Source organism: Dipteris shenzhenensis, chromosome 31 (genome assembly GCF_047967505.1).
Source record: "Dipteris shenzhenensis isolate YYH24624 ecotype China chromosome 31, Dip_SZ_1.0, whole genome shotgun sequence".
NCBI lineage: Eukaryota > Viridiplantae > Streptophyta > Polypodiopsida > Gleicheniales > Dipteridaceae > Dipteris > Dipteris shenzhenensis.
This window is the reverse complement of record NC_141626.1, coordinates 42,530,150-42,602,238: the sequence shown is the minus strand read 5'-3', so window position 1 is coordinate 42,602,238 and position 72,089 is coordinate 42,530,150. Positions and strand designations below refer to the sequence as shown.

The 72,089-nt window shown below is 45.3% G+C and overlaps 1 protein-coding gene across 2 annotated transcripts; it reads right to left on the bottom strand.

Annotated features, from left to right (window-relative positions):
• Nucleotides 1-13,226: 13,226 nt before the first annotated feature.
• On the bottom strand, nucleotides 13,227-71,151 carry PIFI (post-illumination chlorophyll fluorescence increase). 2 transcript variants are annotated; one of them, XM_087369702.1, is made up of 9 exons: nucleotides 70,866-71,151; nucleotides 51,843-51,957; nucleotides 40,027-40,111; nucleotides 39,734-39,812; nucleotides 39,434-39,547; nucleotides 39,179-39,291; nucleotides 13,697-13,807; nucleotides 13,368-13,499; nucleotides 13,227-13,250 (listed from the first exon to the last, which is right to left on the bottom strand). In XM_087369702.1, the coding sequence occupies exons 1-8, from the start codon at nucleotides 70,969-70,971 to the stop codon at nucleotides 13,383-13,385; spliced, it is 840 nt and encodes a 279-aa protein (XP_087225828.1). In that variant the 5' UTR covers nucleotides 70,972-71,151; the 3' UTR covers nucleotides 13,227-13,250; nucleotides 13,368-13,382. The 2 variants fall into 2 exon arrangements, with proteins under 2 accessions (XP_087225828.1, XP_087225827.1); XM_087369701.1 differs by lacking the exon at nucleotides 13,227-13,250 and having other exon boundaries at nucleotides 13,357-13,499; nucleotides 70,866-71,149.
• Nucleotides 71,152-72,089: the final 938 nt, after the last annotated feature.

Sequence of the window (72,089 nt, the reverse complement as noted above, 5' to 3'; positions counted from 1 at the left end):
TGCAACAGATGGTGATAGAATTTGGTATGCCACAAACTACCAGATTGTATTACATGATTAAGAATTGGAAGAGTCAGTTGACGGGTTTTGTTTCTTACAAAATATGACTATATGTTGAAAACAAATTATTTGTTGATTTTATCTGCTAAAAATGGCCACTAGTACAATTGGCCTGATATTTTAAATGAAAGGATCATGGGGCAAGTACTGGGAAAGGAAAAGCACAGATGTGTCACACAATCCAAGTTGAGGTAGATGCTAGCGGCTTTGTATGAGTAGTCAATGTGGTAGCACAGTGAAAATTTTCTATTGGAACAACAGGTGGGTCAGAGGTCCTGTGAAGGTGACTTTGACATAGGAAGAAAGAGTTTAGCTCATCAAAGTTGGCTATATGGATCAAAACTTAGAAGAGTCATATAAGAGAGTGAAAGTAGCAGAAGACATATTGCTATCACCACCTTATCTTGCTCCTAGTACCAAAAATTCTATGAAGTTAAGGTTTAAGCAAAGAGGATCCAAGCCAGAAAAGTGTGCGGCACAGGCTGAGAAGGAATTGGATATGAATGAGCCACCTACTCATAATGGAGAACATGCTTGGACAAAAGAGGAACAGAAAAGGGAGAGTCTAGAGGATGTCAAGGAAATTCTTGCAAAAAGGGTGAGTGCTATTAACACAGCTGTAGATAAGAAATTAGAGGAGCGAGATAAACCAAAAGATGTCATTGGGATACCATCACCAGAAATACCAATTGGCAAGCCAGATGTTCATCAAGTAGAAGTGAATGTGGGAGTTCAATAGGCTGTGCCACTCAACATCAAGAGGGACTATTGAAGTCTCAGAGGAGCAAGCTGATAAAGCTATCTCCCAATTAGTTTCTTTTAAGTACCACCAACAACAGAAACAAAATTGCAAAATGTACAGATTTTGATGGAGGAATTAGATAGTGAAAGGCAACTCCATAAAGCCTTCACAAAAGAACATGAAAGGTTTAAGAAGCATGAACATAATAAGTTGACTAGATTGCAGACAAAGGTCAAGATAGTGACAGAAGAGAAAGAAAATTGGATGCAGGAGAGGGAACAAATGCTTAAGAGTCAAAAAGAGTCTCAGAGGAAGGCAGAAGAAACTCAACTGGCCTTGGTGGAGCTCCAACATCAAAAAGAAATAATTTGTGAAAAGATTCAGAGGTTACAGAATTTGGTGATTACAATAGTCCAAGATGGTCAACAGTGGTTGACAGAGGTGAAGGAGACTTTACCAAAGGAGTTAAATCATCTGATGGAATGGAATGCAAAATTGATGACAGAGAACACATTACTGCAAGAAAGTGTGAATGCAGAAACCCAGATTAAGTCCATGATAGATGAAGACACATTGGAAGTGGAAGGAATTTTTAAGAGTGATAGACAAGAGTCGCAAAAACAGTTGCATAACTATATGATATGGAGTCAAGGTAAGGAGCTCACCATTTTCAATCACTTGAATGCTAAAGAGTCTATTAGAATTACCATACTACAAGAACAATTAGAAGCCTTGCAGAAGAAACTCTATGAAGAGAAAAGATTTAAACAAGTAATTTTTGCTACATCTATTTCTGAATTGGGAGAGTCATCATTTATAGAGGAAGAGATTAGGACTCTAAGGAGCAAGAAGTGACTAGTGCACCAGAAATTGGAACTCAGATAGAACCAAAAATTGTTATTGGAAAGGAAGTACAAGTTGTGCTACAGAAGCCACCTAAAATTGGTACACAAAAAGCACCAAAAGTTGTAACAATTGCCCGAGGAACCAAACATTGCTCATCATCAAGAGGAGTAGATTGTTGCTGCTTATTCCTTAGTTCAAGTAGCCCAAGAGATACTTGTTAAAGAGGGGTGGGGGAAATTTTTAAATTGCAACAATCTGCTAATACGGATCTGAAAGATACTATTAAGGGAGTTTTTCAAGTATTGGAGGAGAAAGAACAGTTGACAGAGAAAGAGATTGATCCCGTTGAGCATTATAGTGTGGAAATTTCCATTGAGCAATCTACTTTAGTTATTTCAGTTGAGTAGCCAATCAATATAGAAAATGTTCTAATTACTTCTACCATTGATCCCAATGACACACCCCAACAAATGATGCTGGTATTCAATTTTGCCTATTACTATTGAGCCTATGATTATTGGTGCCATTAATCCACAAGATCAGCAAGTTTACATCCTTCTCATTCCAACCCAAACTGTGTTTTTTAAACATGGGTGACTTGAACAAATGAAAACTCAAATGTATTTTTCAACACAATCACTTCATGATTATATTTTATACTTAGTTTACTACTTTTTGGCTAGTATAAATAATAAACATTGGTTTCAACAGTTCTTTTTGGAAACTTGTAAGCAACTATGTTTGGAATTTTAGTATTGCACCAGGCTCTCCAGCATGGTCTTGGATTGAGCATATGTTGCCTCATGGAGAGAGCTTACTTATATACCACTGGAACTTACTGATTTAAACAGCAAAGTGGGTTCAAGTCTAGAAATTTGTTTCAAATTCCTATCCACTTGGTGTGCCAATGATACTTGTGATAGTGTTTTCCATATTTTCTTATAGGCATGTTAGTTGCTTTCAAATAGCAAGGGACAGCAATTGTCGAGTGTATCCCTTCATATCTGCATATGTGAGCCGTGTGAACATGGGTGATGAGAGAGAGGTGATTTTGCTAGAGAGAGCATCCTATGGAGTAAATATGATTATTGCCTTTGATACCTCTATTTGTGTATATACTATTATGTTCTTTATTATTTTGTAGTTCTACAAAACTACTTGAATTGCATTCCAATGGCAATATTTACTGCAATACGTACTATTTCGGTAATCTTGTTGATCTGATGCACTGTTGTCAAACGTTTTTTATTAGTGCAATAGTCTTTCCCTACTTCATGTGTGATGAGACCTTTAGAAGTATTTTTCTGGACTACGTTTGAGGGTTCTAGATCAACCCCAAAACACTTGGCACATCATGCATATCTCGATCACTCCACAACCCCAAAACACCTTGCACATCATGCATGTCTAGATCACTCCACAAATTTTTTGTGTGTAGCCAAAATAGGAATAGTGCCATGTCTTTTCTATCTAGATTAAAATGATTTATGACCAAATTATCCTACTTATTATGCTTGGTAGAACTATAGTCTATTACAAATCATCTATGTATTTTGAGTAGAAAATATTAACATAACCATGTGCATTTTTTTGCATGATTTATGTACATGAACATCATTTTCTTGCAATGATGAAAAAAATCGTCCCAATATAAAAAACCCAGAAGCTGGAAAATCTGCCATCAATCGTATGTATAATACCTTTGATACATGGTAAATCTACCATCAATAAATATACTTTTACCACTAGTAGAAGGACCACTAACGCCAAGAAAGTGCTTAAGTCCCAATGGTAAATTAGCGACAAATTGGACAATAATACACTAATGATATCATCAAAAATTTGCGGGTCTATTACCATTGATAACAATAGTATTAGCACCGGTAAAAGGTAACAAGACTGTTACTAGTGGTAACGGTACTATTAATAGTAGTAATAGTACCCCCTTGCCAATATAAAGAGCCCACAGAGCCATTTTACATGCTTTAGATCTGAGAGGTAATTTTCCTCTCTTATCTTACTGCCCCAAGGCCTAGCCTAGGGAGTGGTCCCTCGTCCTTGCACTCATAAGGCAAGGGCTAGCTAGTACTACTCCTTAGGTGCAAGTGCCTGAAAACTCCCAAAGGGAGATTGTTTTGTCAATTTTTCGATTTGCATGCATAAAATGAGTTCTTTGTCAGGTTTCATGCATACATTCTATATAAAATGCATTTTTAATCATGCATGTTTCATATGCCATGCATGCATGCGTGTTCTATTGTACTTTTGCATTAATAACTTTAAACTTAAATCACTCAATACATTCATGCATGTTTTATATGTCACAATCATGTGTATGTGTCATCGTGTGTTAGAAGTAACTGTTCTATTATACTTTTTTAATATAACTTTAAACTTAAATCATTCACTGCATCTGGCACTTTTTATATGTCATAATGATGTGTATGTGTCATCAAGTGCCCAAGATTTGGGAGAAAAACTTAGCGTTAATATTTGGATGAGAAAGCTAGTCACATAAAAGATCCATGTCAATGAAAAGATTGGATCTATAATATAAAAGACTATCAATCAAGTCCATCCTGTAGGCTATCTTGTCCTAGAACGTATGGGACTATCCATCGAGTCCATCTAATAGTTTCCTTGGCCTATTACAATATAACGTGTATGCCAGCAAGAGATATAAGGGCACTATGAAGATGGGAAGCATGAAGGGAGGTGGCCATGTACACAGCACACCCTGCCCTCGTCTGAGTTATTGCCGTGATCCAAGAGAAGCCCATATGGATGATCACACCATTATTCAATAGTGGAATCCTTTCTTAGTTTTTCTCTCATGCTGCCAATTGGCACAATCATAGGAGGAGAGATGGTACAAAGAATCAACTTTGTTCGTGCTAATCTGCACCATTTGATCCATGCACTCTTTGCTAGGTCCTTCACCCAGTACTTATGATGCTTCATTGAAGCGAGCAGTAGAGATGAGGGCAAAGGAAGAAGGGAATCTAGAGTGTGCAATCACGAGGGGATGTGGTACAAAGAATCAACTTTGTTTGTGCTAATCTACACCATTTGGTCCATGCTCTCGTTGCTAGAATCACCTGCTTGTATTAGGCCCAATAGTTCCATATAGGTTTGCACCCTGGAAACATCTTGCTTGATTTTATTTCAAATGGTGCATGTCGAGTTGGAATCATTGATTGAGAAATGACTCAATATATTTCAGAGGAGTGTAGAAAGGCCTTTATAAAACTCAAGCCTTCAAATCCTATTCTCAAGAATGAGCAAGACCATGCTTGAAAACACTAGCTTGCACCAGTGTTACAGGTTCGCACTACAAGAGAAAAGTTGACATGCTTATGAAGTCCATTGTGTTACACATCGGTGATAATATGATGGAGAAAACCTACTGGAAAAGGCTCATACCTGAAGATACAATGCAAGAGCTCAAGGTCTTTGGTTGTGATAGCATTTGTTTATGTGTCCCATTGAAGAGATGAACCTTGCACCAAAGCTAGCACATGATTGTTGAGAATGGTGTAAATTGCACCATACCTTAAGGGCATTAGGAGAAAACCCTAACCCTAACCCTGAGGGATCCTCATGTATATACTCATGATTATGTTCAGTACAGCATAGTGTACAAGTAGCTATATCATGTGCACTCCTCCCTCTCTCCCTCTCTCTCACTCCCCACTTTATCATGGTATCAGAGCACCAGGTGCTCGCAAGCCCTTGCTTCTAGTCAAGGCATCAAGCCCTCCTTATGTGAGACACCCTCCATCTCCAAGTGAGAGATCCGCGAGCTTCATTCTTTGTGATAGAATTTTCGTTCATTTGAAAGAAGTTTTCGTTCATCTTTTCGTGAGTATTCTTTGTGAGGATTTGTTTCCTTTCATCGCTTGAGAGTTTTTCAAGATCGTCTCATTGAGAGAGAGAGAGAGAGAGAGAGAGAGAGAGAGAGAGATTCTTGTCTAAGAGACAAATAGAAAGGTGTTCTAAGAGAGAGAGGTAGTTCATTGAGACAGAGAAAGACCTATTTTTCATAGAAGAAAGAGAGAGCTCTTAGCTCGTATCTCTTCATTAGAGAAGCTTTAGACAGCAAAGGCAACTATAGCATCAAAGAGCTCACACTCGATCAAGCCGACCATCTAATAGCGACCTATCGCACCAGCAAAGCACAAATGGCACACACTCAGCCCACATACATCTAAATCCATAAACAGCATCTATGAAGCAATGACCTCCACAAGCTACAACAACACGACACTTCAAGCAAAAGAAGAAGCATCCACAACTATCTAAACTACAACATACAACGACGCTCTAGACCAATCAGGACATCAAGCTCTCAATGTTGACCGCCCATGACTCTAAGCAACAAACTACTTCTATGACTCCTAACAAACATAGGCGATTCGACTAACAGAATCTCCACCGCCAAGCGCTTCTCCAATCAACCTCCCAACACGCATGCAACTCACCTTAGCTCTAGCAAAAGCGTCTACAACACTCGGCACATAGCAAGCTTCTCCAGTGCAAACGAGTAGACTCAACAAATGCACAGCTCCCTCCACAGCAATGAGACAGTAGCTCCAACGACCTGCTGCATCAACCCAGCCGGCATGCAAGGCGAACACGACCAAGCCATTCTAGCTTTCATGACTCCCAGGTGGCATCGACACATGCACAAAAGCTCTAATCAACTGAGCAACGACCTCCAGTAACAATAGAATTAAAATCTTTTCAAGATTCTACAAGAACCTTCAAAGATTCTAGTTCTCTACCTTATTTCCACACGTCCTTGACATGTGGCAATCGAGTCACCCATACCCAGGTTTGGTTCACATGTTACCACAAGGCTAGGTAGTCCACATCAGCACTACCACATAGGTTGGTCACATCAGCAAATCCATTCAGCATCCTACCACATCATCATGCACAATCAACATTGCTAATCTAAGCACACACTGCTACACAGGCACACTTCTTATAACCTACATGTGACCCACAGTGCCATAGCAGCACATGCACCCTCCATCCACTTGGACCCTCTTGTGGTCAAAGTTCGGCAATTCTTCCAAGAGTTATAACTTTTGATCCAGGTGGAATTTGGAGGAGCTGTAAAAGCATATATGACCAAAAGACCATGCTCTACATGGTGAGCACCTCAAATCTACATTTTGCCTCATGAACATGTCAGAAACATTAAATATTCTTCATTGGAACCACCTCTTGATCCATTGCAACATACCTAGCACATAAAATGAATCAAGTTGAAATTCATTCGCTACATTTTACACTTTGATGTGTAGTCTAGTTGTAGACTAGCATAGCCATAGAGGAGATTAAACTCCACCAAACCAAGTAAGCCATTGTCATATCACCCAATTAGTTCCTACCGACGTCAATCCTCCCCCCAAATCTATCGTCGATATACACATTCATACATCTAACACCAGCTCAGTCTCTTGAAATTCGGTAGTTTAGCACTTCAGTGTGACAGTTGGCAAAGTTCTCCTCCTTGGATTCAGGATTGTCATTCATCTTGGGACACACATGCCACCCATGTACAAGTCATACTTACTGACTATTTTCTAGCATTGTTTCCTACACATATCCATCAGTCTTGTGCAGCCTCTTGACTACTTCCTACACATAGTTGTAACCATTATGCTACAAAGTGATCTTTGGCGCATAGTCGTTCTTCCATCACAAGACTTGGTTCATAGATTTACAAGGTTTAGCGTAAGCCCCTAGTGGCAACTTGAGCATAAGACCCTAGTGGCAGCTCTCATACAGTGTGCATGCCACCTACTGTCACACCAGATACAGATACACAGCAAGAGCTCAGTTATGATCATGCATTTATTATTAGCAAGTAAGTCCTCAGTAGGAGACACTCACGTCTCTAGCAGCACACAGAGATATATGCCACAGTGCATTCAGCTCCTTATGCGATTCCATTCAAACATCCATCACTAATGCTTTCACGTCTGCTATGAAGCATATCACATCTTTGGACATGGTTTCCACGAGCAGTTCAGATCAGTAGATCAGCCTTTAGGACATTCCAACATCGGCTCAGTCATGCTACATTGCATCATGCTTGGATTCAATCATGAGCACCTCCGAACAACAAATCATTCCTCAACATGAGGAAATTTAAGCATTAGTGCAGTCCTGACCCAGTGCAATGGACATCATCAGGTTCAGCCGTAGCACAACCTGGGGAACCTCATTGTTTTAGCATGCACTTATGGCTATCGTATGTAGTCCATACTTGATGCAGATTATTGATTAGATCCATGACTACATATCTATCCCGACATCAGCATTCAGCACCTCGTATGCCTCAGGGATTTCTTATGCATTCTTAGTTGTGTTTTAGGCTTCTAGCCCGTCTTGCTATCAGCTCCTTAATGAGACTATGACAGATGCCACATCTCATGCTGACGGATGTTTAGCTATGCATACATTAGATCACCTTCATCTCATGACAGTTAAGCATACCGGTTTGTTAGGCCACCGTGCCTTGTCAATTTTTTGGGCCTCTTCTTCAGCAGAGCATAGTACTATACTTTCTACACTTGCACCTTTGACGCCAAATTTTTCAACCCCCGTATCACTCTGTCCATACCGATTATGTGTCCTTCTACAACCCTAGATCATATGATAGAGATTACTCTAATGCAGCATATCTCCAACAATGTTGTCAGTTCTTTTGGGTTGGTGACACCCTTGTATGTCACAACCTCCCAGATTGTTTCTTCATAGCTACACTGACAAGCTTCACATTCGAATGCCTCTTCTACAGATCAATTGCACAGCCCCCGATGAATCGTGACATGTTTAGGTTTGACATGTTCGGCATGCAACAATACATTGTTCTTCACACAGTCATCTTTTGACCGACCAGTCTTTGATCCAAGCAAGCATCTTACTTTTTGGATTTCCTTTCTCCTCCCTTCGATCTATCTTCTAGGTTTTATTCCCAAAGGTGAAGGATGACCCACAACTAAAGAGGGGGAGATGTACATTATGTATAGGATCTAGTAAGTTGTACTCATTCTACATGCTTCCTCTATGTAGTCACTATGCTCACATATGCACATACTACTCTGATTCTTTTCAGCTTTCTTTTCAGTTTTGGATGCTTTAATATGCATCAAACAAAATCCACAAAAAGACCTTGTACATGCACCCTCTACTTACCCAAAGCAATGTAAGAGGAGTTGAGGATGGTGTAAATAGCATCATATCTTAAGGACATTAGGGACAAGCCCTAACCCTAACCCTAAGGGGTTCTCATGTAATTATGTTCAATACAAAGTAGTGTTCAAGTAGCTATATCGTGTGCACTCCTCTCTCTCTCTCTCTCCACTTTATCAATGAGTATACTATTTACTAGCTATAGAAATTCAGTGTACTAAGAAAATTTTTGAAATATAAGACATTCTTTCTACATATAATTGTAATGACGATTCTTTGTACATATATTTGTGATAAGAATGTTTTAATAGTTTTTTATCATGAACATTGTGGACCTACTTTCAAGTAAGTTCATGCCATGACATGTTCCACAATATGATGTGCTAGTAACTTTTTTTTGTAAGCTTCATCAATCTTCAATGTTAAGCCTTTTTATTGTACTATGTGACATGGCTAGGCATCCGTGTATCATGTACAAATTCTAGGGTTCTAGCATAGAGAGCATCTACTCACATTGCAAAGACAGGGATAGGGCACACAAACAAACTCATTCGAGAGTACGATTATGGAGTTCTTCCAACTAGATCACACAGACCATCAGACCATGGGTGGCCAACAAGTTAGAGATACAAAGCCTATGACACGACACACTCAACAGAAGACGAATGCATAGATCATGCTTATTGACATCCCATCCATGTTCAAGGCTAGGGCAAGATCGACTAGGGTTATCATGGCCCTTGTTAGACTCAGAGCCATCACTAGGAGGCCACGACGCGGATCACATCCATAAACTATAACTGGCTTCATGCCAGTATAGCCCGTCCCACCACCGAACCCACTTTGATACCCCTCACCTTTTTGGGACCCGCATTCATGTATCTAATATATCTTATCAGACATAATGATGATGATGATGTTATGAATACTATGTAGTATTTAGATGGGCCTACCCTTTCAACTTATTGTATCAGGTTTCTCTCAATCTCATAGACCCATCGGTCTTACAAACTCCTTACAAAGACAATAATAATCTCTCTCTCTCTCTCTCTCTCTCTCTCTCTCTCTCTCCCAACCAACACTCTCTCCCTCTCTCCCAGCCCAGTTTCCAGTTTCGTCTACCCCAACCGACTTGGTAGCCCCATCACACCATCGACTCCACAACTTGTCTCGCTGCCACAACACCAACTCGCCACCACAACCCGTCTCGCCGTCGTACAGCCTCCTCCAAGGTTTTGGGTCCTAAGGTTCCTCTACAAGTCGCCACAGTCTAATTTATCTTTTAGTTCACAGTAGTTCGGTTCAGTTCGGCTCAACCCAACAGTCTGGATCAAGTTGAGTTTGAGTTTCAGTATTTCTTGACCCAGTTCAATTTCAACTCAGTCCATTGATCCCAGGTTGGGCTAAACCCCTGGCCTAACCTGGAGGTTAGGATCAACATTGGGGTAGGCAATTTTATACAAGCCAGCATGGAACCTACAAAGAAGTCATTTGCTACCTTGACCTCGACCTCGACCTCGATCTCAACTAGGAGGATCTCTTACTCAACTGTCACAGCTTTTGCCCCTACTGCTAGCACAAAGACATACCACCCAATGAAGACCATCTCCAATCCATAAGAGTGCATCTATTACCTAGAGCTTGAAGTTCGAGAGCTCAAGGTTCATGATATGGAGGGTAATGGAAAGCAAGAAGTCATCCATGAGGCAATACAAAAATGTAATGCATCTCCACCAACACCGCAATTGGTTTCTAGAGTGCAAGCCATGGTAACTACTCAAGTGAAATCTATGAAACAAGAGATGATTGCTAGTGTAAACAACAAAGTGAACAAAGTTTATCTTTACAAGGAAGTAAAAGAACAAGAATCTAGGAGAAATAATAGAATGATCTTACACGTTGGGGGTTTGAAAGATGGATGCCTTCATGATGATGAAGAGAAAGACATAGACCATATAATTGTATGCCTTAATAAGGAAATACCACAAGTTGAATGGGACGAGAACAATATAAGCAATATCTATCAAATTGGCACTCAAGCACAAGTCTACTTCATAGGGAGGACAAACAAGAGTTAAGATCCTGAGACAAACACATAAGTTGAAAGGCACAAAGATTTGGATATCCAAGGAGCTCATGCCGACCTAGCTCAAACAAAGAAATAGTGAACTTGCCAAAGTAAAGCAAGCCACACAAAGCTAGCAAATTGCCAGGTTTATCGAGATAGGCAAGCATTCAAATCTAAACCCAAAGACTCTAAGTCTTCAACTAATGTTATAAAGGCCCCTTATGATAATATTAGAATGTAGTTATGAACTATAATAATTCGGGAGGAGCCAAGCTTTGTGCACTCCCCTGATCCTCTTTGGTTTTCCAGATGTAGTCAGTCACTTTTGAAGGTTTTACTTTGTCTCATAGAGACCCGTGAGGTCTTCGCATACCTTAATAGATCTTTCTTTCTTTCTCTCTCTCTATCCCTCTTTCTAGTTTCATTAAGTATTGTATGGATGTTAGCTTTGCTTGGGAAGGCTCCTCTTGGGGTCGTATCTTTGCTATATGGTTTGGTAGGGGCCCTAGTCATTGTCAGACCTCCCTTCGGCATTGGAATTGAGATGTTTAGATTTCTAATAATGGAGGTTGTAGCTTTCAAGCTCCCTAAAATAGAGGTTTTTTACTTTCATACAGTTTTGAGTAAGGAAAGAGATGCAAACCTTGCATAGTCAGGGAACAATTTGGTTTAGAAGTTAGGTTGTTTACACAAAATCATGCTGCTAGAGGATGGCACAATTTCTTTTGTTAGTTGTCTGCATATGCTTGTCGTATGGTGCTCTAAGTCTGACATAGTCACATACCAATACCAATCCTTCATCGATTTTTTGCATCAAATACGCAAAGAGTGGGTACCTTGCTTGCAGTGCTTTGCTATTGGCTGCCCTTGAGGAGTTCTTCCAAATCTTGATGCAAAACATCTTCCTAGTTTATGGGTTCCTCGCTTTTGGCTTACAGTGGCATAGTCCCAAAAGCATGTAGAGAGTCTCCCGTGAATTTAACCTAATTACCCAATTACTCCCGGATCTGTTAGCCTAGAAACTTGCCTTGAATCTGTGACATATTGTTTTGAATTCTAGATTTCATAATGCACTCTTGCATGGGTGGTTGATCAGATAACCCTAGTCCATGAAGCTTTGCGCTTCGAACAACCTGTCACACTCCTACTGGGAGAGAGAGTTCTATCTTCTTCCATCAGTAGAAGCTCAAATACTTTTGCAACCGTGGGAAAAGCATCACCTTCTCCAATCCAATCCACAGGGAATTCAATGTCTTCTTTGAAGTGGAGATTAGGCACTGGGCTAACTCCTACTACAACTGCTAATAAGCTTTAACAATTTCTGTTGGAAATATTTTCCTTTTGAAAGGTGAAAACCCCAACATTGCTTTTTTAAAAAAGTATATGGAAGCATATCTAAGCTAGTGAACTGCAATTTCAGAGGCATCTCGGCATATGCACCTCATAACATTATCTTAATAATTAATCGACCATTTATTCTGACCATATCTCCAATAAATAGAAGATCTTGCCTGATTTGAGCTATAAATGATCATTACAAAACAGATTACTACTGATCTAAGACAAAACATCCAAAATGATGTTCTTTTCTTTGCAAAATTTCAGACCTTTGTGACCATCCCGAATCCCTTCATTTTCACAATCAATTTACATCTACATCATCATAAAACTGGTAGAGATTTGACCCCGTAAACCCTAAACCAAGGGCTCTCTCAGAGCTAGATGGCGATAGGTTTATTGGCAACAGTCCCAATCTTAGGTGGTGGTCTACCAGATGACCCTGCTCCCATGCTACCAGAATGTGGTCTAATCTACTTCCCTTATGACGCATGTGCTGCTGCGGTTAAGATGTAGTCCTATTCTCATTGATCATAATGAATTTGTTTGTATATTTTCATTAGCAGTCATCCCCTTTAAATGCATGCCACTCTTATAGACCTCCATAGTAAGCGATATGACTATCCTTCAAACCCAAATCTCAGGAACCTGATGAGCTTGTCTTAAAGTCTATATTACTCGTACTGTGCTCTCACTCATTTATAATATTCACATTTATACTCTGTTGATCATCCAAAAAAGCTTCGACCCTATTATGGATGGATGCAGTGAGATTCAATTTGCATTCACAAAAGACCGTAATTGTTTCACCTGCTGTTTCAACCCGCAATTTTCTGTAGCAGAATATGTCTGCTAATAACAGTTGGAACCATCCACAACATAGCCAAAACTGGAGCAAGAATCTGACAAATTTAAAACCAATTAAAGAGAACCTTCTGCATCCCAAATTACCCAAAGGAACGATTCTCAGCCTGGTTTCAAACTTCTCTGATAATATTACATATTAATTAGCATTCAATATGAATAATGAGCATGTCTAACAGAAAGATGAGAAAGCATAACAATACAAATATATACACAGACTGTCCAAAAATGAAAAATGACCTTATTCCAGCTGCCTCACTCATCATCAGAGATATAAGGGCAAGAACCATCATCGACATTTGCTAAAGGGTTGAAGAAGGGAGACTCTGGATCAGTACATCCAGGCACTATATCGAGCTCACATACATTACCCTGTCACAGAAGAAAACATAACAGGGGATTGGCCTGACTAGCTAGCCCATATTAAGACATTCTCAGTTTATACAAAATCATTGATTTTAGTCGTTATTTGATTCTATTTTCTGAAGCAGTAGCTTCTTAAATAACTTACTTTGGCTGTCACAGAAGTGTACATTATGATGCAAGCATTTCTACAATCATGATCTTACCCCTTCATGGATTAGACCAGCAGGAAATGCACATCGATCCTGAACAAAGGCTGCATCTGGGTAGATAGCATTGTCACACGCACCCGCACGAGAGAGTTCATCTGCAAGACCCTGCCAGTATGTAGCTTGTTAGTTTCATGCTCTCTCAAAGCCAGTAGGGACTTTCGTAGAATTTTCTTCATATCTGATAATTTTTCCAAGCCCTAAGCTAAAAGTTATATGGTAACATAGGAGACCTGAGTCGAGTCCTAAGAGATGTTTGTACATGCAAAAAAGGGCAAGGTGTGAACAAATACCCGCAGTCACTAATAACATTCTAAATGCTCATTTTTCCTCTAGATGATATCTATCCCTTTCATTTGCAGCTATTTCACACAGAGATGCTAAAATGGGCAGGAGACTCAATGGACCTGAGTCCTAAGAGATGTTTGTACATGCAAAAAGGGGCAAGGTGTGAAGAAATACCCGCAGTCACTAATAACATCGCAGTCACTAATAACATTCTAAATGCTCATTTTACCTAGATGATATCTATCGCTTTCATTTGCAGCTGTTTCACACAGAGATGCTAAATTGGGCAGGAGACTCAATGGATCTGGGACAAGTTTACTCAGTCACACATAGCCACATGGGAAAATTGAATCAGGTCACTCCCGTAGGGAAAGAGACCAAGGATTACTTGGGCAAAGACACAACCATCATGGTTAGCCAAGCTGTTTGCAACACCTATGAAGAGGATATTTAGCCAATCTTATGATCATCAAAAATCAGCCAAGAGGCAAGCTGGTTTGTGCAAAATGTACATTTCCACAGACCATTTGGTGACGCATGCATCCTCACAAAAGAGAGTTAACACAGGGAGAAGGCCTATAAGTCTTTTGAAATGGTCTCCATATTTAAATGGAGGATGATGGAAGATTTGGGAGTAACCCAATAGTATATGGCTGTTCTAACAAAACGTATGTGCATGTGTACAATCGAATCAAGACGAGAGAAGCAGCATCTGAAGTCTTCACTAGTTGTTTGGTGCATGCATAGACCATATGGGCTGACCTCCTTTAAGGACACACTTGCAGGTCAAGGATCAATCCTAGCAGAGTCAATCAGACCCACCTTGCTATATGCAGATGATGTGCTGCTGATTTCAGACACAGCACATGGGGTAGTCACAGCTCTGCAGGGTTTTTGTGTGAGTCCATGACATGAAGATCAACCAGGGTAAAACCAAGGTTATTAATAATCTTCAACCCTTACAACAGTCAGCTCCGCCGGGGGGGCACTTCACGCTTGCAGAGGAGCCAGTGGAGATAGATAGGTCTTATGTATACTTGGGGTGCATTTACACAGGCCCCAAGTTTACCATGAAACTGGCAGCACCGGCAGGACCAACCAGAGGACATACGTCCTTGTACAGACCAGAGGACATACGTCCTTGTTGAGACTAGAGAGACTGTTTCCAGGCACATCTCGAGCATGTGAACATGAAGTCACTACTTTTTAAATCTCTTGTTCGACCAGCAGCTTTATATGAAGGTGCTTTCTGGGTCGTAAATCCTGGAAGGATAAGTGGAGTAGATTTGAGAGGCTACGTTCATGATCGGGGGAAGTGATGTACCCGGCACATGACATCATCCTAGCAAAGTTTTCAGAGGGATACCTTTCCACAGACGCCATTACATATCTACACCAAGATAGACAGTTAGACGGATGCAGGTCAAAGGAGACTACCATGGAGAGCCCTCTCATCATCGGTGCAGCTCGTAACTGTGGAAAATGAGCAGTGCTGGTATGCAGGAGCATCCAGATGGTTTCAATTGCAGGGCAAGTCTATCAGTCACCTGGCCCCATACCAATATTCTCTAGAGATTCATCAGATAATATGGGATGATCTATAGCAAGTATACATCCAAAGGACATGGATGGTCCCCTTGCAACCACACGACCAAGATGGCCTTCTGCACAGATCATTTCATACACCTGAGCAAGGCTAGGTTCATCCAAGCACCTAGATACCTATAGAGCAACCTTTCCCATGTACCATGGGGCAGCTCAGAACTTCATCCCACCGATTCCAAATCGAGGTAGGCCGCAAGCTTGGTAGCTACATAACATCATAGAGATTTGAGACTATACACTCTTTGCAACACACGCAAGGTGGAGTGCAACGTATCCGCAATTCTGGGGACCATTGCAGACACAACCATGAAATGCAATTTGACGATGACTTTATCTTCTGTGAGAAAATCCAACAACCATTTCTTTGTTTCAGCCTCTCTCTCTCTCTCTCTCGTTTAGTAGCTCCACTACCACAGCTTGTTGTATCAGGATTTTCACAGTCTCATAGACCCATCGGTCTTCCGAAGCCTTTAATAAACTTTCTTTCTTTCTCTCTCTCTCTCTCTCTCTCTCTCTCTCTCTCTCTCTCTCTGCACACGGGACCCCCTCGTAGTTACTTTATTTCACAGATGAAAAATTTACAGAGAGGTCAGATCTGCAGCTGGAAGATGATTACAAAATGTGAGAAACCAAATTACAATGAGAAATGAGCTCCCCTCTCTTGGCGCGTGCCTCCGCATTGGTTTGCTTGGTGGGGACTCCCATAGAGATGAGGATTAGTCTAGAGATTATTTTTGCATGCAAAAAGCTAGCGGTTAATGGATGCTATAGTAGTGTGCTTCATTAAATTGATGCAGATACCAAGAGTAGTCAAACTACCCTATTTTCATGGAGCCAAGGGAGAACCTTACCAAAGCAAGTGACCATGGGAGTTGAGAAGCCTGGAAAGACCCAACCCAATCTGAGGGAGGTACCACTGCTTCTTCACTTATGGCTACACAGACCTGAGCTGAGAGATCAACTACCACCCAGCCCATACACATTGCATTGCAAGCGGAGGATTAGCTCAAACCCACAAGAGCAGATATACTTTCTACAACAGGAGGTAAGGGAGATTAAACTTATGGTTGCAGCTCTCGGGAAGAAAGTAAAGGAGATGGAGAACAATGGCAAGCAAGAAATCATACAAGAAGTACTACAGATACATAGGAAGCACCAACTGCACCACAGTTGGTAACCAAAGTCCAGGACATGGTTACCAATCAAGTCAAGTCGATCAAAGAGGAAATCTCAGCAACAATGGGCAATAAAATCAACAAAAGTGAAGTATATGTACAGGTACAAGAGCAGGCATAAAAAGGGCTGCTAATGCTCGATGTCTACGCATTGGAGGACTACCTGAAGATTGGCATGAAGGCAGCCTGGAAGAAAAAATTGATAATATCATAGCGGCAACCCCTCAGATTGAATGGGATTTAAAGGACATAACCATTGTGGCTCATTGGGATACAAGCTAAAGTGGTGCTCAATGACAGGAAGGCAAGAACCAAGATTCATATGCAATAGGTAAGTTGAGAGGTACCAAGGTATGGATATCAGAGGAGCTCACCCCAAACTCTAAAGTCCACAGAACTAAACTAATTGAAGGACGCTTGCAAAGAAGGAAAATGGGCTGTCTACAGAGATGGAAAAGCACTTGTTACAGACTTTAAATCCAAGCCCAAGGACTCTCAATCTTAAACTGATGTAATACAGGCCAATTTATCTTACTTAGTACCATGTATCTACTCTATAAGAACTTTGGGGGTGGTATATGCCCGCGCTGCTGTTTGCACACCCCCCGCTTGCTGTCGCCCTGCTCCCCTCCCCGCTTCCACTTGCTTGCGCCATTGCTGCGCTCCTGCCCCAGCTCGCCATTGCTGCTTGCTGCACTCCTGCCCCCCCTCGCCATTGCTGCTGCTGCACTTTTGCTGCGTCACTGCCCCATGTACTCATAAGGGACAGCACATGACGGTGTTTGAATGACAGGGCAAGTATGCAAAACAAATTGAGGATGGCAGTGTGGAATTGTAATGGCACCCTATGGTCCGACCCAGGGGGGTTCTTGGAGACATACCATAACAGAGATGTGATCTTCTACACCGAGACACATGAGAGCCAAGAGAGAGGGCTACCCACAGTGACAGGATACACGTGGGAGTCTGCCCACAGGAAGGAATTGAGGAGGGATAGTGGGGTACGAGGATCCGGAGGTGTGGCTGTTCTTTTCAGATCACATCTGAGGCCACTCCTTACTATGATACGAAAGGAAGAGCATGCACGACACATGTGGATTCGGGTCCAGTTACTAGACACAGCCGACTTTCATTGCAGTATGTTACTTTCCCCTAGTCACATCATCCTATGCCCGCAAAGTCACCATTGACAGACACAGCCCATATGAGACTATTCATTATGATATCACGGAGTTCTCCAGACATGGGGACGCTCTCCTCCTTGGTGACTTCAATACACGTACTGGGAACAAACAGGTGGGCCTATTAGATTTCGATGAGGATTCCCTCATAGTACCGGAGTTGGATGCAGCAAAGTTGGGGATCATGAGACAGTCGGCAGATGCAAATGCAGATGCACCAGTGAAAGCATATGGGAGACATTTAATCGAACTAGGGGCTATACATGACTTGATCATATATAGCGGTCTCCGAAGATGACCATCATCTGGCGGACTCACCTGTTTCCCACATGAAGGGGGGAGTAGTATGATAGACTACCTGCTCGGTCCACTGGCACTGGCCCCACGGATACATGATTTTATTGCGCCGCCCCCCCCACTTGGAGCCGGCCACTCATATCTCACTTTCTATATATCGGTCGCCACGCCAGCCATGAGGAGGGCCCCCCCACCACCCACTCGGGTTCAGATCCATTTTGATCGTGCTCTTGACCCGGTGTACGTGAGCCACCTGGCTTCTGAGCTTCCTGTACTACTTGGCGATGGGATGGACCTCGCGCATGCATCAAACACTCTTATATCGGTGATACAGGATGTTGCCGCCAGATCCTTTCCCACGACACGATCTGCACGTGTTCCAAATGGGAAGATGCCCCAAAATCCATGGTTTGATGATGAGTGCAGAGAGATGAGAGCCCACCTTACACGTGAGATAGCACTGGGACATTTGACTCCACCAGAGGCACACCGGGTCTCACGCCGAGTGATACGGCGTAAGAAGCAGGCTTTCCTCATGCGCAAGATGGATGAGGTGATCAATTCTTTTCGCGGAGGAGATCCTACCACGGGATGGGGACTCCTATCCGAAGGGATGTCACCCATTCCCATCACAGATCCCGCAGTCTGGCACACATACGCTTGCTCTCTGTATGATGTCCCATGTCGATATGTCCTCTATGCCCAGACCCACCACATGTCATCTGTTTACTTGGCAGAATGTACGAGCTGCCCTTCTTCGGCTTCATAACCGACGATCACCGGATCATGAGGGACTACGCACTGAGCATTTTGCGCATGGGCAACAGATCTTGACCCTGATATTAGCACAGTTGTTCAATCATGCCGTATGCCATGGGTTCCCACCGACCTGGAGCACCACCACCACAGTATCGATACACAAGGCAGGTGATCCCATGGACATTGGGAATTACCGTACTCTTATGATTGGCCACACCTTGGCTAAGATATATGGATCGGTCCTAGAGAGTGAGATCACCATCCACAGAGAGGGTCATGGATAGCGAGCACTTGGACAGGCAGGATTTCGGAGACAGCACTCCACCATGGAGCACATTTTCACCCTAAGGGCTATTATTGAGGAGGCGAAGTCGAGGCGTCAGCATGTCTATACTTGCTTCGTAGATTTTCGTAAGGCATTTGACATTGTCCCACGCTCTCGCTTGATCAGGAGGCTACAAGAGTTACGGCTCCAAGATATCATGATTTGGGAGGTCATGAGTCTATATGAGTCTATCAGAGGGACGATATGTGCCCCAGGAGGCTTAAAAGATTGGATTGAGAGCACCATCGGAGTTAAGCAAGGCTGTCCCCTATCACCAACTCTCTTTGGGCTCTATATTGACGAGATCACTTCTTTTGTTGATCGACTAGGCGGAGAGGGTTCGCTCCTAGCTGACCTAATGGTGCAGATATTGTTGTATGCCGATGACATAGTCCTCATATCATCCTCAGCAGGAGGGCTGCAGAGACATCTAGAGGCTCTCGAGGTGTTCTACAAGGAGAGAGATTTGACAGTCAACCTTGGGAAGACCAAGGTTATGGTCTTCAACACCTCGCATGCAGCGTCCCGTCATCATAGTTTCACATACTATTGCGAGCTTGTGGAGATAGTGCAGTCCTACACATATTTGGGGGTAGTGTTCACTGGACCAAGTTTCACGATGACCCATGCGAGTACGGCACGACTCACACAAGGACGGGGTGCTCTGGCCCGACTAGAGAGGAGATGCTTCCAAGCACATTTCCAGGACCACCCGAGGAAGGGCTGGCTCTTCAACACACTGGTGAAACCGACTGCCATGTACGCATCACCTTTTTGGGGGAGTGATATTTCAGCGACGAAGTGGAAGAGATTTGAGACTTGCAGATGACCATGGGATCCAGGATGATTCGGAGTAAGCCCTCAGTCCCCCATCAGATTATACAGGCAGAGTTCGCCATGACCCCTCTCCAGGTTGATGCCATCTTCCAGACAGTGACATTCCTCCACAAAGTTTGGACCCTACCCCAAGGGAGACTACCGAGGCTAGCACTTGAATCCTCCAGGCAACTAGCAGAGAGTGGTGTTGATACAAAATGGTACGCATGGATATCCACATGTCTTGGTAGTCACGGCATCAGATGGACACACTTCCCTCCTTTCGATACAACCTGGACGCACCACCCGAGATGATCCCACGAGATGAGATCAACCGTATCATACGGTTGAACCTCCTCCAGCTCCACACATCTAGGGCTTGGGGAGGAGAGGATCTCTCCACCAAGCTCCAGTTCTACCATGATCACTTCCTGAGGGTCTCAGAGCATGGTCTTGTCATCAGACCTCAATATCTTGAGGATAGGAGAGTTTCACATGCACTGAGGATCACCATTGGTCAGATACGAGTCTCATCACATCAGCTGCGGATTGAGACAGGGAGAGCTGCAAGCATACCCAGAGAGTAGAGGACTTTCACACTATGCCAGATGGGGGAGATCGAGATGGAGGAGCATTTTCTATGTGTCTATCCGGTCTACCATGAGATCCGAGGACAATATCACTATCTCTTTCAGGAGGGGCATGGCTTTGGTCCACTCACACGATTGATACATTTTCATGATCATGTTTGTGGTGGGCTTTTCCTGCTTGAGATGCGCCGATAGAGAGACACACTAACGCGACAAACCAGAGAGCAACATGGACTGATGCCACAGGTCACCATCGACAAATCACAGACTTTTTTCACAGACTTCTATGCATCGGAGTCAGCTAACACTGTAGCTGAGGGAGAGGAGCTTGATGAGATGAGAGCATCATGGGTCAATAGCAAGACTGCCCACCAAGATGCGGTTAGACGAGTGACACTCTTCACGTACGACACAGAGAGAGCCCAGAGTACGCACGATCGAGGTCCGGCCTATCTCCTCCCTTCTCAGAGGTGACCGCCAGAGATGAGGCATCACGCTTGAAGTAGCCCACCGGATCCAGAGATCAAGGAGACCACACCCTCCCCCACCTCGCAAGACAGCTTGACAAACATAGATACGAGAGCTTCTCACATCTCATCAGAGTGCCATCAGGTTACCTAGATATATGGAACCTGAGCACGTACTAGGAGTGCTAGCCCTGAGCGCCTGACACGCTTATCACTTTGCTACTCTAGTGTCTTGCTTTGCTCACTAGATGAGCATGTTAGCATGTTAGCTTTTGCTTTCAGTTTTTCAGTTTTTCAGTCTTTAAGTTCTCAGCAAGGGTCTTAGTGAACCCTTTGCTTCAGCCCTCAGTGGCTTGTATGAGGTACTTCTTGGGTTCGCACTTTGTCTCATAGGCCCGCAAGGCCTCTCGCAGACGTTAATATCTCTTGGGCAGTTCCGGGTCTCTTCACATAGACTTCGCAACGAGAGCGGAGAGCAGAGCGACTACCCGGGGAGAGGCGCATATGCACAGTGTGTGACATGCGGGAAGTTGAGACAGAGGAGCATTTCATCTTCAGGTGTCCTATGTACTATGAGATCCGTGGGCGTTTCCACTGCCTCTTTAGGGATAGTTATGGGATTTTGGCCTGTTTCCTCTCCTACCCCGACTAGCGGTGTCTGGCAGGTTTCATTCATGAGGCACTTAGACACCGTGAGAGGATACTTTGAGCACGGAGATAGAAGCAGACTTCTTCCTCGGCTGATCCCTCTCAGAGCTCTATCACGGAGTTCTTTCAGCTAGATCACATGGACCCCTATGAGACGAGACCTCGACATGACCATGACCCGGAGCCTGTGACCCGACAAGGTCATGATCTTTAACACCTCTCGAGCAAACAAGCAACGGAAGCAGTTCACTTTCGGTGGGTCACCAGTTGAGATCATATCCTCATACACTTACTTGGGGGTCATCTTCTCCGGCCCGATCTTCACGATGAGACCAACAATGCAGGCCCGACTGAGTAGGGGATACACCTCACTGGCTCAGCTAGAGAGACAATGCTTCCACTCCCACTTCCAGGACCCTCGGACCAAGGCTCTTCTCTTCGACTCCTTGGTCCGACCAGCCGGTATGTATGGCAGCCCTTGTTGGGGGCCTAACATATCAAAGATAGAGTGGACACGGCTAGAGCGCCTGCAGATCCTCATGCTCTCACGGATGATCCGGGGGAAATCGTCTGTACCACATCACATTATTCAGGCCGAGTTTGGTGCTTCTCCACTCCAGCTAGATGCAGCCTTTCAGACCATCACATATCTACACCGTGTTAAATCATATGGGGACTGCACATCAGGGAGACAAAGGTTGCCATGGTTGGCTCTCGATTCCTCCATCAGGTTGGCAGTAGAGGGAGACGAGCGATGCTGGTATGCACGGACTCACAGATGGTTTGTGAGACTAGGGTTTCACATCGAAAGGATACCTCCTTTTCAGTATAGTTTAGATGCCCCTCCGGTACTCCCATCCACCATCCCGATCGGGCCACACACCAACCAGGTCATTTGAGAGGATCTCCTGCAGCTACACACCTTTAGGACCTGGTTGGAGCCGAGGGAGCTTTCAGTGAAGCTAAGTTTCTACAGAGATTACTGTCTTCATATTTCCGAGGAGGGATTCATCACACCACCGGGGTACACTGAGCTTCATATGCCTCACTCAGTGCGGATCTCCATCGGACAGTTTCGGGTATCATCACACCGCCTCCGCATAGAGAGCGGCAGAGCAGAGGGGATTCCTAGGGAGCATCACTTATGCATATTGTGCGACTGTCAGGAGGTTGAGTCGGAGGAGCATTTTATTTTAAGGTGCCCAATGTACTACGAGATCCGAGGTCACTACCACTGCCTCTTCAGAGACGGCTCCAAGCTCCTTTCCAAATTCCTCGCCTACCCAGATCAGAGATGCCTCGCGGCCTTCATTCACGAGGGGGTCCGACACAAAGAGTACTTACTCAGGCGACGGGCTTGGCCACATCATCAGACACCTCTCAGAGCGGGATCACAGAGTTCTTCCCATCGAGTGACATTGATCGTCCAGTCTCTAGCCGCAAGCATGACAAAGACCCCGACCCGATGACCGCAACATGACACACGAGACATCGAGGGGACACACAAATCACTTTGGGGGACCTCTCGTCATTGTTTAGATCCAAGATACGTCCCACGGGAGTCACAGTGGCTCTGGTCTTGTTGCCTCGAGCCTCGTCCAGGAGACCGAGACGCACGGCACCCCTTGACGGGCGCCAGCGTCCCATCACCGGCTATGCACCAGCCAGGGCGACATGACATACGGAGGATTCCGCTCCGCTCCAGTCTTTTTCTTTTCATTATTACATCCAGGTGTATTTGATTATGTATGATCAGACTTAGGATTCAGCACGGGTGATGATGCTCGTTTCAGTAGCTCCACCCTTACTATGATTTGTATCAGGTTTTCATTCAGTCTCATAGACCCAACGGTCTTCCGAAGACTCTAATAAAATCTCTCTCTCTCTCTCTCTCTCTCTCTCTCTCTCTCTCTCTCTCTCTCTCATTGATCCACCAGGATACATGCAGATTCACCTACCTCACTCGCTAAGGATCTCTCTTGGGGCAGTTTCGGGTCTCTTCACACAGACTTCGTATCGAGAACGACAGCGCAGAGCGGTTACCCAAGGAGAGGCGCATACGCACATTGTGTGACATGCAAGAGATTGAGACAAAGGAGCATTTCATCTTCAGGTGTCCTGTTTACTATGAGATCCGAGGGCATTTCTACTGCCTCTTCAGAGATAGTTATGGGGTTTTGGCCCGTTTCCTCTCCTACCTAGACCAGCAATGTTTGGTTGGTTTCATTCATGAGGTGCTTAGACATTGCGATAGGATACTCCGAGAACGGAGACAAAAGCAAACTTCTTCCTCAACTGATCTCTCTCTCTCTCTCTCTCTCTCTCTCTCTCTCTCTCTCTCTCTCTCACACACACACACACAGAGCCGGAGACGACTTGGCAGACACAACACAATATATTTTCACAGCTCATATGACAGCCACCATGGCACCTGGCTATGTGTTTTGACTCTAAGATTGAATATTAGCTTTGAGCTTTAAGTTTTTTTGCTTTAGCTTAGTATAGTACTCAACAGGGTCTTAGTGAGCCCTTTGCCTTAGCCCATAGAGGCTTGTATGAGTTACTTGATATTGTAATTTGTCCCCATCAAGCTGTGCAACGCTCTAGGGGGAGGCTCCTACTGCTATGCCCCCTCAACCCCGATGGAAGTGGGGAGCACTCTCCAGTCCATCAATCACCTACACATGGAAGATCGAGTCAAAGGAGCATTCTATCTTCAGATGCCCTATATATTATGAGATCCGAGGACGCTACTACTGTCTCTTCAGAGATAGCTCTAGACTGCTCTCTTGCTTCCTTTCCTATCCGGATCAGAGATGCTTAGCTACCTTCTTGTCATGTGCATGGATCATATCTGACGTGTGCTTAGCCGCACAGGACTAGCTTGGCAGGCGATTCTCAAGTTGGGTTGCAAGGGCAACGAACAAGTTAGGGTTCCAGCTATTTCTAGCGGCACTAGGCTAGAGCCTATATAAGGGACCCAAGGGTTCAATTTTCATTCACGCAAGTCAGAGCAAGTCCAGCTTTTCCTTGTTGGTTTGGATCTTGGAGCGTGCATGCTTTCTAGCATAGCCCGGATCCCAGTGCAGTCCTAAGGCCCTACGGGCACCTTCTCGTGGTATGGGACGCCAGGAGGTTGTGGACTAGTTGGATGTAGATGTTCATGCCAGCAACCCAGGGGATGCTCGGATTCTACGGGTCCTGGACCTATGAGCATCACGGTTGGGTGGTGAGCACGCCTGCGCCTCTCTTTGTGGTTCTATGATCGGTTATTTGTGCTTGTGTGCAAATCCGTATTTCCATGAGCGATCCTTGACATGTCAGTTGATATCAGAGCCACTCCTAGATGGCGATTTTCTATGGGAGAGAATGAGATTTCTGCTTGGATCTTCCAGGTAGGTGCAAATTTCGTTTTTGTAATGCTTTGGCTAAGAACTGCTCAGTTTTCGTCGGTATGTAGGAAGGAGTGATCTCCATGTGTCAGAAGATGTGCACTGGTTGGATTGGTGCTTGTTTGGATGGGTGATTTGTCAATTCGTTGGAGAGGAAGGTGATGGCATGCATCTTTTGCGAGTGTCTAGAAGCCGTTTTTACCTAGTAGGGGATGCGTTTTGAGTGGGAGAAGAGGCTCAGGGTTGAGTTTTCGGCTGGAAAGCTCAGGGGTGCACTAGCATGCAGGCATCGACCCTGAGGGATAGGGAAATCTCCATCAGCTTGAGGAGAGATGGTGAAAAGCAACCTTGCTTTTTTGCCAAGATAACCCTAAAAGCCGGCAGCCACATTTGGATGTCCTACTTTTTCAAGCATTAGGACATTAGAACAAAAACCCCACGAATCCTTCTTTAACTGGGGTGCACTTTGTTCGTTGGCACTCATCTCTAGTTTCGATGATTCCTAGGCGGCTCTAGGCCTTGAGTCCAGGCTTCTGATTTCCTCTCTACATCCTGCCCACTCCTATCCCGCCATCCTCTCTCCTTTGTTTTCTTCTGCTTGGATGTTCGGGCTCCTTTCCGTTTCCCGGCTACAAGATTCGGGACAGCTATAGGCTGTTCCATCAGCAAGGCTTGTGGCTCAGCTGATTTGTGAGGGTTTTGACCAGCCAGTCATCGCTTGGGCAGCATACACCTGGTTTGATCAGTCTGCTCTGTCAGTTTGCGACCAGCTGGTGCGCTAGAGCCCCCCTTCTCAAATCGTAATTTGTAACAGGTCTTGTGTTTACAGCCCTATTTTGTTGGGTATTTCTCTTGTTGTTTTTCCATGGCTGATGCAAGTAATCTCCCTAAGGCAGATCAAAAATTAATTAATTCCAACCAGCCTTCCCCCATATCTACACGGGATGTTGATGGGGACAACTATGATTTCTATGAGGATCTAGTTACCAAGGAGGCTTTAAACCAATTCGTCACGGGATTGGCTGAAAAGTTTGCACTCCTGAACTCGAACCATGAACAGTTCTTCCAGCCAATCGTGGCTATGCAGACCAAACTTTAGACTCTGACCACATGGACACGATGGCTTCGGTTCTTGGCCCAAATATAACCCAAGCTCGACTCTCAGGGGAACAGAAGGATCGAAAGAAAGAAGTCGCTGATACTTGGCTTCACAAATGGCAAGTCCACTTCAACTTTCACCCCTACCCGTAGGACAAGCGAATACAGTTAGCAATTGGATACCTAGCAGGAAAGGCTCTTCTCTTGTGGAAGGAATTGAAGCCTAAGCCATCCACTTGGGTAGAGTTTGAAGAAGCTTTTAGAACTAAGTTTCTAAAACAGGAAGATGATTATGATATCGTTGCCAAGTTCAAGGCCTTGGATATGACCAAGCAGGCCCTCACTTTCAAGACCTATCTCCAAAAATTTCGAGACCTACAGACCTATCAAGAGCACGCCTATTCTAGCGTTGCCAGATCCTACCTGGCCTTTTGTGTTAGAGGCCGATGCGAGAGATTATTCTATTGGGGCAGCATTATTCCAAGAAGGCCGACGTATAGCTTTTGAGAGTAAGAAGCTCGATGATACTCAATACCGTTAGCCTACCCTGGAAAAGGAACTTTATGCAGTCATCTATGCTCTCAAGGTTTGGAGACATTACCTGTATGGTTCTTGACTTGTCGTGTTGACTAATCATCAGTCAATTTGATATGTGTGTGAAGGGGATGATTTGAGAGGTAGAAATGCTAGGTGGGCAGAATTAATGGAGGATTTTGATTTTGAGATTCGGTAAAGGAAAGGTTCTTTGAACAGTGTTGATGATGCCCTAAGTCGAATTAAGGTGGTAAATGCTTTATCCTTGAGAGGGCTTTGCGCGACTGATAGTCATTTCAGTCATTATTGGCAGAAGGTCCGGAATGGAAGCTCTATGACTAACCAAGACTCACGGATTATGCCACCTACTATTCAAGCGACGAGAGGCCAGTAGATGACTCGAAATGGCTTGCTATTCCGAAATGATAAAATGTATGTACCACAGGTGCCGGATCTTCCATCCAAGATTCTTCGAAAATGTCATGACGGAACTAGTGCGGGACATCTTGGAGTACACATGACTCTGTCTCTTGTGAAACATAGTTTTTACTAGTCTAAGATGAGAGAATTTGTTCATGACTATGTGGTAGGTTGCCATACTTGTCAAGTGACCAAGGCAAAACGCCTTAGAAGCGTGGGGTTACTACAACCCTTAGACATTCCTAGTAATAAGTGGAGAGTATTTCCATGGATTTTATTACAGGATTGCCACGAACACGCAAGGTCATGAATCCATATGGGTTATCGCGGACCACTTGACAAAGATGATCGGATTTCTACCTACTAGATCCACGGTCACAGCAACTCAGTTGACTCAACAATTCGTTGACCAATTGTTTTGTCTGTATGGGTTGCCAGCTGACATAGTAAATGATAGGGACTCTAGGTTTACGAGTGAATTATGTACGATTGTCTTTGACAAGTTGGATACCACTCTCAGTTTGAGTTCTTCTGAACGTGCCAATTTTTCACGTCAGTAGACTGAAAGAAGTACTAGGTGCTGAGGATCAGGTAGTTACTCCTCAGGAACGTATACAAGTTGAAGATTTGACCTTTATACCACACGAGCCTGAGAGTATTCTTGGATTTCGTGAACATTAAATTCGAAACAGGATGATCACGGAATACAAGATTTAAGTGGAAGGATCGTGTCAAGGAGAACTCTGCATGGGAGACATTGACTAACCTTCAAAGAGAGTTTTCGGACTTTCTTATGAACTCGGGATCGAGTTCGTAGAGGAAGGGGAGTTCGGGATTGAGTTCGTAGAGGAAGGGGAGTATGTCATGTGAATGGATTGTATCTAACATGTGCTTAGGCGCACAGGACTAGCTTTGATAGTCTCGGGAGACTAGGGGCTAGGCAGGCGATTCTCAAGTTGGGTTGCAAGGGCAACGGACGAGTTAGAGTTCTAGCTATTTTTAGTGGCACTAGGCTAGAGCCTATATAAGGGGCCCGAGGTTCAATTTTCATTCACGCAAGTCAGAGCAGGTCTAGCTCTTCCTTCTTGGTCTAAATCATGGATCGTGTTGCGGACACGCATCTGCTTTCTAGCGTATCCCAGATTCCCAGCGCAGTCTTAAGGCCCCAAGGGCACCTTCTGGTGGTATGGGACACCAGGAGGTTGTGGACTGTTTCGATGGAGATGTTCGTGCCAGCAGCCCAACCTGTGGCTCAGGGGATGCTCGAATTCTATGGATCCTAGACCCGTGAGCATCATGGTTGGGTGGTGAGCATGCCTACGCCTCTCTTTGTGGGTCGTATGATCGATTATTTGTGCTTGTGTGCAGGTCTGGATTTCTAGGAGCGATCGTGTTCGTGTCACTTCATTCATAAAGCAATTAAGCATCGGCAGCAACGCTTGCTCAAACTACAGAGGCAAGGGTAGAGCATATAGGTAGACTTCTCTCAGAGCATGATCACAGAGTTCTTTCAACCAAATCACGCAGACCCTCGTTCCTCACGAGTCGGCAAGACAGAGATCCAGAGCCCTCGACATGACATACCCGACAGAGAGAGGGCATGCAGATCACACTTAGAGACATGCCTTCCATGTTCAGGATCGGGACACGACCTACAAGAGTTACTATGGCCCTAGTCAAATGTAAAGCTGTCTACACCGAACCGCACCTAGGGATAGCCGGCGGTGCTCTATCCCTGATCTTATACCAGCGCAGCCTTACCAACCTTTGGTCCACCATGACCTCTCTCCTAGTTGTATCGAGCCAAACTTGGCACTTGACTTGATGTGACATGGTGACGTTGATGATGTATAGGATATTGCGGTTATGACTATGTCATACTGATACTTTCCAAGACTATGTAGCATTCAGCATTTAGCATGGGTGATGATGCTCGTTTTAGTAGCTCCATCCTTTCAGCTTGTTGTATCAGGGTTCTTATAGTCTCATAGACCCATCGATCTTCTGTACTCTAAAATTATGTAGGTACTCTAAAATAATGTGAGTTGCTTTTGGACTCCTTGGGAGCTGCCATGTGCCCTCCCTAAAGCAGTTGTACTAGAGGGTTTCTTGCTGTCCCATAGACCTTTTGGTCTCCAATGGACGTTAATAGACTTTCTGATGGAGTGGTCCTTCCTTGAGGGTACGATGAGGAGATTGAGCTTTTCAAAGAGATAGACACAAAAGGTTTCAGCACTTTATGTAGGGAGTTCCAATCAGGTGACCATCGGTGGCCACACAGGAGAGGCCTTCTCTCTATCCCGTTCGGTTCGAAAGGGTTGCCCGCTTGCCGCCTTCCTGTTCCTCTTTGTGGCAAAGGCCATGGGTTATTTTCTATGCTCTCAGGAGCCGCTTGACTCAAGGTTCGCGGACGACACAGCATTGTTTGTGGAGGGGTTAGTGGCAAGCCTTGAGACGGTAAGGGGGGCTTTGGCCATTTATTGTGAGGCCTCGGGAGCACGGATCGACTAAACTAAATCCATAGGTTTCTTCATGGGCACGGAGGAGGTCCAGGAGATTCGCAAATGGGAGGCAGGCCCTGGCTTCAGGTGGATCCCACGCGGACAGACAGCAAGATACCTAGGGTGTCAGGTGGGGTTGGATATTACGGTAGTGCAGCAAATTGCTTCGGTCCTAAAGAGCGTTTGGCACAAGCTTCTATATTGGAGCTCGGCCTGGAGCTCGGCCAAACTCTCCCTTGCAGGCAAGGCTCTAGTTGTTAGCCAGGTCTTACTCGCTACATCTTGGTACATCGAATCCTGCAAGTGCTTCCACAGGGGTTGCATGGGATAGCTCAAAAGACTTATGATGAATCTAAAAGGTGAATAGAATCAAGAGTCAAGACTAAAGACAAAGATATGTGCTCATGAGTCATAAGTCATCCCCCACATTCTCAACATTCTCCCTCTCAGTAGCAGCGGATGACTCCTTAAATGTGTCATCATCTGTGCAGCATTGGTTTTGGGTCAACTTGAAATGCGTTTGCTGCCTACTATGCTTTCAACTGAAAGTAATGTTGATTTCTTAAATAATGATCTTGACAAGAAAGTTTTCAAAGTATATAGAAGTTTATGGGATTGCAGACAGGCGAGGATGATTTGCATGGGGGTAGCCAGGATTTTCAGTCACTTTGCCCACTCCCCATTCTTTATGACATGGGGCTCAGTGGCTTGGCTTTCTCTTACAGGGCCTCACGTATTCTATGAGAGACTTGACTCCTCTCGGGCCATTTTGGTTCGACGTCATCAGATTGAGCCCTGTTCGTTGGATGTGGTACCACAGCTTCCTTTTACAAATGTACATGCCTCTGTGGATACTTCTTGGGAGATTTTAGCGAGCATAGCATCCCGGCATATCTAGAGAGCCAGATGCACAGAGGCTATGGAGGGTACTCAGGTTCATCCCTCTCTAGAAGTAGATACAATGTTTTTGATAGGGGAATTAGAAGACACATGATGCATCAGCCTAAAAATAGATGCAACGGTTCACTTTGGCTCCATGCTGATTTGCATTATAACAATAAGGAGAAACGTTCTTAGTCTTTTGGATGAGTTCTTTAAACCATAGGATGCTTTTGACTAGCCTTTTTAATCTTGTGATGAACCCACTGCCCTTCCAAATTAAAACCCCTCTAGGAAAGAAGGTATATAAAGTTCTCATCCAAAAAAGTTCACGGGCCTAGCTACCTTGAAAATTTCTTTCGAAAAAGTAAACAAAGCCTACTCTACTGAGGTATTTTCTTAAAACAATTGAAAGTTTTTGGGTCTAAGAGGTACATGCATGTTGCAGGTGAGCTAAACGCAAAACATCAAGAGTGCATCTTCATTGTGTATCATATCGAGTCCAAGACATATCGTCTCTACAACCCAACCATCAACGAAAATTTTGGTCAGCACTGAAACAGTGCTCAAAGAGCACAAATCCAAGAACGCACTCAAGCCTGTGAAGAGTGACCAGGCCTTGCAGAGGTAAAAAGCCACAAAATTGATGATGTGAAAGAGAAGGAAGTAGAGGAGCTAGAGTCATGAGGCTCGAGCTGTCACATCAAGTATGTTCATGAATGAAGGGTAGGCTTCACCAACGGTGCGTGAGAACGTGGGAGGAACCTAGTGCATTGGTTGATGATTCCAGCCCAAATGCTTCAACTTCAGACTTAGGTAGAAGGACCGCATACTTCGCAAGAAGATGGTTCACTAGTGTGGGGGTCACCGCTTACAACATGTGCTTCCTACCCTCCTCAAGAGAAGGGAGATGGACTGTATATCTTGGGAAGGATTCAAGTAGAAACCCAAAACCTCTACATTTTGAGGCACTACCCTGGTAGTCTAGCCACTTAAGTCCCCTTAGCAAAACTTTGAAGATTCCAAAATGATATCGAAGGATAGAAACTATGGTCAACTACCAGCCTTACCTTGGCAATACAGAGCACAAGCATAGTTGCAGGAAACAGCCAAAGGTTGTACCTAGGGAGCCAATAAGGTTGCAATACTACCCTGAGAACCGAAGAATCACTAAGATTTGGCTTTGTCTCCATGTCTCGACAATAAATCCATGGTACCAACAAAGTATGAACACAAGGTGAGACCACAACGTACAAAGGATATGAAGCTAGTTGTCTTATAGAGGTCAGTTTGGAGAAGGAAGACCCCCGATCATGAATTGTGGCTCCCCTCAAGGATCAGGCTTGCCTAGAGTCAACCATTGCACTTGTGTGCGGGTAGGGGGAAAGCCTGCAATGTGTCCTACTATTTATAACCTAAAACCTACTGTCTATCCTATGTTTGAAGTGAGGTCTTGATGATCGTGGGAATCAAGGGAGTTGTCGCCGGAGCCTCTCAATTAGGCAGAGAATGGTCACCACAAAGAATCACTGGCAACAGGTCCATGCAAATCACTGCTCCGTTGGATTTCAGGAGCACCGAGAAAGAGAGGAGGCTGAGAGGAAGGGAAAGGTTTGGGGATATCTGCAATGGTGGGGAAGACAATCCATACATGGGCTGCAATGGGGGTAGGCAGGGAAGATAAACGAGGGGAGGAAGGAGGGGGGTAAAAGTCAGGCTGAAGAGGCCCATAGGGACGCTAGGAATAAGGTGAGCTGAGCAGAAGGCCATCGCAGGCACCAAGAGCCATGAGAGGAAGTCGGGGATGAAAACTAGGAGGAAGCGGGCAGCGGTGGACAGAAGGGGATGAAATTGAAGAAAGAATGGGGCAGAAAGAGAGGGAAAGGGGCGGCTGTAGCTGAGCAGCAAGAGAGTCAGGGAGGCAGGCCAAGGCCAAAAGGGGGGGGCTGAGCTGAGCAGCAAGAGAGAGGCAGGCAGGCCAGCTGAGGCAGAAAGGGGGTAAGATGGAGAGGAAGGAAGGAAAGCTGAAGAGAGGCAGAGAGGGAAGCCTAGGGCAGAACTGAAGCAACCAAGATGAGGGGAGAAAGAAAGAAAGAAAGATATATTACCATCCACGGGAAGCCTCGCGGGCCTATGGGACAAAAGTGCGGGAACAAAGTAAACTCATACAAGCCACTCTGGGCTGGGGCGAAGGGCTCGCTAAGGTCCTCGCTGAGTACTAGAAAACACATAAACTGAAATACTAATGTAGTACATCACATCAAGTCAGGCCAGAAAAGCCAAATAGTGTGTAACATGAGTGAGGCATGTCAGGCGCTCAAGGCTAATGCTCCAAGAACATGATCTAGCTTCATGTATCCAGGCTCCATGATAGCTCTCTGGTGTGACACAAAGAGCTCACATATCTGCATCTATCGAGCTGTCTAGCGCTGTGGTGGGGGGCGTGGTCTCCTCGATCTCTAGATCTGATGGGCTATGTCAAGTGTAATGCCACGTCTCTATCGCTCGCCTCTGAGGAGAGCTGAGATAGGTCGAACCTTAATCGTGTGTGCTCTGGTGTGTGCTCTGGTCTCTTGTCGCATGTGAGATCCCCGTGTCCCTCGTCCAGTAGTGGTGTCGTGTCAACTCCCTACTCACATTCAGGAGTGTCATTGAGGAGGCCAGATCACGAAAGGAGAGGGTATATTGCTGCTTTGTGGATTTTCGCAAAGCCTTTGACACAATACCTCGAGCTCGTCTCATCACGCGCCTACAAACACTGGGATTTGATCACGAGATCCTCTGGGCAGTCATGGCACTGTATGAGAGAGTCTCAGGCCGAGTTCGGACAGGCGCAAGTTGGACAGATAAGATCTTGAGTACCATAGGGGTCAAACAGGGTTGTCCCTTATCACCGAACCTGTTTGGCCTCTACATCGATGAGCATGAGACTTTCATGGGGGCATTCGGAGGGACCGCTTGCTCACTTGCCGGGATCATCATCACGATTCTTCTTTATGTAGATGACGTGGCACTCTTGTCGTCCACACCCGAGGGGCTCCAGCGACACCTGGATGCACTACAGGCTTTTTGTTTATCCCATGACTTGGAGGTCAACCTTGGCAAGACCAAGGTCATGATCTTTAACACCTCTCGAGCAAGCATGCAACGGAAGCAGTTTACTTTTACTTTCGGTGGGTCACCAGTTGAGATCGTATCCTCATACACTTACTTGGGGGTCATCTTCTCCGGCCCGATCTTCACGATGAGACCAGCGATGCAGGCCAGACTGAGCAGGGGATACGCCTCACTAGCTCGGCTAGAGAGACAATGCTTCCACTCCCACTTCCAGGACCCTCGGTCCAAGGCTCTTCTCTTGGACTCCTTGGTCCGACCAGCCGGTATGTATGGCAGCTCTTGTTAGGGGCCTGACATGTCAGAGATAGAGCGGACACGGGTGGAGCGCCTCTAGATCCTCATGCTCTCATGGATGATTCGGGGGAAACCATCTCTACCACATCACATGATTCAGGCCCAGTTTGGTGCTTCCCCACTCCAGCTAGATGCAGCCTTTCAAACCATTATATATCTACACCGGGTTAGATCATATGGGGACTGCACATCAGGGAGACAGAGGTTGCCATGGTTGGCTCTCGATTCCTAATTGAGGTTGGCGCAGAGGGAGACGAGCGATGCTGGTATGCACGGACTCACAGATGGTTTGTGAGACTAGGGTTCCACATCGATAGGATACCTCCTTTTCAATGCACTTTAGATGCCCCTCCGGTACTCCCACCCACCATCCCGATCGGGCCACACACCAACCAGGTCATTCGAGAGGAGCTCCTACAACTACACACCTTTAGGACCTGGTTGGAGCCGAGGGAGCTTCCAGTGAAGCTCAATTTCTACAGAGATTACTGTCTTCATATTTCCGAGGAGGGATTCATCACACCACCAGGGTACACTGAGCTTCATATGCCTCACTCACTATGGGTCTCCATCGGACAGTTTCAGGTATCATCACACCGCCTCCGCATAGAGAGCAGCAGAGCAGAGGGGATTCCTAGGGAGCATCGCTTATGCATATTGTGCGATTGTCAGGAGGTCGAGTCGGAGGAGCATTTTATTTTCAGGTGCCCAGTGTACTACGAGATCCGCGGTCGCTACCACTGCCTCTTCAAAGACAGCACCAGGCTCCTTTCCAGATTCCTCGCCTACCCAGATCAGAGATGCCTCGCGGCCTTCATTCACGAGGGGGTCCGACACAGAGAGCACTTACTCAGGCGACGGGGTTGGGCCACATCAGACACCTCTCAGAGCAAGATCACAGAGTTCTTCCCATCGAGTGACATTGATCGTCCAGTCTCTAGCCGCAGGCATGACAGAGACCCCGACTTGACGATTGCAGCATGGCACACGAGACATCGAGGGGACACACAGATCACTCTGGGGGACCTCCCGTCATTGTTTAGACCCGGGATACGTACCACGGGAGTCACGATGGCTCTGGTCTTGCATCGAGCCTGTCCAAGAGACCAAGACGCACAGCACCCCTTGACGGGCGCCAGCGTCCCATCACCGGCTATGCACTGGCCAGGGCGACATGACATATGGAGGATTCTGCTCCGCTCCAGTCCTTTTCTTTTCATTGTTACATCCAAATGTATTTGATTATGTATGATCAGACTTAGGATTCAGCATGGGTGATGATGCTCGTTTCAATAGCTCCACCCTTACTGTGATTTGTATCAGGTTTCCTTTCAGTCTCATAAATCCATCGGTCTTTCGAAGACTCTAATAAAATTTCTTTCTTTCTTTCTACTGACCCATCTATCTCTCATGTCAGCTAGCTCCTCCTCCTCTACTCCCGAGTGCCCTAGAGCTGACTCAAATGCATAGAAGTCGGTGACATGTTTCTGCGCTCGATCCACCTCAATGTCCTGTGACGTGGTGGTCGCATCCTGCTACTCTCTGATCTGTCGCAGTAGTCTCTATCTGTGTCTCCGTATCTCCATCAAGTAGAGCCCAATACAGACCTGATCCTGGAAGTGGATCAGACGTGAGAGTTGGCCAAACCCGTGTCCCTCCTTAAAAAGGCAATGGTAGTGCCCTCAGATCTCGTAGTAGGTGGGACACATACAAAGAAAGTGCTCCTCGGTCTCGACCTGACCCATCGTGCATAGCATACAAGTCCACTGCTCTCTCGATATGCCTGCACCTCTCCCTGCCTCAACCCTCAGCTGATGGGAGGAGACTCACATTTGTCCAATGGCAATCCTTAATGGCAATCCTTAGTGCATGTGAGACTCCTCTGTCCTCGAGATACTGGGGTCTGATGATGAGGCCATCCTCCGATACTCTCAAGAAATGGTCATAGTAGAGCTGGGTCTCGGTGGGGAACCCCTGGTCCCCCCCCCCCCGTCCGAAGTGTGTGAAGCTGGAGGAGGTCTAACCGTATGATGCATACATGGCAGTTGGTCTCACTAGGGTGTGTCGAAAAGCCAGCACTTCGTCGGTGGGTCCTGGAAGTGCACCTGGAAACAGTCGCTCTAGCCGAGCCAAAGCACCATATCCTCGTGTGAGGTGTGCTCGACCTGCATGGATCATCGTGAAAGCTAGCCCAGTGAAAACTGCACCCAAGTATGTGTAGGACTGCACAATCTCTACTGGCTGACCTCGGTAAGTGAAGCTATGTCGATGGAGCACTGGGTATGAGGTGTTGAAGATCACAACCTTGGTCTTCCAAGGTTAACTGTCAGATCTCTCTCTGTGCAGAACTCCTTGAGGGCCTCTAGATGTCTCTATAATCCCTCTCTTGAGGACGACAGGAGGACTATGTCATCCGCATATAGTAGTATCGGTACCAACAAATGAGCCAGCAGTGACCCCTCGCCTCTCAAGCGGTCTATGAAGGATGTGATCTCATCAATGTAGAGGCCGAAGAGAGTCGGTGAGAGGGGGCATCCCTGTTTCACCCCAATCGTGCTCTCCACCCAACCTGATAGGCCTCCTGGGGCACGAACACGTCCCCTGACAGACTCATATAGGCTCATCACCCCCCAAATCAGAACCTCTGGGATCTGCATCTCCTGAAGTCTCCTGATCATGCACGATCGTGGGACAATATCGAAAGCCTTCCGAAAGTCTACAAAGAAGGCATAGACTTTCTTACGCCTCGACCTCGCCTCCTCAATGATAGCCCTCAGTGTGAAGATGTGGTCTAGGGTGGAATGCTGTCTCCGAAATCCTGCCCGTCCTAGAGCACGCTGCCCATGTGCCTCTGTGTGACTGCTGATCTCTCTCTCTAGTACAGATCCATAGATCTTGGCCAGAGTGTGGCCAATCATGAGAGTGCGGTAGTTCCCAGTGTCCATGAGGTCACCTGCCTTGTGTATTGGGAAGATGGTAGTAGTGCTCCAAGAGGGTGGAAAGCCGTGGCATATGGCGTGGTTGAACATCTGTGCTAAGATCAGGGCCAAAACCTCGTGCCCGTGTGCGAAATGCTCCGTCCGTAGCCCCTCATGATCCTATGCTCTCCGGTTATGTAGCCGACGGAGTGCCGCCCGCACATTCTGTGTAGTGAACAAGTGACAAGTGGCAGGTCTGGGCAAAGCAGACATATCAGGTGGTGCCTACATCGGAACATCATAGAGAGAGCATGCGTATGTGTGCCAAACACCCAGGTCTGTGATGGGGATAGGCGGCTTTCTCTCTGATAGGAGCCCCCATCCGATAGTAGGATCCCCACCTCTAAACGAACTAATCACCTCGTCCATCCTATGGGTGAGGAAAGCCCACCACTTGCGGCGTGTCAACCGTCGTGAGATCCTTTGTGCCTCAGGTGGTGTCAAGTGGCCAAGGGCTTGCTCACGTGTGAGGTGAGCTCTCATCTCTCTGCACTCATTATCATACCAAGGGTTCTGAGGCATCTTTCCCACTGAAACGCGCCTAGGCGGAGTCGTAGGGAAAGATCCAATAGCTGCGTCCGTGACCACTGTGGCAAGGGTGTCTGATGCATGGGTGAGGTCTACCTCATCCCCAAGTAGTAAACCTAGGAGCTCCTGTGCCAAATGGCTCACGTAAGCGGGGTCAAGGGTCCGGTCAAAGTGGACCCGTACACAAGTGGGAGTGGGGGGGGCTCTCCATGTGACTGGCGTAGTGGTGGAGATACTGAAGGATATGTATGAGTGGTCAACACCTAGCAGGGAAGGAGGCACAACGAAGTCGTGTACCCGTGAGGTGAAGGATAGGGGACCGAGTAGGTAATCCACTGTACTAGTACCTCCGCCATGTGGGAAACAAGTGAACCCACGAGATAATGGCCATCTTTGTAGGCCATTATATATGATTAGGTCATGGATAGCCCCAAGGTCAAGCAGATGCCAGCCGTATCCCGTCACGTGTGGTGCATCCGCTGAGTGTCTCACTGTCCCAAGCTCTGCAGTGTCTAGTTCTGGTACTATGAGAGAGTCTGATGTAAGGTCAAGTAGGCCCACTTGCCTGTCACCTGTGTGTGCATTGAAGTCACCAAGGAGGCTGTCTCCTAGTCTGGAGAACTCAATGAGATCATCATGTATTGTCTCATATGGGCTGTGTCCCTTCGTAGTGACTGCGTGTGCATAAGGTGATGTATCTGGGGGAAAGTAGCACACTGCCATGTAGATTGGTCGGGCATCAGGTATCTGGACACGGACCCACATATATCGCGCGTGTTTCTCTCTCCAAACCACTGAAATGAGGGTGTGGCTGAGGGCAAGCTGACAGGGAAGGATTAGCTTGCAAGGGCAGCTGGAGCAATAGGAGAACCTTCTCCATAGTGCAACAAACGCCTATGAAGTTAGTACATCAGCAAAAGTTCGCTTTGGACTCAAATCAGACAATATAATTCCAACTGCAAGGGTTCCCCAGATTGCAGCCCACTTCTGAAACATGAACCCTCAATAGATTAGCCTCTACTTGAGCCCACTGTCAGTCTCATGCAGAATTCACACAGCTACAAGTTTTAGCCATTTCAAAAATATCCTTTGTTTGTAATACAAGTCTGGTTAAGCATTTTACGTGCAAAGTACAGTATCAGCTGCTTGGAATCCACGTCCTATGGCTCATAGGTTCAATAGGCCATGGGTTCCTATTTGCTGTGCATACAATGTACAGATTGTCTATGTTAAACCAGGCTTTTCCACATCATGGGCCTTGTACACCAATGGATTTTCACCTAGAGGATCACATAAAATTAAGTACCAGCTTGGTCTGAATGTAATTTGCTTGTGGGTGATGTAAACACCAGACCTGGCTTGTATAGCTGCACACAATAAGCAACTCAATCCCAGCTTACAGAACACCCAGTTCAAATTTCAGTCTCCAGGAAATAGAAATGAGGATATTCAACCCGCCTTTTTTGATGGTGCAGCTGAATCACCTGTAAAATTATTACTTGGATGTGCAAGGGAAAAAAACAGCCATTAAAGACATGTAAGGTCCACAGATGAGCTAGCTTCTTTTTTTTTAAAGTGTGTAAATACCTCATTAAAAAAAGTACTAGGCTTGTTCCTCCACTTGTCTGGTATTTCAAATTTTAATTTGTAAGAGCCATCCCAATTCTTCCCATCAGTGAATGAAAATTCCAAGGTCAAAGCTTCACATAAAAATTGCAATAAGAAGACGTCAGCATACGAATGGGTTACTTGGCTTGCAAATAAAATCTTCAAGAATCACACCAACACATCTTTGCAAAGGTGAATCTGCAATCCTCCAGCATCCCAGATACGACAACTTACCATGGACAGGAGCATTTATCTTGATTGTGTAGAAAGGTGTGCATTGTGTGCCTCTCTCTCTTTTCGTCATTACCCTAGGTTCACCACCACACATAATAGGCTGATTAAAGCCACCTGTAGCCAAATTAGCAGCATTCACTATCCTGACTCTTCAATACCTTACTGTTGCAAGCTCAAGCTAGCATATACAGAGGAGCCAGCCACAGACGCTTGAATCCAATCCTACGGATGACAACAACGTAAAGATATTGAAAGAACATATTAAATCCTCTGGAGGAATATTCAAGGTAGATGACACACCATTGAAAGCAATGCCGTAGTCAGAATTTGGGACAAGATAGCTTGCAGCTGGATTGAAGTAGATAGTAAGGGACTCCCCCTACATACAAGTAAGATATTACTATAGATCAGTAAAGCATACATGAGATCTGATTTGTGGAGGGCAAGAGAGTAGCCACGGAACAAGCCCTAATCTTGGAACAAAATATTACCCAGAAAATGCAAGAACAAATTACATACAATCAAGTCTGACAGACAAACTTCATACCGACAGAAGGCCAAATTTTTTCAAAAGTACATGACATGTGACTTACAGATGTTGGTGGTCTCCCAGTTGTTGTATCCCAAAAAACTGGATACCTACCCATCTCGAAGTCAGTCCAGCTAGGCAAAGTATAGCTGTTAGAGAAAAAGGTACATGAAGGAGTGTTAGATTCAGTTTTTCATGAAGGTTGCACCTTAGTGCCATGGAGAAGGGATGAAAATACGTAGGAGAAAAGATGCAGTCCTAAAAATACATTACATCATAATGACAAAAGAGAAGGTATGACACGCATCAACCAGTGGGGATATTCTTTTCTAAGAAACAGGAGTGTCTCAAGAGAGATGTGGCCTTGTGTCACATAGTAACTTGTGTTGGAATTTGATTGTGTCTAGGTTTCTTCTGGCTTCTTAAGTTCAGAAGCCAAACTCCAGCCTCTTGTAGTAGCTTGGCAATAAGTCTAAAGCTCTTACCTCTATTCGAAGTCGACCAAAACAAAGAAGCTTAGGTATTTAAAACTAGTAACCAAGGTGAAGGTTTAGCTAGGCCCAAGTTGAGTGTAGTCCAACTTCTACTCTGACTCCCAAGTCCTGCAAAACAACCATAGATTAGGAATACCAGATTGGGGGTGTTGGTGGGCTCTCCACCCAACCATAGATCCAATATAAAAGATCACCCTTTGAGCTTGAGGTTAGCCAAGCATCATGCCGCATCCATGGCCACAACCCCCGAGTCCCATATACCACAAGAGTCCACCAGTCCATGTGTTACGACAGATTAGACATAGGCCTATGTAGGTCCTCGTATCCGTAGGAGTTCATCCTAAGGGATCCCCGCACATGAGCAAAGTGACTCAACTAGGGGTGTCCTTATCCTAAGGGCACCTATACACTGGGAATACTAACCAACCCCTTTTAACGAATCCATCTCTTGAACCTAACCCCATCACTAATGCCAACTCATGCTATGACCTTGGGGTCATAACATTTCTCCCACCACAGAAAGCCCATACTAGTGTTGGAGATATCATAGCCGAAGAGTGTGTGAGATGTGATGTGTTGGTGTGTAGTACTAGGAGATCTAGTACTAGTACTTGTGTGAGTCATGTGTGAGTGCCACTTGTCACTTTGGGATTTATCCCATTTGCACTTAGTGCAAGTGTGTGAGTGTGTAGCCTATATGAGGCATGTACCTCACTTGTCTTGTCATATTTGATGAATGAATGAAAGCCTTCATAAATTCTATATTTGTCTATCATTTCATCACTCCCTAGCCTCTCTCACTTCATGACAGAGACCCCGACCCAACGACCGCAGCACGACACACGAGACATCAAGGGGACACACAGATCACTCTGAGGAACCTCCCGTCATTGTTTAGACCCGGGATACGTCCCACGGGAGTCACGGTGGCTCTGGTCTTGCGTCGAGCCTCGTCCAGGAGACCGATACGCACGACACCCCTTAACGGGCGCCAGCGTCCCATCACCGGCTATGCACCTGACAGGGCGACATGACATACAAAGGATTCCGCTCCACTCCAGCCTTTTTCTTTTCATTGTTACATCCAGATGTATTTGATTATGTATGATCAGACTTAGGATTCAGCACGGGTGATGATGCTCGTTTCACTAGCTCCACCCTTACTGTGATTTGTATCAGGTTTTCTTTCAGTCTCATAGACCCATCGGTCTTCCGAAGACTCTAATAAAATTTCTTTCTTTCTTTCTTTCATTCTCTCTCTGTCACTCACACCATGTTTCTAACATGGTATCAGAGCAGGTTCACCATACCATAGCTGCCCTGCCACGTCATCCCAGACCTAACCCTAACCCAAAATATACCTTTGTAAGACTAGAATAAGTCCAATCATACAAATTTAAATTTTTTGTTGTTCTAAAGATCAAAAATCTACACAGAAAATCTAACCCTAACCCAAAACCCTAATTCTACTTAAGCCTGCAGCCGCCTCAACTCTGCTCATTTCTGCCTCAGTTCAGCCTCATTTCCGTCTCTTTTCAGCTGCCTTCTATCCGTTTAGGGTTTCCGCATAGCCGCCCTCTTTGCTGCCCTCATTTTGTCTCTGTTTTGCAGCTTCTTGTGTTCATTTCTGCCCATTTAGCCTCTTCACAGCTTGTTGGTCGACATGCCTTCCAAGAGACGCCTGCACGTGTGGATTTTCAAGCCTTCTTGAAGCTGTTCCATGACCGTTTTTGGGTTTGCAGGCTGCTGCAGCAGAGCCGACCACTGGGCTGAATGCTGGTGGTTGTGGATAGACTGACCAAGATCGCCAGGTTTATTCCGGCATGGGGATGTGGAGACATTGCAGAGTCTTTAAGGGCTTCCAACTGAGATTGTCATGATAGTGACCCTAAATTCACAAAGTCATTCTGGCAAGAAGTGTTCAAGAAGTTGGATACTAAATTTAGCATGAGTCATTTGAACAAATAGAGTTACATGGACAAACAGAGTGAGCTCATTAGATTCTTGAGGATATGCTTCACAAGTATGTCTCACCGCAGTAAACTAATTGGGTAGAGTACCTTCCCATGGCTGAGTTGGCATATAACAATGCCACACATAGAACCACTAAGTTGCATCCATTTGTCATTATGTGTGGATCCAGCCTAAGGCTCTATGGACCATTGGTTAGGAAAATATGAAGGCTAGAGCAGCTGCTGACATTTTGCAATTGCAGCAAGACATGTTGCAATTGGCAAAGGGAAATCTTCGCACAGCTCAAGTTAGAGCTCAGTTTTATGCAACTTAGAAGCACTTACCTCTTGTATTTGCAAAGGGCCAGTTTGTTTATAGCGGAATCCCAAAAGATTTTGGAGCTCTATGAATTAGTGAAGCCCATAATATGTTAGCTCGTTATTGCAAACCTTTAAGGTTATCCATGTAATTAATAACGCAGCTTATGAGCTGGAAGTACCTATTGATGTGAAGGTACATCTACTTTTTTGTGTAAGTCGCCTAAAAGAGAAACTAGGCGCAGCTGAGAATTTGTTGTTTCAGCAAAGGAGCTTGTCTAATAACAGGATTTGTTGGTATATTTACTTCCCATGAACTAGAAGTATTTTTGGATCACAAGGAGAGACCTCTCAGAAATACAGCGGTCCCTGAACTTCTTATCAAATGGAAGGACAATTCTAGCCATGAAAATTCCTTGGAGAGTGTTGCATCTGTGCAACACAATTTCTTGTTTTCCGAGCCCAAAAAATCATAGTTGTTAGAAACATGGTTTGAGTGAGTGAGTGAGTGAGAGAGAGAGAAAGAGAGAAATAGGCTAGGGAGTGAAGAAATGATAGACAAATATAGAATCCATGAAGGCTTTCATTCATTCATAAGTATGACAAGACAAGTGAAGTACAAGCCTAATATAGGCTACACACTCACACACTTGCACCAAGTACATATGGGAAAAGTCCCATAGTAACACGTGGCACTCACACATGACTCACACAAGTACTAGTACTAGATCTCCTAGTACTACACACCAACACATCATATCTCCCACACACTCTTTGGCTATGATATCTCCAACACCCCCTTCAGAGCAAGGAGTGTGAGACCCAACATGCAAGCAGTAGACCAATCCCCCCTCCACCGCAATACTGCACAGAGCAAGTCCAACTATCCAACACCTCCCGTGTGATAGTAACTTCTCAGTCAGCTTGCGAGACCGGCAAGGGCAAACCATCACTCGTCACCCCCCTTACTCTGAACAAGGTGGTCAATACCATCAAACCAAAGTAAAAGACAATACATTCATTTTTGGGGGACAACCCAAGGAAGAGTACCTCTTATTGACTCCAAATACATTCAATTTAGAGGGACAACTCAAGGCTGAGAACCTTTATTGACTCAACACAAACACACATAGAACTAAGCATCATCTACCACCTCAGGGAGGAATAGATATAGCAGATGAAGCTTCCTTCTCAGGTCTAATAGATGTAGCATAAATATTCTTGAGCTTGTCCAGGTTGTCCTTGGCTGAAGTAGTGAGGTCAAGTTGATGAAGCAGTTTGTTGACCAATCTCACACCAATAAACGCCATTTCTTTGTCAATCTACTCATCCCTAGCTAAAAGTGATGCTGATGAGTCTTCACCACGAGGACGAGGCTCCATATATCAATCTGAGGAAGCAAAGGCAGCAAGCTGAAATGGATAACCAGCCAATAAAGGAGCTGGTCTAGGGCTTTGAAATGAATCAGTAGCTTGAGAAAGGCCTGAATAAACGTGTCCAGCTGTTGGTGGATAACCTCGGAGGTTCCAAAATGCAAACCCTAGAATACGCCTGGAAATGTAGATTTGAGTGAACCTGAATCAAAGAGCAGCAAGTAGATGCCCCGACGGAAATGAGCCAAAGGAAGAGCACTTGTGGACGTGGAAAGAACTCCGAGTGCTGTAGCAGATCTGCAATCCTTCGAAATCCTAAAAACAGCTCAATAGGGTGCTCCAAAGTGCAAAGAGCAGGCTGTCCACGTGGAACGCAGCTCCCTTGAACAGTCCAAAGTGATGTGGCAAGCCTCCACAATGAAAAACGTCTATTATATGTATGCTAGAGGCCTCAAAACAGCTTCAAAATGCTCAGGCGGCTATTCAAAGTGCACCAGGGTGCTGCAGCAAGTCTTCACACAGAGAATCAATTGATTTTGATGTGCTGAAAGGCCAGGAACACCTCGAATGTGGCTGGAAATGCAGCTCCAAGGTGATTTAGGGTTTAGAAATGCTGGAGCAGATGAGGAAAACACCCAAAATCACCTCTGATGTAGGCGGTTATGCTGCAGCAGCACCAAAACAGCTCGAAATTGCAGTAGCAGCTCCAAACTAGGTCGAAAAGCCTCCAAAAGACCTCAAAAATCTGCAACTAAAAGCTTACCAAATACACTTGAAAGGTGGCGCAAGTGGCCGGCAGATCACTACAATGCATAGCTAGAAAAAGCTCGATGCAAGTGGAGTATTCCTGAAGGACATCAGGGCCTGCTTTCTTCCACCACAGTACCTTTCGTGGTTAATCCCAATGCTACTAAGCTTGAAATCCCAACCCAAACACTTTGATAGCAAAAGGGAAGAAACAAAGCAAAAGATAAGAAAGAGAAATGCATGATAGATAGATACACACGCGCGCACGTATGTGTATATACATAATATACATATACACACTTTTTGGGTGAGAACTTTGAGGGCTTTATATTACAAGGGAGCTAACCCAGAAAAGCGGGTAAGCTGAAAATGTACATCAGGAGAAAATTCCCGTGTAAGACCAATATACATCATGATCTATGCATCGTGTTTGCAGACAATCGAAAAGCGATTGCATATTATGTGTATACATAATACACACACACACAAACACACACACAATATATATATATACATACATATATATACATATACACATATACATATATATATATGCATATATATACATATACATATATATATATAGAGAGAGAGAGAGAGAGAGAGAGAGAAATAAAGAAAGTTTATTAGAGAGAGAGAGAGAGAGAGAGATTTAAATTAGGTTAAATATCCACCACAACACACTTGACCAAAAAAAACAGCAAGTGGTAATACTGTAATCTTACTCGTGAAATACAGCAAAGCTACTCTCATTTCAAAGCTACTCTCATTTACTCTCCCTCTCTCAACAGAGACACTAGGGCCCAGGACAACAGTTGGGCTGGACCCCCCCGAAGGATTTTATTACTTGAGAGAAGATGAAGTACATAGTTCAGCGTAAAGCTGTTCATACATAATCCAAAACGTGAATGAATGAATCATTACATGAGCTCTCAGGCTCCCTTTCTTGGCAACAAGCCACTTGTCAATTTCTACATTACTTTCCTAATTACATGCCACTAGGGGCAACTCTGGAGTCTTCGAAGCACTTAGTCACGCAAACTGCCTCCCAGACTCTGATTAGGCTCCCGTAGCGCTTAGGAAAATAACTCTTCCTAGTACCTGCAACAATTAATTAAAGCGCACCACCATGGCACCCATTAATTGTTAGCGCTTTGCATTCAAACAACACATTGTGGACTAGTTCTAGTCACGGTGGGCGTCCCCACTGAACACATGTGCACACATAACAAATATAATAAATATATTTATTTATTTATTCTCTCGTTGACCGAAGTCAACGCTCTTGATCATAATTAAGGGGCTTTGACCAAGGGTCGAGACGCCTTAATTATAGCCAAGTCTCTCCAACCGAAGTTGGCACATCTTGGTTAACCATGGTTAACCCTCTTGGCGCATACCAAGTCTCGTTGACCGAAGTCAACACTCTCTGACCGTAGTCAGCTCTGTAGTTCTCTGGTTAACCGTAGTTAACCCTCTTGGTAATAAACCAAGTCTCCCCGACCGAGGTCAGGTTTACTTGACCAGAGTCAAGTATCTTTGACCGTAGTCAATTCTTTGACCATTAAAAGAACTCTTTGACCATAATTAATACATATTAAACTCTTTAATTATGATCAAATACATGGTCAATTGTACTTTGACTTAGGATATTTACATTGTGGTGACATCCCCTCGGCTTCTATTCAGTTGACCTCAACTGAAAAGCTTCCTTGTAAACATCCAAAAGCTGTGGATGATTGGATAACATGTCTTCGTCCATCCACTTGGCATCTAATGCGGTATAATTCTTGAATTTTACAAGATACCTGTAAAACTCCTTGCCTTGAGGGCCTTTGCGTACAGTATGATACACAATCTGCTCTGGCTGAAGGACCTTCTCCAGCTCATCCACTTCTGGTGGATCCTCTGATACGGGCTCTATAGGTTCCGGCCCCTAGAATTTCTTTAGAAGACTCACATGGAATGCATTGTGAATCTTCCAATGCTCTGGCAATGCCAACCTATATGCAACCTCATTTATTCTTTCTGTAACCCTGAAAGGGCCATAGTACGTGGGAGATAACTTTGCATACACTTTCTATTTGTCTTTGAACTTACGGAGCCTAGCTTTCTCGAACTTTAAAAGTACCCAATCCCCTTCCTTGAAATCTAGCTGTCTCCTATGCTTATCTGCAGCTCTTTTATGCTTCTCTTGAGACCTTTCAATTGCTGTCCAGACTTGCCTGTAAGCTGTCTGGAGGTCTCTCACAAACTGTGTAGGCCATCTTCTGGTGGTTCTAGTGATGCCCTATAGGCCATGGTATGTGCCTTGTAGGCATAAATGTAGGCACTTGTAGTGTTAGTGCCTTTTAAGCCACATAGGACACTTAGTCCTATGTGACACCTAGGACACTTAGTCCTAGGTCTAGGTACAAGTACCTTGTACTTGTATTTTTCATTATCCTAGTTTTGACGTGACGGCGTTTCTCATCGACCTTTGTACTTTGTACCTTGTACGTGCTCCTTTCAGTCTCACTAACCCTTCAGTGGTATCAGAGCGCTACTGGACCTCTTCCCCTGCCTCCGGATCTGCATCGCTCACAGCTTTCAACAGCCTGCGCTCCATCCGTACAATCCGTACGACTGTACGGACTTCCGTACGGATCACGTACAGATCCCGAGTCCTGCCGCCCAGCTACGTCACTAGCTGTTTTGCCCGTCGCATCTTCTTCCGTACCTACACCCATACAAAGTACCCGCGTTGTCCAATAGGGCTTGCACAGTAGCTGTTCCGTACAGGTGTACTTGCACACAATACCTGTTCCGTACAGGTATACCTGCACAAGTACACAGTTCCGTACAATAGTGCATACAGACGTATAGGTCTCCCGTATAGACTCCGTACAAGCGTACTTGCACCCATACCTACTCCGTACAGGTTCATCTGCTCCGTACGTTTTTCCGTACGGTTTCACCTGCAGATCAGCCATCAACAACTTGTACCTGCATTCCGTGCAGATGTACTTGCAAAACAGTTGACCGTATAGCTTTTACCTGCTCCGAGTGTTCTGTATAATTTCGCACGTGCGAATCTACTACCAGTGGTATCTACAGACATTTGCAATTTGGGGCTTTTGCAGGACATTGGCAAATTTGGGGCTTTCAGTTCTTTTCACCTCCTTTGGTTGCAATTTCTTGCAAGAATATTGGAGTTTTGGGATTTGGTCTGCAATTTCTTGTTTAGATTGCAGTACATTGGGTCATATTGCAGGACATTAAGTCACATTTGCAGGACATTGAGTCAGATTTGCATACATTGGGTCACATTTGCAAAAATTTCAGCAAAATTTGGGGCTTTTCTGCATTTGCCCTCTTTGGCCTATTTGCCCTCAATAAATTTGGGGCTTTTGCTAGATTTGCTATTTTTTGCAGTGAACATTGCTTGTCACAGTCACATCTGGGTCAGATCTGCATTTGCCCTTTGATTTGGGTCAGAAATTTACAGATATTTGCTTTCATTTTTGGACAGCCAGCTTTTTGCAGTGATAGCCTTGAGGCTTTTGGGTTTCCAGGTCTTTTTTCAGGGTATCACATTTGCTATGGCTAGGAACAATCAAGATTTATTTGGAGTTCTTCGTGAAGATGATAAGTTGGATGGCACCAACTATCCGATGTGGTCTTATCTCATGAAACATATTCTTGTTGCAAAGCATTTGTGGACTATTGTTTCTGGGGCTGATCTGAGGCCAACCAATGCTACAGTGGTTGCCTCTACTGCTGGTCCCTCTGCAGGGGGTACTCCTCCTGATGCCTCTTCCTCTAGCACTCCTGCCGCTACTCTTCCAACTGAAGAACAGTCAAGATGGGATGCAAGAGATGCAAATGAACATTCATGCATTGCTTTATCATGCAAGAGAATCATTATTCCACACATCTGGTCTTGCAGGACAGCAAAGGATGCTTGGGATAAATTGGCTTCTCTCTATCAGATTCGCAATGAAGCTCGTGTTGCATATTTGAGAAGGCAATTACAGGAAGTCAGTATGAATGAAGGTGAGTCAATGGATGCATACTTGACAAAGGTCAAGGACCTCATGGAACAGCTTGCCGTCATTGATGAGGTGGTGCCAAATTCACAGCTTGTTAGTACCACATTGAATGGACTGCTAGATACATATCAAGGGTTTGTTACAACCCTTCGATTAGTGGCCATGGGTAATCCAGACCACTATTCTTTTGATCAGCTAGTTACTTTGCTTTTGCAGGAAGAGCAAAGTAGAGCTAATAGGCAAGCCATTATTCTTGATCATGCATTTGCTTCACAGCAGACAGGAAGACGCAAGGCTTCCAAGCCTATGGGCAAGCCAAAATCTGCGCATAGCAGTTGCAATTCCTCCCATGCATCTAAAAATACAGTAGATAAGGCAAAGAAGAAAAGATGCAACTATTATCGCAAGCCTGGACATGACATTTCAGAATGCAGGAAGCAGGATTGACGTTTATGTGTCCCAAGACTACTCCATGTGTGACCAAGAATTGGCATTTTAGAGGATTCAAGGAGATTCCCCATCAAAAGATGCTCAAGACTTTTAAAATATGGAGAAAGTCAAGAGTCTCCCCACATGGAGTCCATAGGGACCCTCTCTTTTCCATATGTCCACATCCTCCTTATTCCACATAGGAATTCTAGAAGGATTCCTCTTGACTCCACACTCCTTCACATGCTTGGCATGTGATCTCTCTTATATTATTGGAACACATGGACATGAGCCCACCTCTTTATATGACTCACTCTTTCTATTTTCTAAAACCCCATAATATCCCATACACAAATAACTCTCACCCCATACCAGGGTATTTATCATTCATACACATGGTATTTACAATGATCCATTCCACTCATCCTCTCAATCCCATACAATATCTTAGAAAATAGAAATAAGTGAGAGCCGCTAGGCTATCACTTGATACTCAAACTCTTATCAAACATAGAAGAAAACAATACCAAGCATCCCATGAGCCAGCAAATGCTTCACATGCACATGCTCTTCAGAATGATTGGGCATGGGCTGTCCATTGCTCATTTGATCCCTCCAAAGCTGATGCACTCTTTACTGCTAATGATGCTCAGTCCTGGTACTTTGATAGTGGTGCTTCCAAGCATGTCACATCTTGCAGACAGTTGTTCCATTCTTTAGCTGATGCACCTCGAGGGGGGACTGTTACATGTGCTAATAATGCTTCATATGCTGTAAAAGGAGTTGGAGATGTGCAGCTCACATCCATTTCAAGCCATCCTGTCACTCTGACAAATGTCCTTTTTCTAGTGAGCTGTGAAGATATATGGATCTGCATCTATCAAGCTGTCTCATGCCCTGGCAGGGGACGCGATCTCCTTGATCTCTAAACCCTCTGAGCTATATCCAGAGTGGCCCCTCGTCTCTGTGGGCGTCCCCTGAGAAAAACTGTGATGGGTTGGACCTCGATAGAATGTGCTCTGAGAGACAGACAGACACAGAGAGAGAGAGAGAGAGAGAGAGAGAGAGAGAGAGATTGTGTGATTCATCTTATCATACTCATAACTGTTGCATAGCGGAGGGCTGAGAATTACGCTACCTACAATCTTTATTACTATTGGCCTTGCCAAATCACCAAAGGACCCTGAATACAACCGTAGTCTTCCCTCACTAAAGGGGCCTAAAAATATCTTGTATATCCTCACTGGAGAGGCTGATCTGGTGGCTAGAGCCTATGGCTGGTTGTACATTGCTAGGACCGGCTGTGGATGAAGGGAAGAGATCCCACCTAAGCACTAGATATGGCAGGGGAACTGAGGGGCTCGAGAGGATACTCAAAGGAGGCAGCTACTTGCTGAGGCTGAGGGCTTAGTCCTGGATCCACTTCTCTGAAGGACTAAAGGGGTTGGAGCTTAAAGTGAGGGGATAGGAACTGCAAGCAGTGGATGCATAGAATAGGGTCGGACAGCCTTTTGTAGGCTGAAACCCATCACCGTCTGAAAGGCCTTGCCAACAATGTGTATAGACCAAATAGGCCAAAAGTTAACATCGATAAAAAGTCAAACATGTCCTTTCCAATAAACATCTATTGGCATCCCACATATAGGGCGCCTTCAACATCAAATCTGAACAAGCCTTTCCTCAATCAAATGTCAAGCTCAAAATGTTCGAAAAGAATATTTAGCCATGAGACACCATCGTGCAGATTTTTCCATTGCACATGAGCTTCAACTTCATGCAATTCTATTTTTTAATTTCATATTTACAAGTCGTAAGTGAGATGAGGTAAAAGGTCATGTGTAGATAAAGTTATTATCCTTTGCTACCCACCGAGAGGATATTGTCCAAACGGCATTTCTAATGGAGGCAACCATCCTATGCATGCAAGAAACACAACCAGATTTGGTGACAAACATGGCACTACACGGGCACAAGCATACCTCAACAACTAAAGGCCGGGGCCTCACAACGTACTACCAAGACAAAGTGATCATAGCACACAAAAACGAAATGCAAAACAATGGCTGCGAGTGCCTGCTAACAATACTGGTGACACCTCAAAACACCCTCATCATGATCGTCAACGTACAAGTCACCATCAACTCGTAACAATGTGCTACTCAAAACAATGGAGGGCATTCTTGTCCAGATTCCAAATGGGATGCAAATCTACATCGTCGGTGACTTCAATATCGACTTCCAAAAAAACAACATAAACAAAGTAAGCATCAACGAATTCATGAGATTAAAGGGGATGAAACAACTCCAAGAGGACGATCTCCATATGCATTAAAACAATGATTGGAGGAACATCGTCGGTGACTTCAATATCGACTTCCAAAAAAACAACATAAACAAAGTAAGCATCAACGAATTCATGAGATTAAAGGGGATGAAACAACTCCAAGAGGACGATCTCCATATGCATTAAAACAATGATTGGAGGAACATGAAAAATAAAGTTACGATTCTCTTTGGAGATGAACAAATTACTTACAATTGAACTCCTGTTTCAACTGTTGTAGTGGCATAAGCTTTCCCAGAGACCAATGCAGCTCTCCTTTGAGACTTAGATACCAATGATGTAAGACAAGAACCCCAAATGGCCGAAGCTGCAAACAGCTTTCATAATACTTCATAAAATGTGATGGTAAGGACAACAGAAATCAATTTACATGGCAAGCAAATCATTTTCTGGCAAGAAAATCACAAGCGCTTGTAGCTCTCTCTTTTAAGAAGTGTTCACTCTAAAAGACTCCCAACAAATGGATCCTACCCTCAAAATGTTGATACAACATAGTATATATACCTTCATAAGATGTTATACACTCAACTCTGAGTTTCAACTTTGTAACGCCTTCATCTATCAAGACAAGGCAACCTTTTCAGATTTATCCTCTTCTTGAAGCTGCTTGCCTGATATCCACATAAGTGAATCTAGTTATCAACGTATGGGCCTGAATCGATCATGCATTAACCACATCGTGTCGCTGCTAGCCCTATTTGTTAGGAACGGAATCCACCATCGCCATTCATTTCCGATGCATCTAGGATTTGCACATTTTCTTTTTTTTGGCTCTCAGGTTCTCCAAAATAGTCTCAATTATTGCTTCGCATGTGTGCATCAAGCTGACTCACATACACTTTTTCTTGCAAGTCTCCATTGAGAAAGACAGAAATTATATCCAAATGATGTACTTTCCAACCAAAATGAGCAGCCAATGAAACAACACACCTGATCCTGGAAATGGGGACAAAGGTTTTATCATAGCCTATCCCCTTCTGCTGGGAAGGGTGTCACAAGGACGTGAAATTATGGGACTTTTGATTTGCGACTCCCGTAATTTGCGCGTGACTACCTTGACCCTCTGGGACGCGAACTTGGAGAATTAAAATTCCCTAGTGGGAATTCCTTGGGAATTGTGAATGTATGGCCAATTACTAGGCAATCAATTCCTAGGACCAAAGTGTGCAACAGGGGGCCAAAAGAGTGGTGCAACTAACATGGGACTCTTCAGCACAAGACACTTGTTTGGCATGCAGGAGGCCAAAAGCAAGCAGAAAAGTCGAAACTTGCTTTGAGGGCTGTTTTCTGGACCATAGAAAAACAGGGAGAGGCAAGTCACAAGCTGGGAATGTGCTCCAAGGTTATTCTATCACTCGCCTTGCTGATTTTTGACTACCACGGCAGTGTGTGGGCTGTTGGTGGGCTGCCAAAATCTCAAAAACGAAATTCGTTTTTGTGCCAAGAGCCTCCAAATCAGTTCGCTTTTGCTGCTTCAAGGCTGCACAGAGGTTGTTGCAGGTGATGTGGGCTGTTTTGGAGCTGAGCAAGAGCTTCTACAGGGATTTCGACCTGTTTTTGGTTGCTTTTGGGCTGTTGCTGCTGGTTTTGGAGCTTTCCAAGCTTGGGCGACCTCTTCTAAGTTGCTTTTGGGCTGTGCCAGAGCAAAATCAACTATTCTTTGCAAGATCTAGGGTTTTCTTAAGGGCCTGAAGGGGGAAGAAGAGCAAGAGGGAGAGAGAGAGAGAGAGAGAAGACTCCAATGTGCGGGTGTGAAGTGATGAGCCACACCACAAACTCATTAGTTTTATTAGGATTAGGTTTTACCCTATGACTGTCTTAAGACAGTCATAGTTGTCTTAACTTTAATAAAGGGGTGGCAATGTGCCTTTACCCCAACAACCTCCCACCTAAAGGCCAATGTGCCTAAAGGGGAGAAAAAAAATAAAAATTACAGCAATATACAGTTACTGTATACAGGACCATAAAATAAGAATGGTCTCATCCTAATCCCATGATGTGGCGGCATTGGGCAATGTGCAAACCGCTCAGTAGGCAAGCTCTTAGTGAGCAAATCTGCAGGATTATCATCAGTATGCACCTTCACAAGCTCAAGTCGCTTGTCTTCCAGTACCTCCCTGATGAAATGATATTTCACATCTATGTGCTTGGTCTTCTGATGAAAGACCGGATTCTTTGCCAACATGATAGCACTCTGACTATCACAATGCAAAACTGGCATATCTCCTGTAATGCCCAAGTCTCCCACCAGCCGAGTAAGCCATATTGCTTCCTTGCAAGCCTCAGTGGCTGCAACATATTCAGCTTCAGTAGTTGACAGTGCAATGCATTTCTGCAACCGAGACACCCATGATATAGCACCTCCTGCAAATGTGAAAATATAACCGGTAGTAGACTTCCGGTTATCTGCATTCCCTGCATAGTCTGAATCTGTAAAACCATGCACCAATGCATCCTGCCTACCATAGCATATGCACAAGTCTTTGGTACCCTTGAGATACCTCAAGACACCTTTCACTGCTTCCCAGTGCCGCTTGCCTGGATTTGCCATATACCTGCTGATGACTCCCACCGCAAAAGCAATATCCGGACGAGTGGCAACCATGGCATACATCAAAGATCCAACTGCAGATGCATACGGAACCTTGGCCATTTCAGCCTTATCATCATCTGATCTGGGGCTGTCCTTACTGCTGAGTTTTAAATGTGGAGGCAACGGGGTACTAATAGACTTCCCCCCCTCCATTTTAAAGCGCTGCAGTACTTTGTCAATGTACTCTTTCTGTGATAGAAACAAAAGTCCCTTGGACCTGTCACGAGTAATCCGCATGCCAAGAATATGATTTGCATCACCCAAGTCTTTCATGTCAAAAGACTTATGCAGTTGTTTCTTCAAAGCACTAATCTCATGCTGAGATTTACTGGCAATAAGCATGTCATCCACATATAGAATCAGTAGCATCAAACTGCCATCCTTTGCCCGTTTGGTGTACAAGCAATGATCGGTCTCACACCTATGATACTCTTGGGACTGCATGAAGGCATCAAACTTCTTGTACCATTCTCTTGGCGCCTGCTTGAGTCCATACAAGCTCCTCTTGAGCTTACACACAAGCTGCTCTTTCCCTTTAACAGCATATCCCTCTGGCTGACTCATATAGATCTCATCATGGAGATCTCCGTGAAGAAAGGCTGTCTTCACATCCATCTGACATAAATCCATGTCGTCATGAGCAACAAGAGCTAACATTGCTCTCAAAGTAGTCATCTTGACTACAGGGGAAAAGATCTCATCAAAGTCAATGCCCTTCTCCTGCTTAAATCCCTTGGCAACCAATCTGGCCTTATACCTAGGTAAAGCATTTGAATCCACTTTGACTTTGTAAACCCACTTGCATGGCAAAACCTTTCTGCCTGCAGGTAACTGCACCAAGTCCCATGTATCATTCTGAAGTAGGGAGTCCATTTCTCACTGCATGGCTTTCTCCCACTTCTTTTTCTCTGTTCTTCCCATAGCTTCCTTGAAGCTGGAAGGCTCACCACAATCTGTCAGCATGATAAAATCAGCCACATTATTGGCTCCTGGAACAAACCTGGCAGGAGGCCGTTGTACACGGGTGCTCCTCCTAACAAAATGTTCCGCATTAGGCTGCTGTCCAGCCTGTTCTTCATGCATGACGGGTGGCTGTACCACCATATCTGGCTGTTCTACAGCCCCATCTGCTGGCATATCCAGTGGTGCATCAGTGGCAAAATTATCTGGCTGATTTTCAGCCTGTATACCCTCTTGAACAGGGTTATCTGCAGCAGTCTGCTGCTGCATATAAATGGGCATTCTTTGCTGTCCAACATCATCATAAATAACCCTCCTGTATTCCACAGGTTGCACGGGTTCCTTGTGTACACTATCCTCTTTAAAGATGACATCATTGCTGCGTATAATCTTCCGTTTAACGGGATCCCATAACCTGTACCCCATTTCACCTTCGTCACCATAACCCATAAAGATGCATCTGATAGACTTTGGATCCAGTTTGGTGCGCAGTTCTCTGCGTACATGAGCAAAGCACTCGCAGCCGAATACACGTAAGTGCTTATATGAAGGAGGCTTGCCAGACCACACCTCCTCTGGCACTTTCAACTCCAAAGCCTTGTTTGGCGACCTGTTAATAATGTAACTGCTGTTTGCACGGCTTCTGCCCAAAAGCCATGGGGTAATGCAGCATAAGACAACATACATCGAACTTTCTCCTGAATAGTTCGATTCATCCGCTCACTTGCACCATTTTGAGATGCATTATAAGGAGCTGTGAGTTCCTGTTTGATGCCCTTAGCTTGGCAAAACTGCACAAAAGCATGTGACACATACTCACCCCCATTATCGGATCTGAGGCATTTCAGCCTGCGACCTGTCCGATTCTCAACCTGAGCGACAAACTTCTTGAAAGCATCTAAGGCATCGCCCTTATGCTTCAAGAAATAGACCCACACTTTGCGTGTGGCATCATCAATGAAAGTAATAAAATATTTTGCACCCCCTAGTGATAACTGTGGCATCTCACACAAATCAGTGTGCACTAGATCAAGTGGTGCTCTATTCTGGGGAGTTCTCCTCTTATGAGGAGTCTCAGAATGCTTGCCAAAAATGCAATGATCACAAGTAGGCAAATCTGAAAAAGAAAGAGACGGCAGATAACCCAAACGTGACAGTTCTTGCATTCCTTTAACAGACATGTGTCCCAACCGGCTATGCCACAATGAAACCTTTGGCAGCTCGGTTATGGCAACAACATGATTACCCACACTGGAAACATAAAGAGGGTACAAGGTATCACTCTTAAAACCCTCAGCCACTACAGCCTGGCCATCAGTAATCACCCATTTGGAATCCCCAAATGTGGTGTGGTAACCACTGTCATCCAATAAGCCAGTGCTAATCAGATTTTTCTTGATTTGCGGCACATGGCGGACACCATCAAGCATGAATATGCGTCCATCAGGAAATACTATCTGTATACTGCCAATCCCTGCAATCTGACATGCATAGTTGTTCCCAAGATGAACAACTCCATGAGTACCTGTGTAGGAAGTAAACCACTCCCTATGAGGAGTAACATGAAAAGAAGCACCTGAATCCAAGAGCCAGGTGTGCATGTCATGACCATCAATAACCAAGGCATGTGCTATTACAGCAGAAGAGCATAAAACATCATGTATGTCACTGTCACTGTCCTCTGCTGCAACATTCACTGCATCCAAGTCATCTGCCTTGGCCTTGCCTTTGCCTTTGCTTCCAATGCCTGCATCCTTTGTTTCAGCCTTCTTGGCTTTCTGATCCCGTATGAACTTGAAGCACTTAGACTTCACATGTCCCTTCTTGCCACAATAAAAGCATTCAATATCCTTTTTACCACGGGACTGACTTCGGGATTTGGACTTACTAGCAAATCTCCCCTTCTGCTGAGTTCTGCCTCTATCCTGTACCTGCAAGGCATTTGAAGACTTGCTGCTCGCATTATTCTTCCTGCTCATCTCCTCCATAAGAAGAGAGCTCTCTACATCAGCATAAATAAGAGTGACATTCGAATTTGACAGGGTGGTCTTGAAAGTGTCCCAACTCTCAGGGAGGGTACACAGCAAGAAAGTAGCCTTGAACTCCTCATCAAGATTCAATCCCTGTGCAATCAGCTGTGTAAAGATGGCATTGAACTCACTCAAGTGTGAGGTCATAGCTGTACCTTCCTTCATGCGAAGATCAACCAGCTTCTTCAACCAATAAACCTTACTGGCTGAGCTCTTTTGGGCATACAATTCTTCTAGCCTTTGCCATAGACCATAAGAGGTCTTTTCAGCCTGAACATTGAACACAAGAGTGTCAGAAATAGTGAGCATGATAGCTGCCCTTGCGGACAAATCAAGCTCTTCCCAATCATCAGCTGCCATGTCAGATGGCTTGACACCCTTCACCCTTATGGGCTTAGAAATCTTCTTTAATAGAAGTACATTCAAGCACTGTTCTGCCCATAATGCATAATTGTGTGCTCCTTCCAGTTTCTTTATGTTCAGAGTTGAAGAATCACTTCCCCCTGATGCCATATCAGATAAGGAAAGTATCTGACTCACTGGAAGTAAAAAAAGACTGAATAAAAATTCTGATTTCTCAGAAAAAACCTGCTCTATTAAGAGCCAGGAGCACTCACAATAGTGCTGTTTTTTACTGTCAGGAAAATCTGCAGCAAAACAGTAAATGTCCCTGCAAAGACTGTACCTTCTGACACACTGTACCGTGCTCAAAGAGGCATAAAAAAACAGTAATACAGTAAATGTCCCTGCAAAGACTGTACCTTCTGACACACTGTACCGTGCTCAAAGAGGCATTAAAAAAACAGTAATTTCAGACTGCTGCAGCTGCTAAATAAGTGCTTAACAGTGCATAATCAGCTGACAAGGCACAAACACTGCTGTAAACACTGCTGTACTGACTGTACTGATCACTTCTCCCACCTCAGATGAGGTATTGCACTGAGTTAATATGCATAAATCACTTGGTAAACTCCCAAAAAAAAAAATGACACTTCAGCCTGTCACAAAACCTGCAACAGAAAATGGGATAAATCCCAAGCAATCACCCTTCTGCCAAGGGGATAAAATGCATCTGAAGATCTCTGTCGGTGACCCAAGTGCTATCAAACAAAAAATGGGCAAAAGCCCCTTGATCTGACACCTGAACCAAGTGAAGAACACCTCAACACTGAGGTAGCATGCAATATGAAAATCTCTCTGACAAAATCATCCAACAGTGTAATGCATATACTGCCCTGTGTAGAAATGACATACACAGATCCCAACGTACAAACACTCAATGAGGAACCTTTTGAGCACTGTCAACGATGGACAGTTAGGGACCGAGTAAACTCGATGCGCCCTGGCCAAGCGTGGCTCAACTGAGGTTCTCTGAGTTTTGCACAAGAAATGTGACCTGCAAGAAAATGTCACCTCGACACTGCGGAAATCAAGACAAATGTGTGCTCTCTGGCACCACACTGCCTCAAGGCATACAAAGCATCAACTGCCAGGCAAAAGCCCTATGATCTGCTCACCCAAAAACTGAGATTCAAGCCCAGTAAAAGCATAAAAGACCTCTGCTGAATCAAGGCATTTCCTTTACGAAAACAGATAACTGTGCAATCAACCACACACTGTGGTTCTCTTCACCTCAAGCACGAGGTAAATGAAGGTACTTGCTGTACTTTCAAGAAAACACAGTTCTGAAAACTGAAAGATGATCCTGAATCAAGAGGAATGAAGAGCAGAGTGCTCTTTCCCCAAACAAAAAAAAAGTACCTGTTGTACTTTCGTACTTGCTGTACCTGTGCAAAAGCCAGATCCAAGGAGAGAAGTTTCCTCTGACACAGATCCCAAAAAAAAATACCTCCCTGCTGCAAAAAATCGGAAGCAGCTCCCTGCTGAAGAACCTGTCAACGTACAGTACGGTAGTCTGTACTGTACGACACAGGGCCGTCCGTACGGATGTACGGACGTACGGCCAAGCGTACGAATGTACGGCCGTACAGATGTACGGCGCGCGAAGGGAGCCTGTGGCTGCTCCTGCGCGATGCGCCGATGCGCTGCTCCCCTGCTAAGTGGCGCGCTGCTGCGCCGCCCTGACCTGCGCAATGTGCCGCCGCCCTGGCTGCTCGACGCGCTGCCGCCCTGCGCCCAGATCCGACACGTGCCCACGCTCGTAGCCCGCACCCGCGATGCGAGTCGTCGTACGGACGACGTACGTCCGTACGGCGCTGCTTGCAGGCTAGGTAGAGGTCGAGAGGTAAGGGCTAGGCTAGGGTAGAGGGGAAAGGTGGCTCTGATACCAGTTTAAGGGCCTGAAGGGGGAAGAAGAGCAAGAGGGAGAGAGTGAGAGAGAGAGAAGACTCCAATGTGTGAGTGTGAAGTGATGAGCCACACCACAAACTCATTAGTTTTATTAGGATTAGGTTTTACCCTCTGACTGTCTTAAGACAGTCATAGTTGTCTTAACTTTAATAAAGGGGTGGCAATGTGCCTTTACCCCAACATTTTCCAGCCCTGGTGACCTGATTTCTGTGGATTCTGGGCAGAGGGAGGCTAGCTTTTGCCTACTTTTGCCGTTCCCGGACTGGTTGCTGGTTGGTTATTGCATTTGAGATTGATTCCTTGCCAAGAAGGGTTGGTTTTTGCTGTTGGATAGTGGCCAGGAAGGCTACAGATAAGGGCGACTTTTTTGGAAGTGCTTGGTGGATTGATTGCACCATAGTTTGGCTGTTGAGGGCTTTGCTGCAGTTGTTCAACCGTGTCTGGCTGGTTGGGCACTTGGTTGTGCGATTGCAGGTGTGGCACAGAGATTGGATGCTTTGGGAGTCTCTGTTGCATGCTTTGGTTGGCTGAGGACACAAGGTTGTCTAGTAATTGGATGCCATTTCACCATTTGCAGTTGAGCAGGGAATTACAAGGTGAGCTGGACGGGGAGTTTGCGGGCGTTGGTTTGCCTGTGGTGCAGCTTTCCAAAGACCTTTATAATCAGCCGCTTGGCTTCAAATGAATGTTAAATAAATACCGCAAGGGGCACCAACATTTGGGGCCAATCGGTGTCCTTGTATCTGAGTAGGAGCGCTCTAGCTCCCTTGTGATTTAATCTGCAGTGCATAATTATTTATCAATTTACTGTGTATGCTGTAATTAAGTGGATCCTACCACCCTTTACGTTGTTAAGGCTGGTTTCAAAGGGCCCTTGGCAACCAACCTTGCCTTGTATGTTAGAAAAGTCACTGCCCCACCTATAAGCCCCCGTTTTGAGGGGACAAGGGGGCAGGGGACTGTAGGGGGGTAGGGGAGCAAAGGACCTACCAGGCTGGAAACCCGCGCAGCAAAGGAAGAGGGGCGCGGCCCTTCTACCCAGCTCATGGGGCAGGAAATGGCGCGGCAGCAGCAACCCATGTGCTGGGCACATGGGCCCATTTATAGGGCTGGCCCACGCCAGCCAACCAGGTCGGTGGAGGCTGCCTACAAATCGGTGCTGCAAGCAGGGGGCCAACCCCCTGCTGGTCGGTTTTCTCCAGCCCCAAGCAGGGCCTATAAAAAGCCCCCTCTCCCCCCCTCTTTCTCATCACCTGCACTTACAACCTTGCATAGGCAAGCGCGCAGAGGGAGAGAAGTAGGCTCAGCAGTTGACAGCATCTCTTGGCTGTTTGTACTCGCTCACCCATTGAGCTTTTGTCTGCCCACAATAGTGGAAGAATATATCGTAGTTTTGGCTATCTCTTTCTCCATCTCTCTAAGTGTTGTATGAGCTAGATCAGGAGTGAGGTGTGAGTGATTCTATCCTCTATTTCCAACATGGTATCAGAGCAAGGTTTACAGCTCTAGATCAGAGTACCTCAGCAAGTAGGCGACTCCAATCGACACTCAGGTTTGCTGCGTGTAAAGTTCCAGTTTCAGTTTACTGTTCTTTATTACAGCAAAGATGAACAAAGATTCTATTGTTGCCTCTTCAGCCCCTTCTCTTCCTTCCTCCTCCTTCAGGTTCCTCTCATTCACCATCCCGAACTTCGGAGAGTCAGGGAAGCTAGACCAATCGAACTACCCGATCTGCAAGATGAAAATCCAAGCCATCTAGTGGCCCAAGAGTTGTGGAAGCTAGCAACGGAGGTGGAGGCAAAACCGGAAGACTTGCTGGACAGCAAGGGGAAGATGGTCATTCCAGTAGATGGTGAAGAGTTTGAGAATGGGGAAGAGAGAGATGCCCACTCCCTAGCATTGATCATTGGGACCACGGGGGACTCTGTTCTTCCGCACATCCAGATGACCGAGACGTCTGTAGAGGCGTGGCCTATCCTGAAGAACTTGTATGAAACTGACAATACATCTCGAATTCTGATGCTCCAACATCAACTGTACAATCTGGACATGACTGAGGCAAACAATGTTCATGACCATCTGACAAAAGTCAAGGTGGTAAGGGACCAGCTCGCGGCAGTTGGTCAAAAGGTAGACTCAAGTCATCTGGCATTGTTGACTTTACACAAGCTACCTCAAAGTTTTGAGAGTTTTGTGACTACGGTCACTGCAGGACAGAGGACCAAGCCTCTCACTTTCGAGGAGCTTCAGCCTTTACTATTACAGGAAGAGGCTAGGGAAACACTGTTTACTCAATCGGACGAGAAGGCTCTCATGGCGAGGGACAAGCCCGGTAAGGATAATTTCAAAGACTCCAAGAACAAAAGTAAGACCGAGGATGCAGAGAAAAAGAGGCAGATGAAGTGCTTCTACTGTGAGAAGCTTGGTCATTCTGCTAAAGAGTGCCGTAAGAAGAAGGAAAATCTCAAGGAGTCCAAGTCCAAGGAGGAGCCAAAGACCGAAACGGCAAACGTCACGACCGGCGCTCTCTATCACTGAGTACTACTCCGCTTATGCAATAAGTGAAGGAGAGGAAGGTTGGTATGTGGACAGTGGAGCTTCAAAGCACATGTCCAACAAGGAGTGGTTCAAAACCATGGAAGGTACGCAACCTGATTCCAAGGTCACTGTGGGGGATAACCGGTCATGCCCTGTGAAGGGTGTCGGTAGTATTCCATTCATCACAACTGCAGGAAACAAGGAGTTGATTTCCGATGTACTGTATGTATCGAATTTGTGCAAGAACCTTTTGTCTGTCTATCAGATGGACAAGCACAATATGTCGGTCTTATTCGACAACGGCAAAGTCACTGTCACATCCAAGGCAAACGGACAGGTGGTGGCACAAGGTGTCAAGGAGCATGGACTATATCGGCTCAACGCTCTATTGGTGCACGAGGACCATGGCAGATCCAAATTATGGCATGAGCGGTTCGGTCACGTCAACGATGGCACTCTCTCCGAGATGCAGAAGACAAAGATGGTGGATATACTTCCACCGATTGTAGGCAATGATCATGTCTGCAGGGCTTGCGTGGAAGTCAATCAACACAAAGACAAGTTCCCACAGGAGGCCTCATCACGGGTCAAGAAGCCGCTCTGCAGAACAAGTTGTTGGTGCAGCTATAGCCACTACTCCAGATCAGAAGAGATGGGATTCATGAGATGCCTTAGCTTTGTCATGCATCTCTCTTTCAGTGAAAAGATTTATCATTCCGCATATCCGGTCGTGTAAGACCTCCAAGGCAGCGTGGGATATTTTAGAAAGCATGTATGCAGCCCGGAATGATGCAAGGGTATCTTTCTTGAAAAGAGAGTTAAGTAATACACATATGGAAGAGGGTGACTCCATGTCAGTCCACCTCACAAAGCTACAGGATCTCAGAGAGCAATTGTTAAACATAGATGAAATTATTCTTGATTCAGAGATGATTACAACCACTCTGAATTCTCTTCCTGAGTCTTATCTCAGCTTTCATACCTCGCTCTGCGGCCCAATGTCGACAAAATCATTCGCGGTATTCTCTCTTATTAGTGGATGATTTCAGACACATGACGTGGGTATTTTGCCTGGCCAAGAAATCTCAGGCTTTTGAGAAATTCAAAGATTGGAAGGCCCAGGTAGAGAAGGAGAGCGGGGAGATAATCAAAGCCTTCCGCAACAACAGAGGGGGAGAGTTCACTTCTACCGAGTTCAATGGATTCTGCAAGAAGCACGGTATTAAGAGACAGCTCGCACATCTCAGCAGAATGGAGTAGTTGAGAGGAAGCACACGACCGTCACAAAGACAGGGTTGACCATGTTGCGAGGGAGAAATCTCTTGAAAGCCTACTGGGGTGAAGCCGTGAACACTGCCATTCACATCCTCAACAGAACCAAGACCAAGGCTGTTGATGACAAGACTCCATATGAAGCTTATTATGGTAAGAAGCCCACCATATCTCATTTAAGGGTTTTCGGTTCTAAAGCATTTGTGCATGCGCATAAAGATGAGTGGACAAAGCTTGATCCCCATAGCCGGAGCTGTATCTTTGTGGGGTACAGTGAAGAGTCCAAGGCCTATCGCCTGTTTGACCCAGAAAAGAAGAAGATCCTTATCAGCAAGGATGTGATCTTTGAGGAGTCCAAGCCACAGCCTGCAAAAGACGTTCCAGAACTTCTGGTGTTACCCCCACCCAAAGTCACCATCCGAGAGGTGGAGCCGACTGAAGACCCCGAGGAGGAGGAGGAGGAGGAGGAGCATGCCATTCCAAAGCCAGCTCCCAAGTCAACTCCATCAAATGCACCTCCATCAGAGAAGAAGCTACCACAATGGTATTTGAAGACTTTAGCATACTCACGGGTCATGGACATTCCCGATAGCAGTTCTGAAGTGCCACGGTCTCAACGAAACATAAAGCCTCCCTCCGTGAACTACGCTTTGGTGGCTCAGCTTGCGGAGCCCCATTCCTTCCAGGAGGCGAAGGATATTCCAGAATGGCAGGAAGCCATGCAGGCAGAAGAGATGGATGCCATTTTGAAAAATGACACCTGGGATTTAGTGCCCAAACCAACCAAGCGGAAAGTCATTGGGACTAAATGGGTGTACAAACTTAAGTTCAAGTCAGATGGGAGCTTGGACAAGTACAAAGCAAGATTGGTGGTAAAAGGCTATGCATAGTCAAAAGGACTTGACTTCGACGAGACCTTCGCCCTAACAGCTAGGATGGTGACTATTTGGACAGTCATTACCTTGGCTGCTCATCACAGTTGGCCTATTTTTCAGATGGACGTCAAGTCTACATTTTTTAATGGTAACTTCGAGGAGGAGGTATATGTGGCTCAGCCACCAGGATTTCAGATTCCAGGATCCCCATCAAAAGTCTGCAAACTGAAGAAGGCCTTATACGGGCTGAAACAAGCCCCCAGAGCTTGGTACCAGCGGATAGATGTTTTCTTTCAGAAGATCGGGCTTCAACGGAGTCCATCAGAGGCAAATCTTTATCTCAACACAAAGGGGATTTGTGGCTGGTATTGATTCTATATGTTGATGACCTCATCATTACTGGGGATCATACGAAGAAGATTGCTCAAGTCAAGAGACTTCTCATGGAGGAGTTCAAGATGACTGACTTAGGCATACTTCACTACTTTCTTGGGATTGAGGTGAAGTAGGGAAAGAGCAGTATCTTTATTTCACAGGAGAAATATTGCAGGGAACTACTCAAACGCTTTGAGATGGAAATTTGCAAAGCATTAGTGACTCCCATGGAAACTGGTATGAAGCTGAGTGTGCGTGATCCATCTCAGCCGGTTGATTCATCACTATATCGACGCTTGGTGGGGAGTTTGCTTTACCTCACCAATACTCGACCAAATATTTCCTATGCAGTTGGATTGCTCTGTCAGTTCTCTGCCACACCCAAGAAGGCTCATTGGGACGCAGGTATGAGGGTGCTAAGGTACTTAAAGGGTACCTGCACCTACGGTATCACTTATACCAGAGGCATTGAGTTGGGCTGTGATAGTGATTGGGTAGGTGACATTGATACCCAGAGATCGACCTCTGGATATTGTTTCGTACTCTCATCAGGAGCTGTGTCATGGCTGAGTAAGAAACAACCTATTGTCGCCCTTTCATCTACAGAGACGTGTCAAATTACACGACGCAGCGGAACGGAAACTGAACAAAGAATAGAGAGTACACAGCAAACTAGAGATGAACAAAATTTTCCTTCAATACTGATGTAGTACAGATGATGGCTCCGTCCACCCGTGCGCTCCCATAGTGGAGCTTAGATGGCGATCTAGACAGATACTAGGTGAAGAGCTACTAGCTGGAAGATCCGATATGGTACAATGGACTGGGGAGGTCGCTTCTTTATAGCTATGAGGGCGATAGTCGAATCATTGTAGTCGGTGGAACCCACCAGTCAACCTAGTCGGTGAAGCCGACCAATCGTCCATGGAATATTCAAGGAATATTCCCTATACCGTCGGCTCGAGGGCTCTCACCCCCGAACCCCCACCAAGGAGCCGCTGACCCCCTGGGGACCCCCCAAGCCCCAGCAAGAATAAGGAGCTCCCACACAACCACCTTTCTACCATCAACGGTCTCATTAATAGACCTCATCTGACATGCAAGTCAGGATCCATCTAGTGTCCCGGGCTCACACATGGCTTCTTCTCATATGGGGACCTTACAACTTGAGCACCTTGGACCACTAGTGGTTACCAAAAGGATGGGGCATTGAGCATATCTAACAAGACAGAGTACAGGGCTGCCTATACAGCAGCATGTGAAGCATTGTGGCTTAGGTGGATCTTGGAGGGACATGAATGTGGCACAAGAAGATGCAACTGTGGTTATGTGCGACAACCAAAGTTGCATAGCAATCGCCAACAACCCCATGTTTCACGCACGGACGAAGCACATTGAGGTCCACTACCACTTTGTTCGAGAACTCATCGACGAAGAAGTCATAGAGTTGATATACTGCCTGAACAACGACAACATCTCAGATGTCTTCACGAAGGCGCTTCCCAAGGAACAGATGGAACACCTCATTCGACGCATGGGGATCGGCCCATGCGTCGAATGGGGTGTTAGAAAAGTCATTGAGAGGGTGTTAGAAAAGTCACTGCCGCACCTGTGAGCCCCCATTTTGAGGGGAGGGACAAGGGGGCAAGGGACTGTAGGGGGGTAGGGGAGCAAATGACCTACCAGGCTGGAAACCGTGCAGCAAAGGAAGAGGGGCGCAGCCCTTCTACACAGCTCATGGAGCAGGAAATGGCGCAGCAGCAGCAACCCATGTGCTGGGCACATGGGCCCATTTATAGGGCTGGCCCAAGCCAGCCAACCTAAGTGTTGTATGAGCTAGATCGGGAGTGAGGTGTGAGTGATTCTATCATCTATTTCCAACATTGTACCTATCAATGGTACCATCAGATCTTCTTTTGATCTTGTACACCCACTTTGTTACCAATAGCTTTCTTCCCTATCAGCACATTCACCCATTCCCATGCATTGTCTTCACGATAGAATCAAAATCTAATGGCATGCATGGCCTTCATCCAATTTTCATTGTCTTGAGCATCCTCAACACTGCTCATTTCTTTTGTATTATACAGTGAACTCATCCAAGCTGAATCAACAAAGTTTGCTCCAATGGTCCCTCTTGAATCAGCCCTCGTGGGGGCTGAAAGTGTTCTGTCCTGCAAAGTCTTCAACAGCCATCTAGGGATTGTTCTAGCTTCCTGTGAAGCACCCCACTTCTCTGGCATCCTGCACATCCTCATGTGTGATAGGCTGATCCTAGACCTGATCTGAAACATCCAAAGGCTGCTTCAGCATGTGCAAGCTGAATATTCTGATCTTCTACTGGCTATTCTGTAATGCCTTCAACTGCCAGTGGAAGCAACCCTTCAAACATAACTTGAATGCCTGTAGGCAGCTGTGTCTATCAAAACTCAGTCATGGACTGATCTGAATTTTCTGCAAAATCACATCTCTACAGAAAAAAAACCTTCTTGTCCAAGGATTGCAGAGACAATAAGCCTTGCTCTCACGCTGTAGCCAGCAACAATGCATTTAATTTTATTATCATCTAGCATGCTTCTCAACTGAGTAGGTATATGTACATAGGCTGCACATATGCCTAACATTATCATGTGGCATGCTTCTCAACTGACTAGGCATATGTGCATTAGGCTGCACAACCAAACACCTTGAGGTAGTCCATCTTGGGTCTTTTATTATACCAAGCCCCAAAGCGAGTTAGAGCTTTCAAGGCCTTATACCTAGATGAATCCAGGAACATTCCCAAACTCATCCTCTAAAAACACAACATAGTGCAGTTTCAATCTCACGATAGTCACTCATAAGATTGAAAAGCATAAACTCCATCACGCATAGCAGGGACTAGCTACTATGACATCCCCTTTGATGTCATCAGCACCCAACAGTGGGTGTAGACCATAGTATAAAAATATGCTCTCACACATACAAATCCACACACCCACACATACTTGAGCATCCATTTATACAAAGTCTTCGTACTGAGTTTCTGTCGGCACTCCGGAGGTGAAGGGCAAACTCAGCCATGATGAAGGCTAGCGCTAAAGGACAAGGCTAATCAAAAAGTAGTCCAAAATCTCTTCATTCAAGCTACAACTGCTTGTGAAGTCTAAACGATTTCATTTTAGTCTCTCCCAAACAAGCATCTAAATCTAGCTGATAGGGCAACGCACCATTTTAGAGCTTTCAAGGCCTTAGTGGGACATTTGTTCAAAACATGTGTTGCACGCATTATTCCACCAACCAAAATCTGTGTGACGATCTCTCTCCTTTGATCATGCATCTGCCCAATCTCCATCAAATCCCTATTCTTCCACTCAGTAACACCATTTTGCTAAGGTGTATAAGAGGCTGTACATTGATGCATAATCCCTCTTTCCTTCGCCTGACATGTATTCCCCCACTCTCAAATTCTGCACTTTGGGCCTAGACTCATTCTTAGCTATAGCAACAAACTGCTTAAAGCACTGCAAGACATCAAATTTTTCTTTGAGAGGTTACACCCATGGAAATCTAACAAAATTCATCCATGAACGTAACAAAATATAGATGCTGTCCTCATAGGACCACACACATCACTGTGTACGAGCTGCAATTTTGTCTCAACTCTAACACACCCACCTCTAGGAAAGGCAGTCCTGTGCATTTTTTCCAACATGCACCCTTCAGAGACATGTCTAGGAAGGGTCTCCAAAGAAGGCATATCATTACCATCCCATGTCTCTACAACAACTACAAGCTGCAATAATTCACAGGGCCAAGTCTTTAGTGCCATAGTTTTGCAATTTTCATTTCTGCAAACACAGTTGCCTAATATGCATTAAACCGATTGCTGTCATGTTTGTCCGGCTGGTGCAAACCCTGATTCAAAGTGCCTGTAGTCTCTATCCTTACAATGAGTGGGCGATAGATCAAATATTTGACAATGGCAAGCGACCGGCCTGTCGGATGCCGCCTACACGATCTTGAATCTGCAGCTGCAGCCCCATTTTGCTAAGATCATTCATCACAATTAGACACGTTTTGTTCAGGAACGCAGTATCCTAGACAACATCTTCACCTTTTGGGAGCATTGGATTGGGCCTAAGAGAAGTCTCAACCTATCGCAGTCCTCTTGGATTTTGAGAAGGCTTATGACAGGATGGAGTCGCCTTTTTTGGACGGCACCATGTGGTGGATGGGTTTCTCACACAAATGGATTTGGGGGGTCTCTACCTTGTATACTAGGAGTGCGAACAAAATTCTTATTGGGGGTCATAAGGGAGAGGCCTTCTCCCTTTCCCCTTCGTACTACAGGGCTCCGTGGCAGAGGTCTGCACTCCCACCAAGATGCAGCTCCCGATCCGCCAAGAGGAGCTACTAGACTTGGCGTTTGCAAATGACACAACACTTTTTGTGGAGGGCCCCTCAACAGGCAGAGGGAGGACTTAGCATCATAGACCTCCGTACAGGAGGCCACTAGCAGCAATCTCATCGATGGATTTTCTTAGAGGGTCCCCTCATAGGGAGGGCTCACCGTTGATGAGAAGTTTGAGTAGAGTTTGGCAGCGTTTGTCTAGGGGACTCATTCGGGCCAGCCATCGGTGTCATGAGAATTTTGAGCGCCAATCCCTCCTATGAAATCTCAAAAGAAGTGGAGCAGCAGACACACATTGGTCTAGGACAATAGGATAGTAAATCGGCCAAATGGAGCATGGAGCCGTCTTCCCACCGAGACCGAGGCGCAATACGAGCCCTCTCCCCATCCGAGGTGGACAGGCACGCCGCTGCTAGAGATAGACTCTGCCATCCTTGAGTCTTGAAGAGATGGTTTGCACGTGGCCTCAACCCCTGCCTTTGTATGGTCGAATCTCTAGGACAGGGGTCCTTCTAAAGATTCACTATTTGCATCGTGCCCTTTGATCCATGCATGTTGATTTTTTATCGTTGTTGAAAAAACTTCAAAGTAGATGACATCAAGGCACCAATGGTTTTAACAATATATCATGTTCATATAGCTAGATGAGTCCAGGAACATGCCCCTCTAAATCATACTCATGATGATAAAACAATTCTACATCCTATGCAGCATACATGAACTCTTTTCCATATGGAACAAAGAGGCTTAGCGAAAAACAAGAATGAAAAGACCAATCACCTGTTTGAGCAAAGAGGCTCAAAGGTGGCAATAAGGCTTACAGCAGACAATCCAGGATGAGGAGCCTAAAAATTGTAGAATTCCATGGATGATTTCACACTCGTGATAACACAAAGATGCTACAACAAGTAGCAGCACGGAATGTACCATTTGTTATGAAGGCAAATAAAACCTTAAATGGAGCAATCACGGAAGCTGACATCATTGATTCAAGCCCTTCCCTCCTGATCATACGGTTGGTGAAATGTCAATTCTCATTAAGCCTCGCTGCAATTTGAACCTTCATAAGGCCCAAGCAATGGCGAAGCAGCCCTACCCACTTTAAAACATGAACGGTATGGAAAAAGGATTCAACCGGTGTTTCAGATCCGGTGTTTCAGATATGGAACCAAGCAGCACAAATAAGACTCTACTATCATTATCTTCACATTCAACCTTATTCGAAGGGGAAATCAAGTTTATTAAATCATTAGTTCACATATGATTCTTAATCTGCTGTACTTGATGTTAATTTACGCATGATCCTGAATGACAGAATGTGTCCTGTTTACTACTAGCCTTCAAGCACCAAACATTCGCTGCCTTCACTTTCTCGGATCCACAATCTATCAACGCTATTGGTGCTCCACTCCAACTTGGGAAATCTTTTCATCTCGAATTCAATTTGGGATAATATTCTTCGATTCCATCCGTATCGACGGTTTCCATAACCTCTGAATTTTGCAATCAGTGTTACGTCATTCTCGCGTTTAATCGTATCGTGGTTCCTGAGGCAAACATTACTGGCTTCATGGTTGGTATGAGGTGTCGTTCCCCATGCGCCAAGTCTGCATAAGCGTACCGCTCGAAGGTATCTCGAATAGTCCCAATAGTGTGCTCCAGATAGTGCTCGCGGGAGAATGAATGAGTACTCAAGTGACAACACATATCCTTTACCCCACAGTGCCCATAGCATAACAATTGATTCGTTGGACCGTATAGGGATAATTTATTCGCAAGCAAGCCGCAAATTGTACAAAACTGTTGCAGCAGAAGCGCAGTCGCGATCGGATGACCAACTCGCAACAAGTGTGTATGTAAGGCATTTACCGTGATGAGAGCTGCAGGAATGAGGTCGAGCAGGGTGCAACGTGCCATGAGCGAGTCTTGGAAGGGCTCCATGCGAGAGAGTAGTAGGGGCGACGGAGGACGCCATGTCCCAAGAAAGCTCGAGGCTTAAACGATGACAGGGGAGCTATGCCAAATTGAAGTTGCTTGAGCCTGATGATGATGATGATTCAATTTCTCTCTAGTCCCTCTCGGGTTGTGTGGAGCTGCACCACTCTATCCGCGTGTGTGGATGGTCCTACCAACGTTCTTTGTGACCCACTACTAAGAGCGCATATGTTGAAAGCACTTCACGGTGAACAAGGTGAATGATAATAAATCATTAGAAGGAGAGAGAAGCAAGAGAGAGAGAGCGAGAAACATGTAGCCTTACGAAGCAAATAGCAACTGGTAGTGAAGAGAAGCCGCCAATTTTCTCTTTGAGAAAAGAGAAATCATAACTAAGAAGACACATGGGAACAAGGCTGGCTTGAATAGTAGTAGAAGATTTTGTCGTCTCATCTAGAGGCTTATGGTTTTCATTGGTGCAACTTTGCAAGGTTGGATTTCAAACTAGATGATAGCTTTTCGGCTTCACTTAACGTCGATGAAACCTCCAATGTGTGTTCAAAACAAAGCATATATTTCACCTCCCCACAAAAATAGCATGCAAGTCTCTAAGGGTGGGTTTAGACAAGGAATGGAGAACACAACTCCACAGAGTATGTATCTCTGAGTGCAGAAAGGATAGTGAGAGTCCCCATGGAAGGGGAACGTCTCCCACCTTCACGCGGGATCCACAGACCTTGGACTGGCAATCGCCAATCTATGCATAACAGGAACCAGCTATAGTGGACGAAGAGGGATTCCTATGGCAACAAACTAAAGTGGCTTGCTCGTATCATTAACTGCAGCGTGCAGTGGAGAAATCAAGCTCCCTGAGGATGCCTCTGCCCACCGCCCAGATTGCTTCATTTGAGGACAGATCTCCGATGAGCCAACCCCTACATTCGTGGAGTGGGAAAGTAGACTTGTACATGGGGACCTACTCTTAGACCACCCACCAAGACGTGAAGCAAAAACTTGGGCCAATAGGGGAGCAGGGCCCAAACGTCTGACACAATTTTTTGTGTCCCCGGTATGAAGACTACCACTGAGTGGGTGGCTATTTAAAAAAAATCATGAATAGTTGCGACGACTGGTGATCAAACCTAACACAAGATCTCT

Bases quoted from the DNA above. Each gene is read 5' to 3' on its own strand.
- PIFI (XM_087369702.1), bottom strand. From the start codon at position 70,971: ATGGCGTCCTCCGTCGCCCCTACTACTCTCTCGCATGGAGCCCTTCCA. The intron at 51,958-70,865 runs GTAAATGCCTTA...AGCTGTTTGCAG, and splicing joins TTCCTGCAGCTCTCATCACG to CTTCGGCCATTTGGGGTTCT. The intron at 13,808-39,178 runs GTATTTACACAC...ACATACTGGCAG, and splicing joins CTAGTACTTTTTTTAATGAG to GGTCTTGCAGATGAACTCTC.